The sequence below is a fragment of the Saccoglossus kowalevskii genome, chromosome 19, assembly GCF_978046115.1.
Source record: "Saccoglossus kowalevskii chromosome 19, keSacKowa6.1, whole genome shotgun sequence".
Lineage (NCBI taxonomy): Eukaryota > Metazoa > Hemichordata > Enteropneusta > Harrimaniidae > Saccoglossus > Saccoglossus kowalevskii.
This window is the reverse complement of record NC_140659.1, coordinates 29,736,481-29,808,569: the sequence shown is the minus strand read 5'-3', so window position 1 is coordinate 29,808,569 and position 72,089 is coordinate 29,736,481. Positions and strand designations below refer to the sequence as shown.

Here is a 72,089-nt window from a genome sequence, read left to right as displayed (position 1 = left end):
GATTCTATTCAAACATTAATTGCTGGGAAGAGGCACCCATGTTTACAGCTATGGGTAAGGTTATTCCAGTTATTGGCATTTGTTATCTATAGCGAATAAATAAAATAAAAACTATTCCCCGATGCAATTTATTCAATCAATCATTCCATTTTATACGCTAGTCACAGGCTCTGTGAATAACCGTTAATGGTTTTCACCCCCTAGTGTGTGGGACACCTGTGTCATCATCGCATCATGTTATTACGTGCATGTAATCTCAACCCGATGTACACATTTTGTGAACTCTTTAATTTCACAAAATATTACAGAAAACTGACACCCCCCCCCCCCCCACTACACCTTGCCTGAAACGTGATGCCTGGCCCTAGATTTGTCGAAACGAAACACCACCAGCATTCCTTGTACTACGTGTGATGATGCAATTATAAATTGAATCAACATGCTAAGAAACATTTTAACACTTACAACGATCTTTTTTCCTGAATGCAATATTTTTTACGCTAATTGTCTTTGTGTGTTATCATTTTTCGCATTCTAAAACAAAAGGCAGAATTACCATCAATAAGTTGGCGCCGGTTAACTAAAAAACTAGTTCGTGTGTTCTAGCAATCAGTATGTGAAGGAGAAATAGTTATCATTTCGCCGTAAATGTCTATTTCAGTACATCCAATAAATCCAATATCATCCGTCTCCGCTTTATTTTGTTCCATATTGACGCCAAGAGTTGCTTTCGAATCTCAATATCCATATATATTTTAAAGAGTCGTTATAAAACGCAAAATCATTACAAATTGCAATGTAATCTATGTACGCAATGCTGGCTTTTTGAGACCTCTCATAAAAGAAAATTTTCCAACGTAAATCCTGGATTTTCTCTTTTGCAATCGTACCCCAGGGGTCAAGATAAGAATCTCTGTTCGTTTAAATCCCTTGTCGTAACCCGAGTAAATGGTTCGCAATCAATGATTGCCTGCGTTTTACAGTATTGAACATTTATGTACTTAAATGGTACTGCATGTACAAAAACAAATACAAATATACCTGCAAGCAGCAATGATAGGTTTACAACTGACATACTATTAAGCCATGTTGTTATTAATATGTTAACGTTTAATGGAACAAACCAATTTGTCGTTCAGGGTAAAATGATATGATGGCTTAGAATCTTTGATAAACCTATTTTGAGGGATATACATTTCAGTATAGGAAATTCATTTTCTTACATATATGTATAATTATACGTATACGCAAGGATTTTCCAATTAAATGAAAACCATTACGTGAACTGCCAATTCCACAAGCAGGTACACATGTGCCAAATGTGAATAATGATGATGTGATCATAGTTAAGGAGCTCACATGAATAGTACATTTTACTCTATTTATCAAAATGGGCAATAGCCAGTAGTTAATAGCCAATAGTTAGTCATAACAGTGTGTGTGTAATTGCTCTGGGAATTGAATATACACATAGATGATCAGCTAATAGTTTTTAAATATTAATTTCTTTTTATCCATTTATCCATGTGAACAATACCCAGTAACAAGTACAATAAAATTTATAATAGATCTCTGGGAATAAAATATTTGCATAATTAATGAGGTCATGTGACTAGTTAAAGGTTAAACAATTTGTTTATACACATGCACAATATGAAGTTATTAGTAAATTGATCTCTCATGATTAGATGTTCAATTAATGAATGTGCTCACATAATCAGGTAATCAGTTTATCTAAATTTTCCTATTCGTATGCACAATATCTAAAAAATATGATGATATTAATAAAAATTTTGTCATTCAGATGATTGTACTGGAGTGAGTGTTTTGAAAAAGAGAGCACATCTTGTTACTCTATGTGTGGCACCTGCTATATGTCATAATCAAATTATTTCTGTATGGAGCACACCAAGTAATAGTGATGCAATTAGAGATCATTCTTGTATTGTTACTGTATTTAACCACAAGCATATTACATCTGCCAAAATAATTGTTTGTGAGTGATATTGTATAGATTTCTACACCATAACATTTATTGGGTGATTTTGGAGTGATGAGTGTAAATCTCAAGCAACTACACATGATGTGCACACCAGCCATGAATCATACACTTGAAATATGATTTAGTTTACATAATGTACATTACCATCAGCCTGCTACATGCCCCGCCTCCATATCTGAGATATTTGTCCATACCTTGAATGAGCATGATCCAAATCAATTCACATGCGTAATGAAAATGTATCGTTCTTGTTCTTTAGTTGCCTGCAGCAGTACACATTGTGTACCCAATTGTTGACATTATAATTATAAGCAAGCAGACTACACTTTCCTGCTGGACATCAGTGGTCATCACTACTCGTTAATTCTAATATCATTAATGATGTAATTTTCTGTTTAACTCAGTCATTGATGAATGATTCTCAAGCAGCAATAGCAAGAATACAAAGTTCTCCTGTTGGTTAAAAAACGAAATTGTCAGATATCACTACAATTTTACTCATAAGTAGTTTTTCTGGCCAAACGTAACCTTGCTAAAGGCATAATATATTATGTTTTTCTTGTGGACTATATTCAGAATCAGTACAAGTATTTATCAGGTTATGCTGAATCTAAGCTCAACATTCCAACAAAACATATTATATACATTTAGACATTCAATTTATATCTGTATTTTTCTTAATGTATAAACAGACCACAATATTTCAAATTATTCTGCGCTTGACATTTCAGAGTACCAGGCAAGCAATGGATTCCCCTGAAACTGATAAGACTTGTTGGTCTGATGGTATTTGTGCGTGTATCATTGAGCATTGTGGCAATGTTCTCTCTATTCCACTTCCTATCCTTTTCTAGAAACCAAATTGGCTATTATTGTTCTTTTTTTAAAGAGACCATCCACTTTATTAGATTCTTACTAGATCAGTGGTGGTTTGCAGATCAACCACCACTAGTAGCCTAAGCGATTTATTAACATATTAACAGCAGATAGCAAGATGATTCAATATATACAGATTTTAGAAAGGCACTCAACATTCATTGCTGTTCTATAAGGTAGTCAAATTCAGAGCATCTGCTTACCTTGGTCAGAAACAACAGCAAGTAGTTCTGGGTGGTCATATGTTGAAATGGCTGTCTAGAAATCCTCAATAGTATTTGTTTTGATGTTCCAACAATATGGAATGCAAGAACATTTTAGAACTAGGATAAGGGTCAAGTAATTGCAGAAGAGAATCATTAATACTCAAGTTCACAGTGAAAGAAAATTTATCTAAATGTAATATTGATTACTTTATTATATTAAATTCATTATATAATTGTGTTTTGTTAAATTGTATATTATAGCTTACTGCAAACCTAATGATAAATCATCTAAAATCACATGACATAAGTTGCAGGATTATATAATAAGCAACAGTGTCTCATCTGAATCAAGATTCATGGATTCGGAGCAACTTGTTTGGTTGAATAATATTTATTGCATCTGAAAGATACTCCCACACAGAAACACTCTTAATCACTATCAAAGTTTATAGATTAACTGGCAGTTGCAGGATTATATATGACAACAGAGTTCCATTTGAATCAAGATTCATAGATTCAGGGCAACTCGATAATATTTATAGTGTTTAAAAAGTACTCCCACATGGAAACGACATCGCATAACATATAGTCACATGCATGCTCAATACAGAAAATCTGTTTCTCATAATGCATTCAAGTATATGTATATATTCCCAGGACTCAAAATTCTAAAACGGTCATGTGAATCTTATGATTGCAGTTGCAATAGTCAACAGGTCTAATAGACTTCCGGTCAATTTGCATGCTAATGTATACAGCTCACAATGGTAATGTATACAGCTCAATTGCCCCATTGAATTATGATTTGGATTTATCATTCATATAAATGTTTCCTTGAAGATGGTGAGTACAAATACTCCACCTTTACTTTTACATCTCTGGAAGTTGTAGGATATTGTCCATAAAATGTAGAACCGAAAATAAAATATATAAAAATTCAATTGAATGGCAAAAGTCATATATGAGAATTCATATTAGTTATAATTTAATTCAACTCAATTAAATTGCAAATCTATATAGGAATGCGCGACTACGAGAACGAACTCTTCAGCTATATGAAGTCTAACTGAGATACATGTGTGTATGAGCATAGATGTTTTAAAATGTGTAGTCATTGTTCTTGTACAATTAGAATATGATACTCAAAGAAAGGCCATATACAGAAGACCTGGATAAATATCAACTTATGTTCTATATAATAATTATAATTAACGACATTGAGTTCCAGATTGCAGAAAGAGCAGTGAATAAGTCAGATCGACTATCGCTCTTAAACCAGCCTTTGTAGTTTCTTAGTACAGTAAAACTGTGATCTGTATACAAGTTCTAGAACAATTTATAAGAACAAAGATATTTAACTGTAGAAAATGAGAACATTTAGTAAATATTGGTTGGAAAACACCAAATGCGTTTTAATTACAACTTAATTGAATGTATTTAAATTACAATTAAATTACTCAAATACTTTAAATAATAATAAGTTAAATTTAACATGTCTTGGTATTGGGATTAGAATTAGGGTAAAAGGACAGGTAAGTAAACTGTATATCAACCTGAATCTTAAATATAATGCTACAGGAAACTTTAAATTGACTTCATTTTAATGTTTCGTTTATGTAATTCCACTTCTTGTTCCACATTGTGTATATACACACCTACTATGCCGTGTCTGTTCTTTGAAAAGTCGTGATTTGAAAACCTTACTCCACTGCCTGCAGATAACACCAGTACCATTCTCACATGCAGACTATATTTCTACGAATATCTGCCATCACGTGATCTTATGCTTGGCGTTGATTGGTCGATAAGTCACAGTGGTACTCCTTTCAAAGACGCCCACCAAACCATTGCCATGATGGTGTTCGATTTTCGAATCCGACAAAAGAGTGTGCGTTGTTTGTAGATTCTGGCTTTTTTCAAAGTGGGAAGCTAATTTTTTTACTTTCCATAGTACAAACGGAGTAGCAGTAGGACGAGTTGGCCTTCGATATCACAGGCGCTCGGTACGTATTTTTTGGATAATAAAAAGGACGTAAAGTAGGGTCGGTATACTGCACATGAATTTGTAACGATAGTTTCTACCGATATCATGCTTGAGCTGTGGGAAGCGAGACAAAATAGAATTTCAAGAATCATGTTATTTTCGGACAATTTTGATGTCGTGGTGGAAAAGCTTTCCTACCTTGTTTTTTCAATATTGACTAAGTATACAGACCCAACTTTAGCTCCTTATTACCCAAGAAACGTACCGAGCGCATGTAATCAATACCACTAACCCTGTTATTTATATCGGAACCCCCACATTGCTGTTTGAAGCTATATTTAAATTTGTAATTTTATACTCAACACATAAATGCAGTCATACAGTAGTGTATTAGTGTTATTGTTTGCGTGCAATGTGTGATGTAATTATATTAACAACATCTAGAGAAGTGAAGTAGAATTTGTAATGTAGATTGACAGTTGTGATTCAGTGTTTATTAAGCTGAAAGTAGAAATGTCACATAATGAATTACCTTGGGACCCAATAACCATACATTTATGTGCAAACGCACCCAATATCAATTGTTAATGCTCTACAAAATAGGTAATAATACACTTCCGCAAGATCAATTGTTTTTACAACGGTAGCAAAAGTGGGCGAAATTTGTCTAAGTTACCTCACTATGTGTTCAACTAGTGTATCAGATTATATTTACGCGATTCAGTGTTTCTAATTGAGCATAGAAACAATGAGGATGAAATAATGAATCGTACTGACGGTGAAAACACTCCATAGACGGGGATATTTGAAAATTATTCTTTCCGTTACTCAGTATGCAAATTGTAATATATGAAAGCACAGCCATTACCAACAACGCTGGCAGTAGTGATGTACTTAGGATCGACTAATGCTACAAGAGCGACTATAGGGACGTTGCGGGTTTCGTACGAATCGAATTTTAGAAATACAACTGTTTTGTTTTGCCCTGCTTTAGTCATGTCATTACTCCAATTATTTCGTCACCGAGAAAACACGGGAAAGATGTGGACAGAACTCGCGGAAATTATAAAATGAACTCTTTTTATATTATTGTTCGAAGTACATATATTATCCAATTATTGTCAGCTGTTTTCCAGGGAGTTCAAGTAGAACGCAATTAGTATATTTGCACTAGTAGCAAATACAAAACTACAGCTTACTGAGTTCGCTACTTGCAATTTATAAGTATTCGTACAACTTTATCTATAAACCAAAAACTGGATTATTAGGTCACAGGTGTGCTACTTGTATATGGCATAGTCAGCTGGCGCACACGTGATAATAAAATAAATACGATATTTAATATATGGGGGCCGGCCATATTGAATGACGCATAAAACTAAATAAGAGACAAGTTGTGAAACGCGTTTTTCAGATTCCTACAAATCAGGACAAAAATACCAATCTTTCACAAAAATACGGTCCGTTGGGATTATATTAAGCCAACCGATAACAAAATTCAGCCCATATAGTAAATATCGTATTTATTTTATTATCACGTGTGCGCCAGCTGACTGTGGTATATGGCTGTAAAGATTATTGTTGACGTCGCTTGTGTGCAGTCACGTGATTTAGAATGAGACTAATACATACGGAGTTCATTACCCACCCACTCTCTCTATTTAACGGAGTACTGCCTATGTACGACTTAATTCTTATATAAGTAGTGACTGTGTAGACAGTGTCTTCACTAGGATCAGTAACGATAATATATATCCATTTTATCGGCACTCGTTTCAAGACTAATATTTTGTTTTCATCCTTACATGATCGCCGTCGGTAAAACGAAATCCATGTACACTTAGTCTAAACCTGGCTTACGACGACTTGTCGCACTTCCGTAGCGTCAGTGAAAGCTTGGTTACGTTTCGATAAGCTATACAATATTTAAAAATTGCTTGATGATATCACACAATGTAGCCCTGAGTAATTTGTAAATTGTATTGCGCAGGCGCACAAGGTTTATAGAAATCTACACAGGACGTGTTCGTATATATTCATTCATTTTTTTATTCATTTTTATGCATGATTAAAGTCAATGCAATTTCATTCAGTCGAGCAAAGTTTACAAGTTCTCATCGAGCCTCGACAACCACCATTACAAGATTAACACGGTGTTAATATACATGCAATATATGGCCCTGGAGAAATTAACACATCGTAATACAATATTTGCCGATGGTTTCCAAACCTAGTGCCCTAGAGTCAATCGTATATGAAGAGTTGAGTAATCCGTTGCCGCTAGCATGTCTGTAGTTAATTTCTCGTAGCTGGAAAACAAGCAGATAATGGAAATCTGAAACGTGTTCGTCTAGCAAACAGTGTTACCTGTGCCATGTGCAACTCGCAAATTATTTGCGTGATAAAAAAAATGGTATTTTCAATAGTCGGATTTGTAAAAAAAAAAAAAAAACACAATAGCGTAATTGTCCGTCAGACAAACTTTGGTATGTTATATGCACTATCGTGTTAGGCTGTTAAATGATGTATAGGTTGCTATAGTAACATGTTTAGTAACTTTGGAAGAATCATATTGTTAACACGTTTTCCCATGTTACCACGTTGAGCTGCAGTAGTGTATGTTTCCCATATATCATAGCAGCTTAGTGTAATAAAACAGTGTAATAATATTCTATGTCTGTGTAATAAAAATCCAGGCAATCTGATTAGTCAGTGCAAGCAGATTGGCCTTTTGACACCATGGATGACTATCGCAAAATAAGATAATATCTCAAGTAGTATTACACAATATTTGTTGAATTATTAGGATTTATATTAATTAGAATATTTCGCCATATAACGCCATATGTATATATATAACTTTCTATTAAACTCTCAACCGTAACTTGTTGGCGCACATAAATTTGCTTCACCTATGTCTAGCAGCGATCACAGGTTAGTGAAACGGTCACGGTTTGAATTGACTTAAAAAATAGTAATTATGTTATCAATATATCTACAAACCATAAATATTGTGATGACTCCGAATAATAATTTTTAATCACAATAGGATAAACTTATGGTAATCGACGTTTATGCAAGATGATGGTTATGCAAATGAGGCAGAACGATTTACGATCTTGTATACTCACAAACTACGATATTGACGTTAGTTGTTAGCCCTTAGAAGATGCGAAATAGATAAATTAAATAAACAGGATCTCAGATTCGTGACCCTAAAATATCAGATTTATTAAACTCGTGTAGTATAATATAATATTGTAGGGTAACTATATATGAGCTCGCATTCTCACTCTATGGACACGTCAATATAACAATAAATCCATGCGTTATGTTGCATACGTATGCATTAAAATCACTATTAATGTTGTGCCAACATACACTCGTAATATGACATGTAGTAATAAAGTCTTGGCACACAATCGCAATAATTAGAGGATACTGAATAACCGAAATTACATATGTGCGTCCGATAGCACACCACGTGGTACCAAGAACGACGCGCGGAAGAATTCACGGACATCTCAATATATATGGTCAATTATATGATATACCTTAAGTGTTATCTGGTATTTTACCAACTTTGAGACGTTTGAGTCTTACCTATTTACTGTACTACTTTTTATCGCACTATTCGCATGTTTTATGAATCGATCATTAATACATCAAATATAAATTACGTCAATATTCCCTCTAAAACGATAAATTTAGCCATCAGGGAAAGGCACAATCTGGTGAGCATTGAGTAACCATGGAGAGAACATTTTCGCCATCAATTATGTGCGAGTATTTGGAATGAAAACTAGGTCACTGTAATCGGCACAGCTCTGTAAGGTAGGAAAGTATAAGAGAGTCCACTGGGAATGGTTTGTGGGGTATGCAGCTTTAACAGCTGACAAGCTCACAAGTAGTGTATACAACCTGAAAACGGGGTTGGCTGGTGCCGTACACAATGCCACATTCGTATATTTTGCAGAGGTTGATTTTGTCCTTGGATAGAAAAATCTCAATAAATTATTTTCAAACAATGATCTAATTGTTAGGCGGCTTAGTAATTGACGGCGCGAGCAGCCAATCAGTGGCAGCGTTACAGCGGGTGAGTTGGTGTAGTATTAAGAGACAAATAATATTGCCATTCGCCGTAATTGCCCGCTGCTAACGTTTTACTCACTGACCTGCAAGTTTCAATAGGTAGAGTTATTTCAGACAATAAAGAGGTCTCAGCTGGTGATTGTTAAGTGTCAACAGTGAACGTAATACAACAACAATGTAAAAAATAATAATGTGAAATGTAATTGCTTATTTTACAGGTAAAAAGGACTGCAATTGAAGTAATTGATTGCTGAATATGATGAAATTGAAATGTCATGTTGGAAATAAGTTTTCATTATTTTGGGTGATTATTATTTGGGTTCTCAATCTAACTGTATGTGGGTATTGTTCGTTGGAATTGATGGTGAGTGGCATTATTATTTATTATTATTATTCATTATTATTTATTATTATTCATAATTCGGTGTAGGCATGTCATTGAAAACAAATGTTCGTCATACTTTTAAATTGTTTATCATTTGATACCTGGATTATTTATTACAAGGAATCTAAATATCCCCGACTTCTTAAATTGTCCTTGTTTTGATATGATGGTTTTACAGAATTATTGAAAATTATATGATTTTGCCATTATACAATTAAGTAACACCATGAGAGAGATAGAAGAAAAATTCTGTCACGCGGTTCCGTAAAACTATTAAAGTCGATAGCATTTTGTTGAAGAAAATAAATTTGGAATTACGAAGTTCACGAACTGTCCTGCGCGAAAGCTCAAATAAATAATTTGGTCGTTTAACAAGTTCAAGTTATTCTTCATTATCCCGTTGTTAATTTACGTTAAAACTAAACATAATTGAGCGTAGTAATTACGTAATGTTCGAAGTTCACTACGACGCAGTGGTAATGCAATGAATTGGTTACATTTTGAGCGCATGCATTGACAGGAAATAGTCGATTATATTGGAAGGTAAACGATTGGTATTGTTCGCTGTAACTGTTATAAAATGTACTATTTGTCATGGTGAATAAAATGACAAAGCGAATGGCCAATCAGCGACGGTGTTGCATGTGGCGATGACGTGCATCTGCTGATAAATGAGAGACAAGTCATGGTGTTACTTGCCGTAATTCCCAGCTGGCCCGAAATTTTCAGTATAATGTTCAGATGAGTTATTTTAAGCTGCGAAGTCATCAAGCAGGTGAGGTCATGGCTTCCGAGTGGTTAGAGTCAGCAGATGGTAGAATTAGAGGTGGGAGTAGATTAGAGAACGATTTTTTGATAAAGGAATTTAGTTTACTTTGCCTGATACTGTGAATTAAATTAAAGCATCCAGTATATAGGTAGCTAATTCAACGGGCACCAGGGAGATGTTTCGGGCTACGCGCTCCTACACTTATATGTCATAAATCACGTGATAATCATTTCATATTTCATTCACATTTCATAATACACACGGGATGTAATACCGGAAATATATGAATATTATCGTACGTGTTTTACAATTCTGATTACGATCCCAAAATCAGACATTAGATAAGGATGAAAATTAGCTAAATAAATCCCGTGATAAACATTATCGACGATCTCTTTTGTGAACAAAAACGTTTCAGTAATCACAAACAGCTTATGACTTCAGGGTCTGAACCATTACAGAAGGCTGATGCAATAAAAAAAACAATAAATGTGATCAATATTGTGCTGGTAATGCTGTAAACACTGTAACAAACAGTATTTTTTAATCTGAATAAAAACGATTGTTTCTTCCCTGATGCTCATTGGCAAGGACACTCTGCACATGATTAATATATATTATCGACCTTAACTTTGCGCATGCTCTACATTCATAAGACCACACCACGCATGCTCATGGTCACACTCGTCAATCTTAGGCCGATTGTTGCTCGTGGGTCACATGGGCCTTACTAAATTGAGGTTTTAGCATTACAAAAAAGGTGATATTGTGAGAAGTTCGTAAATGGTAAAAGGAATATAGACAGCTTAGATAGGTGTACGGTATTGCGTGGTAGCCTTACTGGTTGTCATCGTTACAGGGTATTGAGTAGTACGCAAATATATTTTCCTTTCATCATTTGATAATAGAAACATAGGAGTAGTCCGTATATATCTCACATTTCTGCGCTCGTATGTTACGCCAGGGAGTGTGTTTGTATTACTATGGATTGGACGGATTCTTTTACATGGTTTACCGGCAGTGCGTTGTCACTGAATTGTTGGTGTTTAATTGAAATAACGTTTGAATTATTCTATTAGAGTCGATAACATCACGTTTCTTTTTTCAAATAAATATTAGTGAAAATTCTTGGGGAATACTCGAGATACAATGCGGAAAAATGATTTATACAAACAGTCTGTTGTGTTGATTTTGCACACAACTACAGCGAGAACTGCGCAACAGGAGCAATTATGTAACGCACCGATAAACATGCTGACATGTCTGCGGGAGGTTACGTCACTCTTACGTAAGATTGTGATACACGGACAACCACAGTGCGTCAGTAGTGCACTATAATGTAACGCTTCATTGGTGGAACGACCACCCGCGGGACACACCGGAAATCACAGCATTCGCAACGTGATGAATATGTATTTGACCAATCAAATAAGAGGGTTTTTATTTCGATTGAACGGGAAGTAGATACATTGTGCAACTACACACTGCATGTGTTGATTACAAAACACATTTACATTTACCGCATCGAATCGTTGAAGCTCGGAAAAGAGTGATAAATGAATATATAGGCAGAATTCGAGAGGCAATTTATTCAATATTGTCGGGAGCAATACTTGTTATTGATCCTCAAGTGATACTGATTTGCGATTCCTAAGTTAAGACGTCTCCGGGACAACAGTGTCGTCATTCCATGCGGTGCAAATGAAGCGCTCGAATTACACATTAAGATGCATGTAGTTTTAGTCTATATATTCATCTACTGTACGAAATGGTACACCAATGAATCCGTTTCATGATTGGCAATTAAAACGTTGTGTAGAAATATTGACGGACATATTGGTGTAGATATATTGACGGACATATTGGTGTAGATATATTGACGGACATATTGGTGTAGATATATTGACGGACATATTGGTGTAGATATATTGACGGACATATTGGTGTAGATATATTGACGGACATATTGGTGTAGATATATTGACGGACATATTGGTGTAGATATATTGACGGACATATTGGTGTAGATATAATGACGGATATATTTGTTTTGATATATTGACGGACATATTGGTGTAGATATTTTGACGGACATATTGGTGTAGATATATTGACGGACATATTGATGTAGATATATTGACGGACATATCGGTGTAGATATATTGACGGACATATTGGTGTAGATATATTGACGGACATATTCGTGTAGATATATTGACGGACATATTGGTGTAGATATATTGACGGACATATTGGTGTAGATATATTGACGGACATATTGGTGTAGATATAATGACGGACATATTGGTGTAGATATATTGACGGCCATATTGGTGTAGAGATATTGACGGACATATTGGTGTAGACATATTGACGACCATATTGGTGTAGATATATTGACGGCCATATTGGTGTAGATATATTGACGGACATATTGGTGTAGATATATTGACGGACATATTGGTGTAGATATATTGACGGACATATTTGTGTAGATATATTGACGGACATATTGGTGTAGATATATTGACGACCATATTGGTGTAGATATATTGACGGACATAATGGTGTAGATATATTGACGGATATATTGGTGTAGATATATTGACGGACATATTGGTGTAGATATATTGACGGACATATTAATGTAGATATATTGACGGACATATTGGTGTAGATATATTGACGGACTTATTAATGTAGATATATTGATGGACTAATTGGTGTTGATATATTGACGGACATAATGGTGTAGATATATTGACGGACATATTGGTGTAGATATATTGACGGACATAATGGTGTAGATATATTGACGGACATATTGGTGTAGATATATTGGCGGCCATATTGGTGTAGATATATTGACGGACATATTGGTGTAGATATATTGACGGACATATTGGTGTAGATATATTGACGGCCATATTGGTGTAGATATATTGACGGAAATATTGGTGTAGATATATTGACGGACATACTAGTGCAGATATATTGACGGACATATTGGTGTGGATATATTGACGGACATATTGGTGTAGATATATTGACGGACATATTAGTGTAGATATATTGACGGACATATTGCTGTAGATATATTGACGGCCATGTTGGTGTAGATATATTGACGGCCATGTTGGTGTAGATATATTGACGGCCATATTGGTGTAGATATATTGACGGACATATTAGTGTAGATATATTGACGGACATATTGGTGTAGGTATATTGACGGACATATTGATGTAGATATATTGACGGACATATTGGTGTAGATATATTGACGGACATATTGGTGTAGATATATTGACGGACATATTGGTGTAGATATATTGACGGACATATTGGTGTAGATATATTGACGGACATATTGGTGTAGATATAATGACGGACATATTTGTGTAGATATATTGACGGCCATATTGGTGTAGATATATTGACGGACATAGTGGTGTCGATATATTGACGACCATATTGGTGTAGATATATTGACGGCCATATTGGTGTAGATATATTGACGGACATATTGGTGTAGATATATTGACGGACATATTGGTGTAGATATATTGACGGACATATTTGTGTAGATATATTGACGGACATATTGGTGTAGATATATTGACGACCATATTGGTGTAGATATATTGACGGACATAATGGTGTAGATATATTGACGGATATATTGGTGTAGATATATTGACGGACATATTGGTGTAGATATATTGACGGACATATTGGTGTAGATATATTGACGGACATATTAATGTAGATATATTGACGGACATATTGGTGTAGATATATTGACGGACTTATTAATGTAGATATATTGATGGACTAATTGGTGTTGATATATTGACGGACATAATGGTGTAGATATATTGACGGACATATTGGTGTAGATATATTGACGGACATAAAGGTGTAGATATATTGACGACCATATTGGTGTAGATATATTGACGGACATAATGGTGTAGATATATTGACGGACATATTGGTGTAGATATATTGGCGGCCATATTGGTGTAGATATATTGACGGACATATTGGTGTAGATATATTGACGGACATATTGGTGTAGATATATTGACGGCCATATTGGTGTAGATATATTGACGGAAATATTGGTGTAGATATATTGACGGACATACTAGTGCAGATATATTGACGGACATATTGGTGTGGATATATTGACGGACATATTGGTGTAGATATATTGACGGACATATTAGTGTAGATATATTGACGGACATATTGGTGTAGATATATTGACGGCCATGTTGGTGTAGATATATTGACGGCCATGTTGGTGTAGATATATTGACGGCCATATTGGTGTAGATATATTGACGGACATATTAGTGTAGATATATTGACGGACATATTGGTGTAGATATATTGACGGACATGTTGGTGTAGATATATTGTAGGCCATATTTGTGTCGATATATTGACGGATATATTGGTGTAGATATATTGACGGACATATTGGTGTAGATATATTGACGGACATATTTGTGTAGATATATTGTAGGCCATATTTGTGTCGATATATTGTATGCCATATTGGTGTAGATATAATGACGGACATATTGGTGTAGATATATTGAAGGTCATATTGGTGTATATATATTGTAGGCCATATTGGTGTAGATATATTGACGGACATATTGGTGTAGATATATTGTAGGCCATATTTGTGTCGATATATTGTATGCCATATTGGTGTAGATATATTGACGGACATATTGGTGTAGATATATTGACGACCATATTGGTGTAGATATATTGACGGACATATTGGTGTAGATATATTGACGACCATATTGGTGTAGATATATTGACGACCATATTGGTGTAGATATATTGACGGACATAATGGTGTAGATATATTGACGGATATATTGGTGTAGATATATTGACGGACATATTGGTGTAGATATATTGACGGACATATTGGTGTAGATATATTGACGGACATATTAATGTAGATATATTGACGGACATATTGGTGTAGATATATTGACGGACATATTGGTGTAGATATATTGACGGACATATTTGTGTAGATATATTGACGGACATATTGGTGTAGATATATTGACGACCATATTGGTGTAGATATATTGACGGACATAATGGTGTAGATATATTGACGGATATATTGGTGTAGATATATTGACGGACATATTGGTGTAGATATATTGACGGACATATTAAGGTAGATATATTGACGGACATATTAAGGTAGATATATTGACGGACATATTGGTGTAGATATATTGACGGACTTATTAATGTAGATATATTGATGGACTAATTGGTGTTGATATATTGACGGACATAATGGTGTAGATATATTGACGGACATATTGGTGTAGATATATTGACGGACATAAAGGTGTAGATATATTGACGACCATATTGGTGTAGATATATTGACGGACATAATGGTGTAGATATATTGACGGACATATTGGTGTAGATATATTGGCGGCCATATTGGTGTAGATATATTGACGGACATATTGGTGTAGATATATTGACGGACATATTGGTGTAGATATATTGACGGACATATTGGTGTAGATATATTGACGGCCATATTGGTGTAGATATATTGACGGAAATATTGGTGTAGATATATTGACGGACATACTAGTGCAGATATATTGACGGACATATTGGTGTGGATATATTGACGGACATATTGGTGTAGATATATTGACGGACATATTAGTGTAGATATATTGACGGACATATCGGTGTAGATATATTGACGGCCATGTTGGTGTAGATATATTGACGGCCATGTTGGTGTAGATATATTGACGGCCATATTGGTGTAGATATATTGACGGACATATTAGTGTAGATATATTGACGGACATATTGGTGTAGATATATTGACGGACATGTTGGTGTAGATATATTGTAGGCCATATTTGTGTCGATATATTGACGGATATATTGGTGTAGATATATTGACGGACATATTGGTGTAGATATATTGAAGGTCATATTGGTGTATATATATTGTAGGCCATATTGGTGTAGATATATTGACGGACATATTGGTGTAGATATATTGTAGGCCATATTTGTGTCGATATATTGTAGGCCATATTGGTGTAGATATATTGACGAACATATTGGTGTAGATATATTGTAGGCCATATTTGTGTCGATATATTGACGGCCATATTGGTGTAGATATATTGACGGACATATTGGTGTAGATATATTGACGACCATATTGGTGTATATATATTGTAGGCAATATTGGTGTAGATATATTGACGGACATATTGGTGTAGATATATTGTAGGCCATATTTGTGTCGATATATTGTATGCCATATTGGTGTAGATATATTGACGGACATATTGGTGTAGATATATTGACGGCCATATTGGTGTAGATATATTGACGGACATATTGGTGTAGATATATTGACGACCATATTGGTGTAGATATATTGACGACCATATTGGTGTAGATATATTGACGGACATAATGGTGTAGATATATTGACGGATATATTGGTGTAGATATATTGACGGACATATTGGTGTAGATATATTGACGGACATATTGGTGTAGATATATTGACGGACATATTAATGTAGATATATTGACGGACATATTGGTGTAGATATATTGACGGACATATTGGTGTAGATATATTGACGGACATATTTGTGTAGATATATTGACGGACATATTGGTGTAGATATATTGACGACCATATTGGTGTAGATATATTGACGGACATAATGGTGTAGATATATTGACGGATATATTGGTGTAGATATATTGACGGACATATTGGTGTGGATATATTGACGGACATATTGGTGTAGATATATTGACGGACATATTAGTGTAGATATATTGACGGACATATCGGTGTAGATATATTGACGGCCATGTTGGTGTAGATATATTGACGGCCATGTTGGTGTAGATATATTGACGGCCATATTGGTGTAGATATATTGACGGACATATTAGTGTAGATATATTGACGGACATATTGGTGTAGATATATTGACGGACATGTTGGTGTAGATATATTGTAGGCCATATTTGTGTCGATATATTGACGGATATATTGGTGTAGATATATTGACGGACATATTGGTGTAGATATATTGAAGGTCATATTGGTGTATATATATTGTAGGCCATATTGGTGTAGATATATTGACGGACATATTGGTGTAGATATATTGTAGGCCATATTTGTGTCGATATATTGTAGGCCATATTGGTGTAGATATATTGACGAACATATTGGTGTAGATATATTGTAGGCCATATTTGTGTCGATATATTGACGGCCATATTGGTGTAGATATATTGACGGACATATTGGTGTAGATATATTGACGACCATATTGGTGTATATATATTGTAGGCAATATTGGTGTAGATATATTGACGGACATATTGGTGTAGATATATTGTAGGCCATATTTGTGTCGATATATTGTATGCCATATTGGTGTAGATATATTGACGGACATATTGGTGTAGATATATTGACGGCCATATTGGTGTAGATATATTGACGGACATATTGGTGTAGATATATTGACGACCATATTGGTGTAGATATATTGACGACCATATTGGTGTAGATATATTGACGGACATAATGGTGTAGATATATTGACGGATATATTGGTGTAGATATATTGACGGACATATTGGTGTAGATATATTGACGGACATATTGGTGTAGATATATTGACGGACATATTAATGTAGATATATTGACGGACATATTGGTGTAGATATATTGACGGACATATTGGTGTAGATATATTGACGGACATATTTGTGTAGATATATTGACGGACATATTGGTGTAGATATATTGACGACCATATTGGTGTAGATATATTGACGGACATAATGGTGTAGATATATTGACGGATATATTGGTGTAGATATATTGACGGACATATTGGTGTAGATATATTGACGGACATATTGGTGTAGATATATTGACGGACATATTAAGGTAGATATATTGACGGACATATTGGTGTAGATATATTGACGGACTTATTAATGTAGATATATTGATGGACTAATTGGTGTTGATATATTGACGGACATAATGGTGTAGATATATTGACGGACATATTGGTGTAGATATATTGACGGACATAAAGGTGTAGATATATTGACGACCATATTGGTGTAGATATATTGACGGACATAATGGTGTAGATATATTGACGGACATATTGGTGTAGATATATTGGCGGCCATATTGGTGTAGATATATTGACGGACATATTGGTGTAGATATATTGACGGACATATTGGTGTAGATATATTGACGGACATATTGGTGTAGATATATTGACGGACATATTGGTGTAGATATATTGACGGAAATATTGGTGTAGATATATTGACGGACATACTAGTGCAGATATATTGACGGACATATTGGTGTGGATATATTGACGGACATATTGGTGTAGATATATTGACGGACATATTAGTGTAGATATATTGACGGACATATTGGTGTAGATATATTGACGGCCATGTTGGTGTAGATATATTGACGGCCATGTTGGTGTAGATATATTGACGGCCATATTGATGTAGATATATTGACGGACATATTAGTGTAGATATATTGACGGACATATTGGTGTAGATATATTGACGGACATGTTGGTGTAGATATATTGTAGGCCATATTTGTGTCGATATATTGACGGATATATTGGTGTAGATATATTGACGGACATATTGGTGTAGATATATTGAAGGTCATATTGGTGTATATATATTGTAGGCCACATTGGTGTAGATATATTGACGGACATATTGGTGTAGATATATTGTAGGCCATATTTGTGTCGATATATTGTAGGCCATATTGGTGTAGATATATTGACGGACATATTGGTGTAGATATATTGAAGGTCATATTGGTGTATATATATTGTAGGCCATATTGGTGTAGATATATTGACGGACATATTGGTGTAGATATATTGTAGGCCATATTTGTGTCGATATATTGTAGGCCATATTGGTTTAGATTGATTGACGAACATATTGGTGTAGATATATTGTAGGCCATATTTGTGTCGATATATTGACGGCCATATTGGTGTAGATATATTGACGGACATATTGGTGTAGATATATTGACGACCATATTGGTGTAGATATATTGACGGCCATATTGGTGTAGATATATTGACGGACATATTGGTGTAGATATAGTGACGACCATATTGGTGTAGATATATTGACGGCCATATTGGTGTAGATATATTGACGGACATATTGATGTAGATATATTGACGACCATATTGGTGTAAATATATTGACGGACATATTGGTGTAGATATATTGACGGACATATTGGTGTAAATATATTGACGGACATATTAGTGTTGATATATTGACGGACATATTGCAGTATAAATATTGACGGACATAAAGGTGTAGATATATTGACGAACATATCGGTGTCTCATCGAACGTTCACAATGAAATATTCAAGTATGTCACGTAGAGCGTCTCGTGGCGGCGGTGGTATGACGTCACATGCAAAAGGATTTATGTCAAGCCCTTTCTCCTATAATAGTTCTCTACTATTTTTTTACCTAATCTTAGTACGCAGCCTCTCTCGATCCCTCAGTGGATAATCATATTCGGCATTTTGTGAAACACGAGTACTTAACTACATTTGATTATCGGTCTGCCAAAAAAACCATAAAAAGTGTGTTGGAGTAGGAAAGAAACACAACTGATATGTAACGATTTGTTGCAATATAACAATACGCGCATATCAGTTGTGAATTATGTGTCACGGTTCGAGGTTGTCTATTACAGATCTAACAGATCACGTGACCGCCGAATATTGTTTAGATAACCCAGTCTGCAACTGATGAAAGTGACTTTAAATACGAGTTCTCTAAAAATGCGCGTCGCTGCTGTGATGATCTGATTAAATAGGGATATGTAGTGAGTTTGAGACGTGGCGCATATTCACACGTTCTTAGTAGTTAAATTATTTGCAATCATACTCGTAATTCTTACTTCACGCCAAATCTCACGAGGTCGTTCGACCTTCCCTCCTTTTTGGAATATTTGCGTGTAATGTTACTAAATATACCTTGGAAGGCAGTCAAGTTACATTGTTAGGTCACAACCTTGCTGATTAGCCATTCTCTTTGCGACTGCAATAATTCCAAAAATATGGTGTTTCTAATGAAACCTCTAACTGTTCATTATCGTAGTCTTTGTAACGTTAACCCTCGATAAAATGTTCTCATCGAGTTCGTAACTATGCTATTTAGTGTTTTATTAGTTAGTAGAAATTCCATCTGTTGTAGATTTAAGAAGTTTCTTCGTGTAGATGTTTATTTCCGTTGTGTGTGTGATCGCGCCCTCTGTGTGATAAGTCCGCTGTTGTTTTGCGATTCATTTTGTTTAACTTCGTCTATTTTTATGTACACATTGAAAAGGTGTTATTTTGGTGTTTTCAATTCGTTTATTTATAATTATCAAAACCAAGCAAAAGTAATTGAGGTGAAAATTATTTTAATCAATACGATTACAATATAGGATTTGTTTAATTATTTGCTCTCTCAAAATTGAAATGATAAACAAATACAAACGAATATGTGACTGTGTGTCGTAGAATGCATCCCTGTCTTTGTCGATACCGGCGAAAATCTGTGTCGGTTGTATTTTGTCCGTGTGAACAGCTTATTTATTCACCAGTCCCCGCCCAAAGATATTTTTCTTAATCAAACTGGATTGTTACGAGAATGTAATTGGAAATGTTTCGCGTAGTAGCAGCGGCAATGACAATACACTACTGTATACAACGGAGAACGAGGTTACGGCTTCCAACAAACCTATGTAAATGCCTTTCCTGTTTCCGGAGAGAAGGGGTCGTATAGTGAATATGTATCAGATTTTTGTGAACAATCCCCATAAAGAAAGAAGAAATAAAGAAGTTGTTTGTTTGTTTTTTCAGGAAAAAACGTTAGCCTGTTCGAAGGCATATTTAACATTCCAGAATGGACTTTGCACGAGACAATTTTCATGGGAGTTCCCTTAAAGCGTGTTCTCACTGCTTGCTACTAGTGATTTTCCGGACAATTACATATCGGCTTGTGTGATGTAAGCAGTAAATCCAAGTGGAAAATAAAAATTGCCTTTGATTTAGGTTAAAAGCATTTAAACAACTTTACTGTCTGTAGAAGACATAGTATGAGTAAAGTGACGACAATAGTGAGTCCTCCGATTCCTATTTTTATCAGCTTTCACATCCTTACGTGACAAGGAATATTTATCGAGTCCATAAAAAGGGGGTTACCCATAGAGTACTGTTACGGTGTTCATGTAAGACACTCAATACACGTAAATTATAATTAATTAAACCTTTGAGCCTTTAACTTGTGTCACCTTTCACAAAATAAACATGCTTAATTATTTTAGATTATTTTTTTAAATTTATATTAGGACAAATTATGTCAATTTGATTTAAAGGTTATCAAAAAGTTATAGAAATATACATAATATCAGACAAACTGTCGCAACAATTTGGGCTGGACAACATATTGCGCTCCAATGGTTGAACAATGTAACTTTGATGTCACGAATTCAAATTTTACGCTTTGCTTCCCGCACATTTTAGGCCATTTGTGACGGGAAACAATCACCGAAATGAAGTTCTCTAAAATACATAATCCGTCAAAGAAACCACTCTGTCATGTCACAATAACGGCAACCAACACGAGGTACTGTATGAGTGCATACTTTGAGGTATCCTCGTAATAACCTTATTATTATACATCTTTTCCTTCTGAGGATACATTATGGGAATGCCGAAATCCAAAATGTTTAGAACAGAATCAGCAAACTTCTTTGTGCGGATTAAACCCTGGTGGCAGCCATGTTTGTTTTTATTATTAGAGGGCGCTTACGCGCGTAATCATTCCATATTTGGAATTCGCATTTCCTTATATGGTAGGGTAAAAAATATCCTGTAAAATACCGCAAAATTGCGGCACGCTTAAACATATGGCGTTAAGTGACAGATGTATAATAGGAGAAAGTATGCGACGCTAAACATGAATATATTATCGAGCAAATATGTCAGTGAGTCAAGACATGCTCCTGAATCGACAATATGTATTATCGTCAAAATAATTAATACGTAACTTTTCAATTGTTTAATTCCCCATACGTCATGACAACGTTGACACAAAACACTTAGGCACTCATATTTTGACACTACATTAATCTCTCCTGATAATTCGGATTTAATTATTTTTATTTTATTTTGTCATTGCTGTCAGTTGCCGTAAAAGCAAGTTCACGTGGTCACATTAATATTTTTAGACAAATGTGACGCAAGATGTCCGTCCTGGTGACGGTGACGTCAGATTAAATTGGACACATTTTTTGTTTAAATCTGTCACCACATTAATCTACAGATTACATCATGTTATCATTGACCATTTTCCATAACGACGATGTGTCTATCAACTTGAGTCTCAATTAGCAAGATGATTGAGTAATATACTGCATCTTTCTTCAAAGTCAATCACTGGAAAACAGTATTTTTGTTTAATAATGGACAACCGTAGGGTCAAAAACGTATCAACTCCATTAAAGACCGTGTTATAATTTACACCCATTACGTCACATAAGCGCTTCGTCGCCAGAGGGCCATGCCGGTAGATTTATGATGAACGTGCAGCATCGTACGATTGTACATATATTTAGTATGAATTAACCATGAAGTGGTGTATTTCCTTGTGACCTCGGGCAATACGCGCACACGATACAGCATACGGTATTTGTGATTTATATTGTTATACGACAGACACACTTGTATATGAGCAACAAGTTATCCTATAAGCATACAACATTCGTGTTGACAGAAAACCGATTATTAGAATACGTCATCTGTTTGTAGATTTGTTCGTTGTTGATTTATGTCACACACGTACACTGGATTTCTTTGATTTTAAGTGCAACGATTTGCTCTTTTTTCAGGATTTTGCAGTACTGCAATCCCACATTTACCAGTATTTCATAGCATATAACGCAAATCGCTACAAACGAGGAGGGAAGAATGTCGGAGTTGTTAACTACTCTGACAAAACAAATCACGTGATACTTAAGCCCGGAAAAGGGTCGGTTATGACGTAAATGTGCAATGATAACATTATAGGATGATTCAATGAGCACGGCATTGCCAAGTAAGATAAATAACAGATACTATTTCTGCTCCCGCGCGCTTTTCTGAAATCCCCTCTAGATATGTCTGCGTGATAGCCACATATGTCATCTTTCGGTTTGTTTGATATCGGAACAAGCTATCAGCATAGGTATCAACTTTCCGTAAAATTTGCTAGCTATATAATTTGACGATTTGACGGATCGTGAAATGCATAGTACGTCTGTACATTTGGAATTATTTGAACGGGTTACTTTGAAGCCGATAACAGCGATGTCTCCAAGCACGCCGTATATTACACAATGATTGGGAAATAAATAACAGTGATATAGATTGTACATTCTTTTTGCAGGTCGTGGCGTGACGCGTTTTCTCGAAGATTGGTTTATTTACACCGTATGAAAATGTATTGTCACTGTTGGGGGTCGTGCTGGCGGATTCACTGACCTTGATTTTTATTTATTTTCAAGTTTATAACAATTCTTCCTCGTATTTTCTCTCTTTCACTTGAAGCAGGTAATCTCTATGTACAGTCCATGATATATTTTATATATAAAAACTGCGGAACAATATCTAAATGAGACGTTTTTTCTGGTGCAGTTAGTCATTTTTTTTTTCTTCGCCAATTTTGTATGTCGCCTAATTTTCAGACAAAGAGATTGACTACTTATAAAATCAGTCCACGGTCATTATGCCCACGTGTGTCACTGAATATATGTGAAATTGGTTGTCTCAAAATAGCGACTTGACTGTTTTGTGACCTGAAATGATTTGTTAAGGGTAATTATGGGTTGATCTGCTCCAATTACTGTTCGTCTTCTCCGATTGTTTGTATTTAACACAGTTGTATGCATATTTGTTTAAATCAGAATTGCGTGCCCTTATTTTGTCTTTTTCGATCGATAAATATTATTTTTTCTGTTAAGATTTAATTTTCCGTTTCAATATTCGTATCCCTTCCCAAAACGTGAGAAATACATCTCACTACTCGTGTGTTGTTCAGCAGTGATTGTATGAGTTTGATTTAATAGGAACACGGAAGAAAGTTTTGCGCACATAAAAACAAATATTTAGTTAGATTGACACCGTATTACACCCAACTCCTTATCATAACGCCGATGAGCGAGTCGTGACGGCGACCCATGGTGTCTATTTCTAATAATCTAAGCGTGAAATTGATCATATTCATTCACCCGTCTCGGTGTAATGTATACCTTAAATAGATATATATAGTTAACGCCAAGGTTATCTTTTTCGCGATCTGGAAAATGACGATAACGAGGCTGTTGATATACGTGTAACACGTCTCCGAAATATGTTCAACAAATTACACGTTTAGTAGTGTAAGAATCACACTGATATTTTGCCGATAAGGAAACAGAATACGACTTCATCAAGCAATGGGTGTGAATCTTGTTGATATTGAGCTGATATGCCTGGATATTAAATTGCAATGAAACACAAGCCTCGTTCACATTTTATGGCAGGTAGTGGGCAGCTAACATATTGCTTTGTTCTAATTTGTTCTGATAAAACGTCGAGCTGATTAGAAATGTCACTCAATGATTCAACATCGATGAGTAGTCGAAACATATCAATTATTGAACAACAAAAAGTGTACTATATTCATGTTCGGCTTAGTAAAACCAACATAGAGACAGTATATCTTCAGGATCGGCACTAATGATATGAGTCACTGAAAAGACTCACGTGATACCAGGATCTGATAAAACCTCGCATATTGCTTGTTCTTGTCACATCTTTGGGAAAACTAGATGTTACATAAGTTTATCTACGATCGAATGTCCCTTCTTAATTGATGTGAAATAATTTGGCGTCATGTTGTACAAATCAATATTGCGTAGTAAGACTGTCTGAAAAACAACACTGTGGGAAAACAGCGAGATATATTGTCGATAAATGTAACTAAAGATGCATATACATATATGCTGTTACTGTATTTTGATAAATGCATTAGATTACGATTTATTGTGACTCGCGATAAACCAAAACTACTGTTCCTGCAGAACACAACTGAGCATGCGTACGATGGCACAATAAAATTCTCTACTGCGTATCATCACAAATACATAGTATAGTTTTTTTCCATTTTTCAACGAATGAATACAATTCAGTGTACTGCAAAAGTATCATTATTTGTTTAGTATTAAGCATAATCTAATTTGAACAACAACGTGCAGTGTCAACCAACGATGTTGAAAAATATATTTTTTTCTGATGTGAACGTAGTTTTCACACGAGCAATGATTCACCCAACAACCTGTGCCCCGTTCGGAGTATAACGAGTGTTCCGGGCAACCGATTAACAATCCTCAAATCCGATTATAGGCAAAGTGAAATTAATTCCCGACTTCGTGCCTGGAGTTTTAACACATGTAAATATTTTGAAACCTGTTCACTATTCCACATAAAAACGCGTACACCAACCATGTCAACCATGTATTCTGAATGCATAATCAATCCTACGGTCACTTAATTGAATGACCATGCATATCCTGTTCGTTCTGTTCGCGCGTGGCGTTAGGCAAACTGATGGAGGACTATTACGTGTGTTGACAAGCGAAACGACCTCAGAGAGAACCCACCTTCACCAAATTCTCCATCATCTGGCAAGTACATGGCAATCATGGCTACCACTTACTATAAAATGAATTGATTGAAGCAATATGCTAAAATTTCTCTCTCTTAAAAGGAACGTAATTTCGATCTTACAATTTTCGCGTATCCTTGTCTCGCCGCGTAAAATTTTACTTTTTAATTTTACATTCAAATGATTATTCTGTATTATTATCATTCAAGTGAATTTATTTCCTGGTGTTCAATAACAGTTGACTTCCCATGAGTATCGTATGGCGTCAACGGCATTCCACAACCTCAAAAGTAATTGGTCGTTCGGTTCATTTTGTGTTTGTTGGCCGATAAGCACTACCCCGAGAATGGAAATATAATTTTAGTATCCTTTCATTCGTGCCAGACAATTCAAAATCTTAAATATGACAAATTTATTGTTATTACCTTTAAGTCCTTCAATGCATTCCGGGCAATTGTTTACAACATGAAAACGTCATTTAGACAAAGAAATAAAGCCTAGTTCATTGTTGACAAATTCGCTTTCGGCAAAAATAGACAATTTTGCTCTAATAGTATGCTGTTCATATGATGATAGAAAATGCAGTTTGTTGGGCGATGCTGGCGTGCAAAGAATTTTTGAGGTTTTTAGTAACAAGTAGACAGAAGTGATAAAGTTGAATTGTTTTTGTAATGTCGTTTTCATCGAAACGATTGGCATTTTGTCTAGTCCTAAAACGAATAGCTCAACCTGACTGAATAACATATTATTTGAAAAACCTAGTAAATATTATTCTGGATTTAACGGTGAAAATTTGAAAAACTTATGCATACCAATTCTGATGAAAAATAGTATGTTCATTTTGAAGACTCATAACTGTCAGAATATTCTACATAGGTTGTCTGCTTATGAAATAAAAACCATACGAATAGAGTGACAGCGCAAAGTGTGAACAAACTATATAAATGCCGCACGCTAGTGTGGCCTGGCGTTATCCATGACAGTCACACACGTTGGACATATACAATTTACAATTATAACCAATTTTTCCGGTTACTGTTTTTTATCATAATATATACACAGTATATATCCATAAATATATATCCATAAAAAAACAATATATTGAAAAAGTTGAACAACGAGAGCTGTTTGGAAACAGTTGTTTGTGTTCATACACATTTGATATCAAACTGTTCTCAATGTCATTCAAAATGGCGCGAAAATGAGTGTTGGAAAATCGAGATATCTGCATCAATCAACAAGAAAGAAGGTAAATAATGAACCATAAAGATGCAATTTGTTCTCATACGTTTGTGGAATAACAACATACACATAATATCGTGATTCAGTGCGTGTAACTATCTGCGTAATCGAAGTAACGACCTCCCTGTAAATAAGAAATGTAACGACAACATATAACCAAACGATAACGAATTATTTTGCGAAATTATCGATTTAAATATCCATTTTGACAAATCGTTCAGGCGATACATATTGTTAAATGTATACAGAATGTTGGGAAGGTATTTAAAATGAACAAAAGTGAGTATAAAAAAAAACGAAAACAAAACAGGTTGTAAATCCCGTATTCGGCGTCAGTACCTGTGATTTCGCTGAGTACGCGCTGAAATTGAAATTGATTAGAAGTCTGTGTGTGTGGGCAGCTAACCAGTACTGCCGAAGGAAATGATCGAATCAAGCGTATTGAAAATTGTATTATCGTTTAGTACTCTTACGCAAAGCACGACTACTTGTCTAACTGCTAACATTTACTTCAAAATTAGACGGCGTTGATCGCAATGTGTGGGTGATTTTACAAAGAATACACCATCTGCTATGATGATGGTCGATTCTATTGCACATTTGCTGCTTTGATATATCGCGATGTGTTTTATCCGAAAAAATAATTCTCAATTAAGCATCGAAAAATGAGTACACTGGGGAATTGTAATTATCATGGCGTTGCGATTTGCTCATAGACACTTTAACGATGTCGTTTACTTCTTATTATGTAATTATGTGTGTGCCTGCAAGACACAGATTCAGATATTAATGAGCGAAACAATGTTATTACCACCTTGCCTGCAGTGGATCTATACTTAGAATGATTGCGATTAGAGCGCTTTTAAACATTATCTTTCACATTTTCTCAGACATAGTATGTACCTGTTTTTCCGTCTGAAAATATAATCTGCCTCTTTCTGTTAATGGCCTCTCCCTTGGCGATCTCATTTAGGTTATCCATACTAGTGTGTCCGTGTATACGACCGTACTTTTGTTGAGTTCCCGCGTTTTCATATCAACTATTCTTATTATCTTTGATTTGACCCCGCTCCACGGTTTCCTCTTTTCTCTCCCAACATCAGAGTAGATGTACCATGTGCATTGTCACTGTATTTGAGACATCACTTTCGATCATTAACACTTACAAGGTGCCTGGATTCGAACTATCCGGAATCAGGTGCACGTAATTAAATTTATTGTACAAACATGAACCATTCCTTTCTCTCACTATTAGTGTGTAACTTCTAATTTGAGAAGCGGGAGAACAGCAGATGTTATCATCAAACGATCGCACTCAGTGGCACTCTTGTAATAACCAGTAAATTTTACACCCCTGTGAAACCAAATTCGCATCTGTTTACCGCCGTAAAAAGAACACTATTAAATCATAAAAATCTCTTGTGAAACGGTGATTTGTGTAAGTGCCATTTGCGTTAATGTTTAGAATCATGACTGCACAGTTATTTTTTTACGGGATCGCCTTGGTAACCGGTGGATGTCTGGTGTGACTTTATTTGGTTGTATGATGTAATAAAAACGAGTAGTGGTCGTTTTGTCTGGCGACATAACCAAAGTTCACGCTCGACCTCATCAGTCCCAGGATCGAGCGTGAACCCCGTGTCGCGTATTTTGCCCTCTAAAGACGGCGAAAAATATAGTATATTGATATAATATTCTAATCAATGTTTCATGAAAGGATGCTAATTTGAACCTAATTAACTATATAATTAATGCCCACACACGAATTGACGATACGGATAATACGTGAGTGTTCTTCACACTTGAGCTTAACATAATAGATTCCGTGTTCCGTAAATCATTAGGCGTTCAGTTCACGGTTATTCTAATTTTCTCTTTCTTAGTATAGATCTCATTAATACAATGCTGACAATGATCGCTCATTTTGATACTATTATTAACTATCAAATTATATTCAAGTCGTGACTTTTCTGCACATATTGATATACTTGTTGGAACATACGGCATTGAACGTGAGCACATTCTCAAAGCCTCGACTGGTAGTGTTGGTGGCGTGCTTGAAGAATACCGAAACAATGATTCAGGCGTACTCAGTCGGTACATGGCTAAGTCACACAAAATGCGAATGCTTTATAGTCATGAGTTGATAGCGCCATCACACGACCTAATGTATTATGATAACAAAAGCTATTTAAAGAGGGCGGTCGACATTTTTGTATTTTGCAAGGGCGTGCAGGAAGATATTCGTTGGCATTATGCAAGCTTGTCTCACTAGACACCTTTCATGTAAGACAAACGTACCGACGTGACGTCACTATGACGTCGACAGGTGTTTTCAAATATGTTTGACTGTAGTCACTCGTCATTTCTAATATGAAATCTGCAAAAACATGCGTACATCGTCGACGTGTTTAATAAGCTATATCTATTATTGCCACAAGGAGGGAGGTACGGATGGGGTAGTCAGAATTATACCACATCAAAATATAAACTAAAACTAAATAATTTCACCAGTGTCACAGACATGATACCAAAAAGGATAAAAGTAGTTCCCCTAAGTACCCATCAAACGTATCTAAACCAATTTTAGAATTAATAGAATTGCTTACACTGAGACTCGTTTTCGACATTACATACATGCAAACCCAACACTGGAAATGAATGAAGGTAGCTCACTGATTCATTGTGAAGTTTGATGTACGAATTACAAGATTATGAGAGTACATGTTAATGACGTGGAACAACAGACTCGTTTAGTATGTATTACGTATTCAGAACTACGTGACTCGCATTACAAACAATAAATCAACGTCCACCATACCAACTTCAAGGATACTCAGATCAGGTCGTTCACTGCGAAATTTTAGCCATTAATCAGGCTCTCACACGTAGGAATCAACCGACTGCCAATCATTCACCGTGCCTATATAACAATACTGTTATATTCATGACGCAAGTGTTCTAAACGTCATTTCTAAAATGCCGAGGCATTTTCAACCAAGAATTTTAATTTATAACATAGGCCTACAGGATTGACAGGAATACCCGAGATGAACACTTGCGATTGGGCAATGAACTTCAGCATTCCAACCTGGCTGGGCCGTTTCAACCAATCAGACAGCACGATGCATGACACATTTCTCTGTATACATTGTATTGATGGAAAGAGTTTCCTTATAGCATGGGTCGTCAAGACAGGACTACCACCAGAAGAACAAACGCGATTGGGCAATGAACGTCAGCATTCCAACCTGGCTGGGCCGTTTCAGCCAATCAGACAGCACGATGCATGACACATTTCTCTGTATACATTGTATTGACGGAAAGAGTTTTCTTATAACATGGGTCGTCAAGACAGGACTACCACCAGAAGAACAAACGCGATTGGGTAATGAACTGCAATGTTTTATCAATATTGGTAATGGGTGATTTTTGTTCAGTGAGATATATTGCATACTGCGTAAAATGCGCGGACCGAACGTTTGCCGGAAAATTGAATAATTTGATTATTAAGTTATTTTTATAGCTCAATATCGAAATGGCGATCTTTTAGAAAGAATATGGGATTGAGATATTCTTACTTCGTAGAAATTAACCATCATCAAATGATATAACACATTTTTGAGCCCGGAAAAACTGCCTATATATTTTCGTGCTTGACGAATTTCAGGCGACGTTCGAACGCCAATAACATCTTATTTCAATGAATCTTGGTTCACAAATACTCTGAGACAATGCGACGATCTAATTAGTTTTGGGTTTATATACATTTATAATAATTACGTAATTTAGCTATTGGCTTCCCACCAATTAATCATCACATTATAATAAAACTTGGTACATATATGCCCGCAAAAATTAACAGACCTAATTAGTTTTGGATTGAAATCTATGCATATTAGTTGCTTATTTTGCATAATAATTTCAAGATTCCAATTTTCTACTATATCTCAAATATTGCATTTCAATATGGTTTGGTGTATATATAAATGCCCTGAAACAACGCCAACAATTTTGGATTGAAATTCGAACTCACAAATTGTCTAATTTGCATAATAAGCATAATCAACTTATTTCATTGAAACTTGGTTCATCTGGGATGATCCACAGATTTAAATTGAACTTCTGGCGGAGGTGTTCTGATCCAGGAATGAATTAGATTGTAAGTACTATAAACTTCAATACTGTTGATCAAATTGTTTTCATGCTGTGCATCTCAAATAGCAGACAAATATTAGTTGATAAGCTTCTTGTTTGAAAGACTAATCTTAAATTTTGAATTAATTTTTAATATGCCTCCAATACTCTCAGCAGACATGAGTTATTTTCAGGAGCGTTCTTTGATTGTTTATATTTGTTCTATGACGTTTTGAATATTTGCTTGAATGTATCAGTATTGTAACGCCTCAAACCGCTGTAAAATTCCATCGTTTGCAAGTAAACATCCCTCTCACAATGCTCTTTACCAGTGGCGTCTTCTTTGTAAATCCGAAGTATCATAATTTCACCGAGTTGACTAAACAAAGAATAGTCCCTTTCAGTGCAGAATTTGCATTAACCAACATGGAATTTAATGCATCTATGGTAAACAAAAACACACGAATTGAATGCAATCGGTATTAATGACCAGTATCGGCATTTGACCTAATACAATACATGTATATATTTGTCGGTAAGGAGTACTATAATGACGATTACTCCCTTGCACGGTATTCCCTTTCATTGCAGTAACTCTTTTCGCGTTTATCGTAGTAATGTTTACGAGATGTGCTAACTGTATGTCCCATGGTGTTTTACGATTGAGGTTTTTGGCCTAGGCAATCTATTGATTATATATCGATAACAAAAACCGAGTTAATAAAGACCGATCAATATCATTGCTGTGTAATATAACAGTGGGTAGTACGAAACATAGTCTGTCAACAAGATGTGATAGGTTTTGATTTTTAGAGAAATGTTTGATATAATTCACAGTTTTTGTTCTCTCTCTCAAGTAAACAAGGGTCATACAGCTGTTTTAATATTTTCTGCTAGAATTCCGTCATTTCGCCGTCGTAAACTATATATTATTATATTACACTTTAACTGTAAGAACCATACTTTCTAACATAAGGATTATACTTTCCAACATGCAAACCATACTATCCAAAAAAAAAAGTTAAAGTAAATGTAAAAGTAAAAGCACATTTAAATGTTGTGGAATACAAAGAAATACTTTCCAATATACAAATATAGAAACATTATACACACCATACTTTCCAATATACACACCATATTTTCCAATATACAAACCATACTTTCCAATATACAAACCATACTTTCCAATATACAAACCATACTTTCCAATATACAAACCATACATTCCAATATACAAACCATACTTTCCAATATACACACCATACTTTCCAATATACAAACCATACTTTCCAATATGCAAACCATACATTCCAATAAACAAACCATACATTCCAATATACAAACCATACATTCCAATATACAAACCATACTTTCCAATATATAAACCATACTTTCCAATATACACACCATACTTTCCAATATACAAACCATACTTTCCAATATATAAACCATACTTTCCAATATACAAACCATACATTCCAATATACAAACCATACATTCCAATATACAAACCATACTTTCCAATATACACACCATACTTTCCAATATACACACCATACTTTCCAATATACAAACCATACTTTCCAATATATAAACCATACTTTCCAATATACAAACCATACATTCCAATATACAAACCATACTTTCCAATATACACACCATACTTTCCAATATACACACCATACTTTCCAATATACAAATCATACTTTCCAATATACAAATCATACTTTCCAATATACAAACCATACTTTCCAATACACAAACCATACTTTCCAATATACAAACCATACTTTCCAATATACAAACCATACTTTCCAATATACAAACCATACTTTCCAATATACACACCATACTTTCCAATATACAAATCGTGCTTTCCAATATACAAACCATACTTTCCAATATACAAACCATACTTTCCAATATACACACCATACTTTCCAATATACAAACCATACTTTCCAATATACAAATCGTACTTTCCAATATACAAACCATACTTTCCAATATACAAACCATACTTTCCAATATACAAACCATACTTTCCAATATACACACCATACTTTCCAATATACAAACCATACTTTCCAATATACAAATCGTACTTTCCAATATACAAACCATACTTTCCAATATACAAACCATACTTTCAATATACAAATCATACTTTCCAATATACAAATTATACTTTCCAATATACACACCATACTTTCCAATATACAAACCATACTTTCCAATATACAAACCATAATTTCCAATATACAAACCATACTTTCCAATATACAAACCATACTTTCCAATATACAAACCATACTTTCCAATATACAAACCATACTTTTCAATATACAAATCGTACTTTACAATATACAAACCATACTTTCCAATATACAAACCATACTTTCCAATATACACACCATACTTTCCAATATACAAACCATACTTTCCAATATACAAATCGTACTTTCCAATATACAAACCATACTTTCCAATATACAAACCATACTTTCAATATACAAATCATACTTTCCAATATACAAATCATACTTTCCAATATACACACCATACTTTCCAATATACAAACCATACTTTCCAATATACAAACCATAATTCCCAATATACAAACCATACTTTCCAATATACAAATCATACTTTCCAATATACAAATCATACTTTCCAATATACAAACCATACTTTCCAATATACAAACCATACTTTCCAATATACAAATCGTACTTTCCAATATACAAACCATACTTTCCAATATACACACCATACTTCCCAATATACAAATCGTACTTTCCAATATACAAACCATACTTTCCAATATACAAACCATACTTTCCAATATACACACCATACTTTCCAATATACAAACCATACTTTCCAATATACAAACCATACTTTCCAATATACACACCATACTTTCCAATATACACACCATACTTTTCAATATACAAACCATACTTTCCAATATACACACCATACTTTCCAATATATACACCATACTTTTCAATATACAAACCATACTTTCCAATATACAAATCATACTTTCCAATATACACTCATACTTTCCAATATATACACCATACTTTTCAATATACAAACCATACTTTCCAATATACAAATCATACTTTCCAATATACAAACCATACTTTCCAATATACACACCATACTTTTCAATATACACACCATACTTTTCAACATACAAACCATACTTTCCAATATACACACCATACTTTCCAATATACACACACCATACTTTTCAATATACAAACCATACTTTCCAATATACACACCATACTTTCCAATATACACACCATACTTTTCAATATACAAACCATACTTTCCAATATACAAATCGTACTTTCCAATATACAAACCATACTTTCCAATACACAAATCGTACTTTCCAATATACAAACCATACTTTCCAATATACACATCATACTTTCCAATATACAAACCATACTTTCCAATATACAAACCATACTTTCCAATATACACACCATACTTTCCAATATACAAACCATACTCTCCAATATACACACCATACTTTCCAATATACAAACCATACTTTCCAATATACAAATCATACTCTCCAATATACACACCATACTTTCCAATATACAAACCATACTTTCCAATATACAAACCATACTTTCCAATATACACACCATACTTTCCAATATACAAACCATACTCTCCAATATACACACCATACTTTCCAATATACACACCATACTTTCCAATATACAAACCATACTCTCCAATATACACACCATACTTTCCAATATACAAACCATACTTTCCAATATACAAACCATACTCTCCAATATACACATCATACTTTCCAATATACAAACCATACTTTCCAATATACAAATCATACTTTCCAATATACAAACCATACTTTCCAATATACAAACCACACTTTCCAATATACACACCATACTTTCCAATATACAAACCATACTCTCCAATATACACACCATACTTTCCAATATACAAACCATACTTTCCAATATACAAACCATACTTTCCAATATACAAACCATACTTTCCAATATACACACCATACTTTCCAATATACAAACCATACTTTCCAATATACACATCATACTTTCCAATATACAAACCATACTTTCCAATATACAAATCATACTTTCCAATATACAAACCATACTTTCCAATATGCAAACCATACTTTCCAATGTACAAACCATACTTTCCAATATACAAACCATACTTTCCATACCATACTGTTTTCCAACGTGTTCAGGTCATGTTTCCGATACCTATATGATGCTTGAAGTGTGGACATATAAACAGTTTGACATATTCATGTCATGTTTCCGTATGTCATGTATTCGTGTATCGTGTATCAGAGGATGCAATATGACGGCATTTAAACAGTTGATTACACATATTATTTCAATCAGCTACACAAAAATACATTCCAAAGTCCAGTCTCATTTAGGTTCCACACCACTAATAGAAGTAGACACACAAAGATAAGGACAAATGGGCAACAAATACAAATCATGTTGCTGTAGTGATATCATTTTTTTCTTCGATGACACTTTTTGCGGTATAACGTGTTTGCCATCGCAGTGTATATGTATTGGAGACAGCGATGTTGATCAGGGTTGGTACCCAGTTGTGTTAGTGTTTCATTAAATCCATTGTCACATCCATTCTTTGAGTAACAATATCTGTTTTCACACCGTATAGAGCTCTGAATTAACCGTGTTAATGCTATAGCAATGTCGAAGCGATGTACATTGGCAAAATACAGTAATCGCATGTACATATGCCAGAGATATTCGGCTAACATCTAACATTTTAATACAATGTGTTCCATGTCGGGAAGATAACACACCGCCAAAGAGACGTGTTTTACACACAGGTCATCTTGGACTCTGACCTCCACTCCTTCGTACCATTCACCGGTCCCTGTACCACCTGTGCCGACGACTCGCTGTCAGCTTACGTTTGATTAGACATGATTTATGTAAAACTGTTCAACAGCTTAGTGATAAATATAAAATAATTAATATTTGTTGTCATCTATACACTCATTTGCTGAGTACATTTCTTGTTGCTGCCGTCGAGTTTACCAATATAAAATTGTCCAAGTCACCTTAATTAAAGATATTTAAACTGTCTTGTTGAACCTGTCTCTTATAAGTTTGAATGAGTGTGATTATTCGCTAATAAATGTTTTGTTCAATTACAATAATTATACTATTTTTCTCTCGTTTTGAAATTGCTATTTATGTGATTAATTTAGATATGAGAGCCATATTCTGTTTATTTTTGGTGTACTGCGATTGGTGCCATTTTAGGCCAAAGTTCATTTGCCGTCTTAAGCTCGCATTTCAGGTTATTCTGAAATAGTGTCTGCATCATCACTGATGGCCCCTGTACATACCGGACACCTGTTGATTCATTGTGAAGATCATTTTTTGGGGAGTTCAAAAATTAAAGGCTTGTGTGAAATCCCGGAGGAGGGGTACTTGTGAAAGGTTAATGTGCCACCCAAATGGGTTACTTTTCACCAAAAATTCCATAGATATAGGGAGATCAACTTTTTTGGAAAAACATTCCTGACACGGGCCAGATTTCACAAATATAGGCAAAAAATAATAGGCTTCTTTAGACCAAATTTAAATCCCCTGTCGTCCTAACGAGTATTTATTTCCGCCTTTTTCGGTCAAAATATCTCTGCTCTGAGTCGGGCGACAGACTCTCGTCAGTTTTGTTTAGTGTGAAAACAAGTATTAGTTGGAAAATTAAGCTATATCGAGGGACCCACAATGTCATATTATTCAGTAATCGAGTACAAAACAAAATTCGAGTCTAACCGCCTCTGAAAAATTAATGGTCGAACCCTAATAATGATTAGAACTAGTTTCCCGCGCAGAACGGTTATCACAGTATATCATAAGCATATTCACTGAATCAATCAAAATGGCGGGAAAGAAAATTCAAATACATATGTTGGTTGGTAATTCCTGGCAATGTAGAAGTAGAATTGGGTGATGTTGAATTTACGACTGCTACATGTCGTATAACAACCATAATAATGAGATTGAAATAAAAACAAATATTATTTCAACATCGCTGATTTTACTTGGGTGCCAAACATACATGTTGAAAGGGCCAAGCCGTGACAAAATTATATATTTTTGCAGTTATTAAATGTTTTCTATTTGATGAGTTACGTTGATAAAGCTTGCAGTTAGTACAAAGTTCAAATACTGCAAGTGTGCCGAAATTGGGAGGGTAAAACATTCAATAAAGATATAACCTCAAATATTTCATTGTTCCTCCCCTGTGGGTAGCATATCGTTTATTGCAAAGTGGTGAATAGATGAACAGAGGGTTGTTAAACTTAGGATGTTTTCTATCGAATCGTAAAAATGCGGAGACATTACCTAAGCAGGCGATTAATAACGGCTCTACCTTGGCAACAGGTTTCCCGGGGAGTTGATACGAGTACTTACAGAATGCATCGTCGTGGTGTTATTATAACCCAATAAAAATTATTGAACATAATAATTTGATGTCTGAAGAAACGAGAAAATACAATGAGGTACAATTTTTGGGGTAAAAATACTATTCCGCTGTTAGTTCACTGTGTGTTTGTGATCGTATTTGTTTAACGGGAGTCGACCGCGTGCTATGTTTGGTTTGGTTTATAAGTAACGTAGTACATCAATGTTTGCTATTGTAAGCTGTGTTAATATTTTTGTCACTAATTTACACACACTTTGCCTTATGTTATTCTCGAGAGCTTTTTTTTCTTGTCAACGGTAGCCCCTCACTTCCAAAGTATTAACTCTGGCTAATTGGAGGCAAAAGGAAAATAACAACTGTGAATGAATAGGCATGGCAACGCGCGCCTTTCAAAGGTACATGCGGCTTATCTGCATGAGGATGGCAACGCGCAGGTTCTGAATAAACATCACGCAAGATCGGTACCAGGCGATATGAGGTACATATCTCCGATGACCGCGCACCGTTCATTGCGCAGTAGAAATCTGACAACGAATTGCGACAGATGCAGACATTTCGCCAAGGGGTGAGCATCTCATCATTCGAGCGTAGCCGCATCGAGATCGAGCAGCACTGTGGCACATGGGGCGCCGCACAACCGCCGGTAAGTTCATACATCCATACCTGTTCATTAATATATAAGTATCATAAAAAGCTGTAAAACATTCTGTTGCTGAATATCCACGCAACGGCACATGGCGGTCTTTCCAACGACCAGATGGGCTGCCCATGTCAGGAGAGAAGTCGGCTACTTTAAGTAGGATTGCAGATCACGTCACTGTTTTATTGGACAATAAATTTCTTGATATTAAGTTGTACGTTCGTTAACCTTTTATTTGTCTTTGGGTCGTTCAATTTAGAGTACACATACGGGGCCAGCCAACTTATGATGTCTTCGCGTTGTGGTGTTTGATTTATTGCGCCCAGTCAGTTTACGGTTGCACATAATTGTTATAATGACGTAGTGGAAACGGTATGTTTCTGAGAAAACTAAGAGTAAATTACTATTATCGGTTATTTGATGTACCGTTTTGCGGCATTGAAATCGTGTAAATGACTTGTTTTCAGATACTGGCGTGGAATATGTCAGTAATTTCAAACATAGCACATTTGGCATACGGTCATCATTTGTTGCTGTGCGCCGATCAAAGTATTGATGACCAGGTCTGCAATGACCAAGCTTAAGAAAAATTAGTATATATGTGTTTTTTTATTCAGTACACTAATCATGTTTCTTAATTTCGAAAAGGTCGGCGATACTTTTTTAACTTTAATTTTTATAATATAAAAAAAATGAAATGTAAAAGAAGAATATAATTTCGTTGTTAATTTTAAGATTATTATCCAAATAATTCATTATTTTTTGCGAGTAATTGGTGTAAGGACGCTACTTAAGGGTGTGGTGATAAGATAATGTCATTTAAGGTCGCCTAAATATGTCATTTATCATATGTGTGTCATTCAAAGATAGCAACATGGCGTAGTTATCGCTAGAAATGCAACATTGTTACCACGAGGGGGGTCCATATATGGGTTCTAATTCTTTGCATATCGTCTCGTGGAAATTTTCCCGCCAAAACGGGTTTAAAATTTAAGTATAGCAAAACATCTATGAAATTTGTCGCATGACTTTCCGAAGACCTTTTTTCAACGTGATTTAAAACACACACATGTTTATGCTAGAGGAACATTTCTTTTTTTTTCGAATATAATTGATTGAGTATTTATTATAAATAGTTCCAAAATCAAGAAAAGTTAGATTCATGAACATTTCACCGTAATTTCCAATTTTGTTATTTTGATCACAGCCAATCCTCTGCTTCAGTTCACGTTTAACAGTCCCTGCTTTGTTTCTATTCGGCTATTACGTCATAATTCAAAACTGAACATAGCAGTGTTCCGACTTTGCACATGAACAAAACAGTATCGTCTATAACCCGGTTCCACGTGCTAAGTCTATGTGAGTTAGTTGCCATGATAAACAATTGTCATAACTTTGACCTTTGACACATTAACCAGTACATACAATGTTTAATAGCAGCAATCCACTTAGAAATGTGTTGCCCATACAGAACGCAGTCATACGCGTGAAATGATTATGTTTTAATATTCACCAGACGACGCAACCAACCACTGAATGCGATTCCATCAAAAATGGTACGCTAAAATATTATAAAGATTTACTTTTTATAAATATATACTCACACATCCATTCAAATATCGCTGCACTCAACTGTTAAAAAATTCGTAATTGGAGTTGAACAAAGGAGGCGTATGATTTGTAGCGCTAAATGCATCTTGTATAAGATAAATATGTGAAATTAACCAGAATAATTTGTCCCCAAATCTAAGGTAATTTTCCGCAATCTAGTAAACCAAGTTCACGTCCCCCTGCTATGTTGTTCTAACTAGTAACATTCCTCGGTAGTTAGCGATTGCTTTAATATCGTCTAGAGATAAGAGTAGTCTTTCAGTGTGCCAAAGGTCCACAGCGTGCATACCCTACTTATCTTTTTTTAAAAACAACTACAACAAAGATTACTATGTATTTTGAAATCTCGCTGAAATACCTGACGCTGCTGTTCTCGGGAGAACTGTTCCATGACTTGGGCAACATTAAAGAGGAAATGTAGATAGCTTTGAAAAATTTTAATGTTTAAATCAATTTTGTTTGATGATATATCTTGATAAAAAGAGAATGATTTATTGTAAATCTAGCAACATTCGTGCGATACAATAATAAAAAAACGCTAGTGCGCATGCGCTTCGAATTAGCTGTACGTATAGGTAAATTCGGGCACACGCGTTTTACTTCATTTCACCGAATGAATATTGTTATGTGTGTTGCTAAAATAATGTTTTAATTTAAATCGTACTTTATTGTTCCTCTATGGTACAATATCGTAATTGTTTTGTTTTCCAGCCAATTGTGGTATATATTATTTCCTCATTAGTTTTGGATAAAATTGAAACAATTTCTCATTGGCTACAGGTCTTGATTGAAATCTTTGACCAAACGTGGAAAAAACAGACGAGGCGAAATAGGTTAAATTGAATCAATAGTGGAAATAATGATCTACCGATAGCCGAGTGATATTATAGTTACTATCAGCCAATATCACTGGTTGCATTTATTTTATTCAACCTTCACAGTTCAGGGCTGCAGCAAACATTTCACTGAGCGATAAAGTCGATACTTTCTTGTTTGGTAAACTTTGTACACACGTTCTTTGTATGGCAACATCCGACGTTATCTGTGTACTTTTCATCACGTGATGACCTCGCACCCACCGGTTGATAGCGAATCAGTGTAGTTCGCCGCGCGCTCTCTATCTGTCTGATTCTAAAATAGTATCCATCACATCGACACCTGATTGTGCCTCGGGTCCTTGACTGCCCTTGCTATACTAAACTCACTAGAGTGAAGCAGTGAATATTCATATCCAAAGATGTACCGCGGTTATCTAAAGTTCATGTAGGGGAAACGTACAACTCAATTCAAGACGTTTACTTGCAATGCACGACGGGTACACAATTCGAATTTGCCATTCACTGGGTATAACGGCTGCTAAAAAACCAGTCTGTGAATAATTGCCCGGATACTTAAATTGAACAAACAAAGGCGATTTCTAAAATCCGCCGTTGTCATGAAACCCTGAAAATCATTAGACAATTAGAAAGAGGAAGGCTGAGTGAGGTATATGGCGTCATCGTGCAAACATCCGTCTAATGGCGACAAATTTATTTCAACAATCACGACATTATGAGATTTTTGAATTGTAGTCTAGCAAAAATTAATATTTAATTCTTTATCTCAACGATTTGCAAATTTACCATTCTTTTCTCATCTTCACAGGTTCAACACTCGTCTGCGCACGTTCCTATCCGAGTGAAGTTCAACTAGTCACGTGTTCTGCTTCTTCATCTTTTACTCCGTATTAACACTGAGGTTGATGTTCGCAGTAACTAACCATCAGCCTCGCTGTCAATACGGCGTAACTGATGGTAGTCATCACGCAGACCATATCATGACAGACGAAAATAAAAAACGTGATTTGAATAAGCAGTCATCGTCGATATTGGAGTTATTAGCACAAATCGTTACACATTTAGCGATCACGTTATGATCACGTGATCTGAGAAGGAACTGTTTACGCGGAAAAAAATTGTAAGCAAACTAAAGCCTATTTAAATTAAATTAAATTTAATCGAAAGTTTCCAATACAATGTTTTGTTAATAATTATCTCGTGTGATTAAAAGTATGATATGTTAATATATACAGAACAGACGAATTGTGTTGAATTTATTTGTGTGGTTTAATGAGATATCTTCCTGAGTAATTACAATTAAAAGTAAAGATTTTCGAAAAATGTAAGAAATGTTTTAACCAAGTGTTTTACTTGATGTACTCGTTTAATTATATGTGAGTGTTGTTCTGTATGTATGCTTATAGTATGTACAGTCGATTAATTCTATGTTTCATATCAAGAGGCCACTTGTTCTCTCGGGCAGCAATGGTTTGTGTGATGTAATATAGTTTATATCTTAACGCAACATTTAATTATTTTTTATTTATTTTAATAAAATAAAATATCAAAAGTATCTTATGTATTTAATCAGTATGAATCGATGTTATGTGGGACAACGTATGCTTCAGGTGGACGAAAAGTACTATAAAACAACATTTAAATAATTATTATTTATTTTAATAAATTAAAATATCAAAAGTATCTTATGTATTTAATCAGTATGAATCGATGTTATGTGGGACAACGTATGCTTCAGGTGAACGAAAAGTACTATACAACATGTTTAAATAGCTACATGACATTTTAGCGAATTTGAATCTATGCATGAATTAACTGAATCTTAATTTAGCTAGCAATCTCTTTGTGAAAATGTACTTTATTTTAAATTAGCGATATCTTGAATTAGCGAAATTACAGATAAGCTAAATTAGTTAAATAACATGCTAGCTAAAAATACATGTTTTACAGTAGTTCACGTTATATAAATGTGGTGGTGTATAATGCATAACGAGCTATATCCAATCTCAGTTGATATATCAAAACATGACTGACCCCCCCCCCCCCCAGTATGACTATCACTAAAATCAATAAATTACAGCTTAGGACATACTCTACGAGTATGGAGACACGTGTATTATTACTGTCTTTATACCGTAATTACTTAATTATGTCTCATTTCGGTATGAGCGCTTTTAAATTCACACCCATCATCGGAGTAGATGATTTCCTTTAACTCCGAGATCTCGCGTAATGCGTAAAAGGCGCGAGCTTCTGCCATATCTTTCGAAAGGAAATTTGGCATTACTTTATCAGAATTGACTTTCATCATATAGCACATTATTAAAGCGTGAAAACACAAAAAGATAGTTTCGCGTTTTTCAAATCCCTCTAGGACGCTGTAACGTATTTTGTCCTGTTTTTACGTATGATTTCACGCATAACGCGAGATCTCGCAACAAGAAGAACATGGGTGGTCTACTATTGTGCAAGGCGTCCACCGCAGTTTACGCAGACACAGCTACCCTGTTCTCGGCTGTTCAACATCTAAATTAATTGGTTAGTCACAGGTTATTGCGATTGTATGCTAATGACTTCCTGCCATGTTCTCAATAAATACCGTTTAGGCGTCATCTTCCAAACACCCTAAAATCAATATGAGTTTTTCTTTCTCGATTTTTAAAGTAAATTTAATTTATTCCATCATTGAGTATATGTTCACTTTTTATTACCCATTTTTTTTTGAATCAGTACATTATCCCGGAACAAAACGTTTTCGACAAATTGAATAAATAGAGAAATCAAAATACAACAATCAGTAAAATTACAGTAACTTTCTTAGTCTCTTGAGTTTCTGTGTCTGAATATTTAATCCTGATACCAAACCTTATATTTATAAGTATGATATATCAGTAAATTTAGTCCATAACCAAAAAAAATAATATTTCGCATAATATTTCACTGCCGACTATAGCTAGAGGTCATAGTAACACACATGTTAAGGAATACGTCAGTTAACAGGGGTCACGTGTGGAATCGATGTTTTGACTTCGTTGACATTGAGAGCTTCCTCATCTGAAAGGTCAAGGTACGGGAATGAACCACCTGTTGTAGCGGGGCAAAGGAAATGAAAGAATATGACACTAACACGTTTTCCATTCATGAGTTCACTTCTGGGTTATATTCCCAAGTTTGGAACCAGTATTAGAAGTGTCTGGCAGTTTTTTTTTTATTATTAAATTTATGTGGCATACAAAGTGTGTACCTTATTTAGTGCGCCCTCATTTCGAGTTACGAACTTGAAAGGCCTCTCGCTCACCACAATTTCACGCCCCTGTGCCGAGAACAACTGTAAGGCAGACCAAGCACCGTGCGTTCAGTACATAAAACCGACAATAGTTGAACAAAGAAGTATGTTTATTTTTAAAATTCAAATGAGTAAACGAATAGACGAATGTTCTAATCTTCATCCCGCGTGTATAGTGTTCGTCAACATTAAATATATTTGTCGAACTGCAAATGATTTTTTCCATATCCACTATATTTTACACACAAATCTTACTATATGCTTGATTAATCTGGTATCTTATATAAAGATACTGTTTCAGATGCTGAGTGTGGTATAGGTAAAACGTGTTACTATGACATCGCGCATGTATACACTTTCTCAGTTACCAACCAACATTTAATTCCTCGCCTCTGATGACGTCATATTCCATGTTAACTCTGATAATTATAACTGGTATAGCATATCTACCATGCATACGCAATATTATTCGTTAAATTGGCGACTTCACAATTATGCCCTCTATCGGCGAGTATTTGAGTTTAGGTAATTTGTATTTCTTACCGACTGAGGGCGTTTTGCTGTGTAAAAGGTTCGACCATCGCCGATACGCTAATGTCATTAGCCGAGTTTCGAACTCCTTGGTTGCTACATTAATTCCACGACAAAAAGGAAGTTTGATTTTATAACTTATCGTTTGCGAGAACTTCTGTCTCAGGTTTTAATAAATATCTCTGAATACAAGGATGTGATAAAAATGTATTTTGTTATTCCATGCGTTTAAATAAAGTATACGTTTTTTTAATGCTGCTGAAAAATAAGTTTAATAGTTGAATCCTAATATGTTACTGTTTTCGAGCAACCCTGCACCATCCGCCTCATACCAGTTATGGAACTAGACGGTATTGGATTGTTATATTATTTATCAAACACGTGAATTTATCCGAAACTTGATGTGCATATACACCTGTGCGTAATTAATTCATAGTGCATGAGCATTGAATTAGTCGTACGTACTATTGAATCACATTTTGTAATAAATATGGAACGAAAATCAACATGAAATGAAAATCGTAACTGAATAAGCATAATGCAATTTTCCAAATTAGTGACACATGTGACAGTAAAATGCTTTTTCTTTGGACAGTGTAAATTGTGCATTGAAGAAAAGAAAGGGTGAGCTAAAAATATTATTTTCAGACTCGAGTCAGGTGTTACCTTCTGCTGGAGGTGTGTTATCTTTAGCATTGTGTAGCAACGGGACATTTAGCTTCCGGTCACGTCATAGGATGAAATATTCAGCTGACTGACCATGAAACTGAGTTTGTTAATTAAAATAATTTCAAATGCCCACTTGATGATTGTTATTTGAAAAATCTGTGGCGGAACCACGCTCTCTTTCTAACGGATGACATTTATTTTGCACTTGTGGTTTTAATATATCATGTGAATAAATCGGACAACATACTTAATATTTGCCATGGTATGGATGCACGTGATCGTAGCGTTGCCATGCTCCAGTGAACACATATGCGATAGTTTAAATACCAACGAACCGAGCCGACGTGCGACAGTCCGTTCTTGGTAATGAAAGTTGCTCTTGCGGTCTCACACGCGCCAATGATCAGTTTTGGACTAAGTTAAGGACTTAACTCATCAAAATGTCACCTTTCGATATTTGGGAGAAATTTTTGCGTGATCATGATCTGCCAGAATCATTCATCGCCAATTTACGTGAGAATTGTACGGATATAGTGAGGAATGAATCGGTTTGTGAACAGATTCTCCATTTGTTGGACATCATATATGGTCCGTGCGGCGATTTTCCAAAATTTATTTTCCCCGATTTTCCAACTTCATTTACAGTAACCGTGACAATACTTTATGTAATTGTTTTTATTGTTGCTGTTCTGGGGAATTCTGCTGTTGTCATAATCTTAGTGAAATTTCGCCGTATGAGAACTGTGACGAACATATATTTATTGTCACTGGCGTGTTCGGACTTGGCTTTAGCAGTTTTCTGTCTTCCTTTTGATGCCTTATATTCATTGACGACGAATTGGCCGTTTGGTGAGGCAATGTGTAAAATATCACGGTTTGTCCAGACTTCATCGGTCGCTATTAACGTGCTGACTCTTACGGCAATTGCCGCGGATCGACACATTGCCATCGTGTATCCAATCAAAGCCATACGACTGCGCACAAACCGACGAGCGGTTGTGTTACTTACCGTAATATGGTTTGTGTCGGCGCTGATCATGTCACCGTTGTTGTTTGTTTACGGAACTAGACAAATCTGCGAATCGAATACGGTAGATAACATGCATACTACCTGCCAAGAAATGTGGTCAACAAACGCAACAATCCACAACACTTTCGAAGAGACATTTCAAACAACAGGTACTCTTGTCTATTCAGCGGTACTCCTGGTGTTGCTGTGGGTTGTACCTCTTCTTATCATCGGTGTTGTCTACGTTCGTATCGCGCACTGTTTGTGGACTCGACAACACATCGGCGATGGACCTGATCGTGACGTAAAGGCTGATCAAAGCCTCAAACAAAAGAAGAAGCTCGTTAAAATGTTATTGATTATTTGGCTGTTATTTGCGGCGTGCTGGGGACCACAGTTTCTGTTCAACGCTGTTAGAGACTTCACGTACAACTTCCATAATTTAGGGGATTCAGGCTGGACTTACATCACCTTTACAGTATTGCGACTGGTTGCCTATAGCAACTGCTGCTGTAATCCGATTATCTACCACAGAATGAGCGATACGTTTAAGAAGCATATGCGGGCTGTTGTCGGATGCTGCAAATGTTGCCGAGGAAGTGAAGTAACTGACACTAGTATCTCTGTATCGCAACACTGAACATTTATATCCGTTCCATGTAAGCCGTGAAGATAGAACACGACACTTTGAATCCATCTTCAATTAATAAGTTAAACCGTTTTTCGAGGCGCTTTTTGAAAATAGGATCACTGAGGTTTCGAGTTTTGCTTTCGAAGAGTATTTCTTTAAACGCTGCGTGTATCAAGTTGGTTGCAAAAAAACACGCCCTCTAGAGCCGAAATGATCTGATTAAAATCCGACGTAGGTCGAAATCGACAATGTCGTTGAAATATGCAACGCTGTTTAGTGATGGAGTTGATCGTCGATTAGAATTTAGGAACACCGTATATAAACTGTGCAATGATATTTACGTATAGCGTATAGGTATATGCGTTACAAGTAGATATGTAGTTGAGTGATACTCAAATGTGGAAATCAAATGTAATATCTTGGAGTTAACGTTATGATCTCTTGAATACGTGTAACCCCTTGAACACCATTATCATAGTTTTTCAGCCAAAGTATTGGTGCAACATTGTTTCTTTTTTTTCTTTTAATTTGGGCCAAATAGACTTATTTTCGCGTTTGTCACAGGTATTGTAAAAAATGGGGTTTCCGAAAAAGGTGAAAGGTGAAAAAACTCAAAACAGTGACTAGATGTTTACCTGAAGTGGTAGTCAGTTTAATATATGTTTACAATTTTACAGAATTATACGCAATAATGACAATGAACTGGAATTGTTGAAATATTTGTTCAAATATATATACTTTGTGGGTTGCCGTCCGATTAGACCAGCAAATTGCAGGCTCGTTCGCCGCTCGTTCATGGCGCGCACGATCACTAACTCGTGTGAAGTTGCATAACGCGATTAAACTATGTTGTTAATATTCAAATCAAAGATTCACCATCCAAGACGTGTTATTAATGATTAGAGAAATATTTGATTTATAACACGGTTTGCTTAGGACGAAGGTGTGCAGATTCGATGGCAGACGAGCTCATACAAACATTTTCACGTGACATGTCCATATGTAATCATATTCTATATGTTGTATTGATTAAACTTGACAATTGTCTGCAGTTACATCAAATTGACTTGTATCTATTCATGCATATTAACCAGGTGTAATTAAGGTTATAAGTCATTAGAACGATTGTATCTGACGTGTACACTATATAGTAAACAAAATAGAATTTCCCGGTAGCTCTAAACAATTTTACTTCTATATTTCCAGAAACGTAATAATTAATATATGTGTTAATATGAAATGTTGAAATTTTTGATTATATCAACACGACTTGTACATTGCGTATAATCGCGTACACCATTAAATGGGTTCTAGGACGATGGTCCCCAGAACAAACGTTCCCGGGCAATCGCTCGGCACCCCGGAAATTCACCCCCGACAAAAACAACTTTGATAATAAGCCGTTCTGGTAACACTTCATTTCAAGAAGGTATATTTACTGACTATGTGTAGCTAATATTCGTTTGACTCACCTAGCACGTGTGTTTAATATACATTGAGAAAGATGACATTCGCGCGTTTTACAATAGATCGTTTCAAATTGATCGTCGTGAAAATTGACAACTTCTTTCATGTGTCTTATATGAGAATATTTCAGAAAATACAAATTGAAACAGTGCGGATATTACCAGTCTTTAGTCAATAACTGTTTAATAATTCACGTAAGTTGCCATATAACAATCTGGTCTTAACACATCACTTCTACTTCTTCATCTTCATCTTCATCACGTCTTCTACCATAATATTGAATATAATATATATACAGGGGTATGAGTATTTCGCTACCACTGTATTTGTACAAGGTTTTTTTTTATTAAAATAACTAGTTGGATTTACCCCAGACCATTCGTCCCGGTGTTATCGCTATCGCCACACGAGTGTGGTCTGGGGTAAGTTGGATTACAAGCTCCAGTCTGATTGGTCTCAACAATTATTTTAACTGGTAGCTTATGAGACGTACAGGGTAATTAAACATTATCGGATGACTGATTGAATCGATTACGAAATGTATTTTTTTAAAACGACATCTGGAAAAACAGACACTGACACTGACAATTGTGACGAAACAGTTACCATTTTCGAAATGATGGAAACATTAATTCGAAAAAAATATTCCTCATTTATACTTTATGACGTGATCATTAGTGTATCATTGTGACAGCAAGAGCTATTAGTTGTTTGTTTACTCATGTTACTCTTGTGTTTATTTTAAAGTCACGTGACCCTAAAAGAAACTCCGTCTACACACAAAAAATTCAGGCTAAATGCGTACTATCAATGTATAGGCTTGGTAGGTTTCGGTCATTATAGTTCTGGTTACTGCTGTCAACATTTTTGTAGCAAAAGACAGTCTGCTAGAGTAGCGTGGCTCATTAATATAATAACATAGCTTTATGCTCCATAATGCAATATCGTGCTAATTAGTATAATACAGGTTTTCATAATTGAATGACGACTTGAAATATACCAATTTGAAAAGTGTTGCGTACCAAATTTTGGAGCGGAATTTGTCCAGAGTCGATTGTACGGGGCTTTTGTCCGGGAGGTGATTGACCCGATACCCGACAATCCGTCGATAATTATGAAAATGTGTTAGTAATTTTGCATAGTATTCATGATAAATAAAGTAACATTAACTAGGAAAGTTGTGCCATCACAACTACATTTACATCGTCCGATTCGCACGGGTTTATTTAGTGTAGTGGGAATAATAATATTACTGATAGAATTATTGGGATGTTTCTGCCTTCAAGTGACTGTGATGTAAATTGTATTCCCCGCGAACCCATGCGTGATTCTCGCGAGACGTCGCCACTTTAAGCGTCCCTTCTGTCTTTTTCACATGAAATACAAGACAATACGCCATTTCTATATATCGCGCCCTCTAGCGATAGAATGCTTCTGTGACGTCAAAATATCGTATATGGGTGAAGACAGTGTCGTTCAAATCGAGCACTGTGTTTGGTTGTGTTGTGATTTGATCAAAACGTAATCGATGATTTGAACAGCCTCCGTGTCACTCATTCACGCCGCAGAGGCGCCTTGCCACTAGAGGGCGTGATTTATAAGAAAGGAAAATATACTTGAATAGATTTACTGAAACGATATCTTTTTTAAGAAATGTATTTAATGTTACATCAAACGACAGTAAAATACACACATATTATAAAAGTATTAGTAATTACGACCACCATCTTGGTACTGGTATTATCACATGTTAGTCGCCGATTTGGGGCTTTTGTTCTCTTTGCGAGTTGTCGATTTTGGTCTAGAAAACCTTCTTTTAACTTTTTTGAACCGATTGTCACTTTTATTGCATGTTTTGTTCCTGGATTCTTGATCCCCTAACTCAGTTAACTTTAGCTTCTCTTCGTCCACAGTTAAGCGCCCACATGTCGTGGCGTTTTTCAAAGAATCAACGTGTTCCCCATCTCCAGCAGCACTTTGTATTCTAGACTTTCTTCTAAACAATTTCAGAAACGATCTGACCCTTGACTTTGAAACTTTCTTCTTCGTCCTCTGTTCGTTATCAGAATAAGGTACATCAATACCACCTGTGTCGTGATCGCCAGGTGTTTGCTGAGTAGAGTTTGTTATGTTTACGTCTGTCAAACGCTTATCTTCAACGTCAATTTCACGGATAATGTTGACAATACATGTGGTGCCACAATGTTCTGGAGACATAGTATTATTTACATGTTCTACGATACCACCCACGTTTGACGAGGTTATTAATTGTACAGGACTGCGCGTCTCACTCACAACGTGTCCTGATTCTGAGACAGATTGTGGTGAACTTAGAAGTGAAATGTTGTTTATTGTATACCTATCTTCCTTTCTAACGCTTATATTCGCACTATCCGCTCCAAAATAAACCAATATGGCCCCCGCAATTACTTCCTGAGCGTAGTCTTGAACCAATAGGTCAGTTTTTAAGTTGTTTTGGACATTCTTCTCAAGCCCCTCTCTGGCGATTTGTTGTTTTGCACGTGATACGGACAAATTAACAACAGCAAGGCTGACTATAGACTCTTCTTTGGACATCTCTACTTTCTGGTTATTTAGAAATTCTGATCTTACAGATGAAGCTGCAAATTTGTCAGCTTCCGATGAACGACAACTGAAAAGTACATCGTTTTCTTCTTGGGACGTGCCACTCATGGATCCACTGACCAGAGAACTGGTCGCGACGACACCATTGCTACGACTTTTCTGGACTTCCTTCAGTTGCGCGTCACTCGTGACTTTTTGAACAATAACACCACTCCAAAACAACTCGTTCTCTGTCGCCTGATCACTAAAAGAAGACGGAACACTACTCTATAATTGCATATAATTATACATATAAAAGTACACAGCATAATTAACAGCAGGCATCAATATAAAACGGAGTTCAAGATTATGATCGCATATTTATTGTGTTCCATTTATCATGATGAATTTGAATCGATTCCTCCAAAATGATACATACACAAGTTTTGATTAGCCCTTTGTGTCCAGGCCGGTGTAAATGTACATCAATGGGTTTGACAATATTTGGGGTTGAATTTGATCATCACTACACGCAGCGAGCTGTGATTACCATAAAATCAAGAAATTTACTCACAGTGTTACTATGGTGACTGGCCTCTCCGTGGACGAGATACGGCGCGGTGTGAAGTTATCTGTAAGTGAAAACAATGTTAAAAATGTTTCCCCAAAATTATAATTATAAAAAAATGCAGTTAGTAAACTGTGATTGTTGTAGCGGTCATAAAGTAGTGAAGTCGTCGCTTCTCGTCGCTTCTCTTCGTTTCCCTCTTAATCTGCTACAATGCTAGCTGCACGTTTGCATGTACTATTCAAAGATAAACACACAAGTTACTCGTATGTGGCTTACCTTTCATTTTCCAGTCTGTTCTTTGGATTTCACAGAAAATAGTGAATATTAACACTGAAACGTATATGCTTGTTATGTGCTGTATCAGCTTGGAATAAATGTGGATCGAAAATCGGCATTGTTGTCAACATTGGACGCGTTCCATGCGTTCCAATCTGCGGCGCAGTTGTCATAACTTGGATATAAGGAAGTCGCCACAAGATGGCGCCAGACACTAGACATTTACGTTTTTACAGGAAATAAAATGAAAGTTCCATTTACATTAAAAAATTAAAGATTTTTACACTTAACAGATAAAGAAAATTCCAAATTACATTTTCATAATATATTTAATAATTTGTGTCTAAAATTCAAATTTGGAAATTGCGTACGATTTGTGACATTTAATGTGGACAATGTTTTACACGCTTACAAAAAATAATGTCTTTGTACAAATTATGGACGAATGAAATAGCTGATTACATTTTACACCTTACCTATGTCTACAAATTAACGTTTTTATTTATTTAAATTACATTATTACGAAAATAAAAAAAAATGATTAAATACCCCTTGCCGACCCTCGTGTTTATCAACACGAATATTGTATGGGGTGTTTAGATTTTTCAGAAGTCGTTATTTTATTAAAAACGTGAATAAATTTGTATTTAAAATATATCCTTCCTATACAAGCCGAGTGCCCACATGGGACTAGGGTGGGTGGAACTACATATACTGTCCTTTATAGAGTATATAACATAAATTGTATAAAAGTTACCAAATATTGTAGTACACTGGCAGCAATTATATATGAGCAAGAAAAATGTTTTTTTTGTGACGACTTTAGTTTAGTAGATTTATTTAATTGACAGATCTTGTACTAGCCTAAGATTTTCACTATCAGCCGTGTAAATGTCTTTATTCTTACCATTTATAGTATGCCTAATTTTTATTGAAAAGTATGCATGCTTGTCACAACAAAATTGAACCTGATTGACATTTTATGGATACCATTTCCATGTTTGAAGATGATCATATAAAAATTGCATGAGACAATTTTAAGTGAAATTTTACAAATATCGTAGTGGAGAAACAAATAACCCTTGTTTTGTTTACATCAAGGTAATCATGCAGGTAGTTTTCAAGTCAAGTCACAGACAATCACAAAGACGAATATTTTCCTCTTATACCTTTCCTTCATCAAGCACTGATATGGAAAAAATAACCAGTCAAGGAAACGAAAAAAATACAATCAACATGCATATTTATTCTATTATGACTTGTCTTTGTCTCAACTTTGTACCAAATAGATCCAGGAATGTCCAAGAAATGGCAATGGATGGACGGACTGATAAAACCAAAAAGTCCCCATTTTGGACTTCTTACAATATGAACTAGAAAGACAATACAGATCATGGTAAAAAGTTTTTTATTATATTGCATCCTTGCATAAAATTCTATTGAAATAAACATCATAGTGGTAATATAGAATAATTTCAGATATAGAACAGTCATATTATAAACATAGAAAATAACTACAATTTTTTATCAAAACAAAGTTTTACACAGGGAATGTTTTGTTACTTTTCAGATTATATACAATATGTAAAAGTGTTTTCTTATCATGCCATGAAATGTACACATACATTAAATAATAAGTGTGTTATAGTAGATGGGATCATATGGATTGCTTATCAATGTTGGAACTCATTTCTTGGCTTGAATCATGTACAGTTCAAATTATTACAAGTATGATGTATTACATTACAGATGTTGTAGTTTTTGCAATTACTCTGAATTGATACTTGGTCATCTTTGTGATGATATTTTGAATATCACATTTAAAGGGTGGTGGTCGCACAGTGACATCTTTGATATGTGTCACATAGTGACTTGTACAACATAGGTTAACTACATTGTACACAAAATTCAAACATGCACCTTGATGACATCTTTGATATGTGTCACATAGTGACTTGTACAACATAGGTTAACTACATTGTACACAAAATTCAAACATGCACCTTGATATGACCACCACATTTTAAATATTCATATTTTAAAAACTGTAAAATTACGACCACATTATTACCTCAACAATCTCTCAACAAAATGCAAAACAGAGTTACAATGAAAAGAGATCTCAGCTCACTGGAGTCAATTTTTTGTATATAAATGTGATACAAGCAATTGTGAGTCATTTTCACAGGTATAACTGCATCCGTACTGTTTTTGTTTTTTTCTATAAGTTAGACATTTGAAACTGTTGATGAAAATACATACATTAATTACTATATTAATTATTGTTGTCATTGTCTGGGGGAGCATGTGTAAACAGTGGGAATGATAAAAAAAAGGAGTAGAGATACAGAAATGAATACATTACAAAAATACTAGTTTACAGAAAGATGAACAGTTTATTTACATCTGAGGCACAGGTCAATTAGATATTATACGCGAGTATGGATTTATCGGGGGAACAGGTTCCGTTGCTGGGATGGGTCTCAGTACAGGAGTTTGTCTGCCAAGAATTGCAGTAACATTGATTCGTTGACCTGGACCATCATGTACCAGTGGACGGAGTGCTTTAATAGTGGCTGATGTGACCACGTCTTCTTGACGAGGTCGAAGCCGTGGTCCTTTTCTAATTCGGTTACCTTCTTTGACAACAACACCAGGAGCCAACTCCATTGAGTCAAGCTGTAGAGAAAAAAAGTGAAAAAAATAATTAGTGAGTGAATAAAAAGAAAATTCAAAATGATTTGAAATATTTGGGCAGTCAGCACAATAATAGTTTGTCTTTATAAAGATTGTAAACTGTTATTGTTGTATAATTATACTGTAAAATACTTTATTTTAGCTGGAATTAATTTTAGACATTTAGACATAGAATAGACTTTTTGAGTGTTTTGTATATAATTTATTTTCACTGATTTTTGACGCGTTAAATGTAATATATAGGAACAACGGTATATTCGCTGGATTTTATTTTCACTGAATCAATCTTTCAGCGAAAATTAATTCCAAGTGAAAATAAAGTATTCTACAGAAATTATTATAAATTCAATTCAAAGTATACAAGCTTTCTTACAAATATTGATCTAGAAAACTCAGCTATCTAATTTACATATAATTAGAATATTATGCAAGTGATGTAAAGTGAATCAAGACTGTATTATACTCACCAACGGAGGAGGCAATGGTGTTACAGCCTGCTGATCAAATGAAGTAGTATGTTGGGGTAGACTACTACTGTCCAGTGTCAGTACACTTTGAGTTGTGGCTGCATTGGTTTTAATAGCTATAATAAAAAATTAAGAAAAGGAAAATTAATATAATGTTCACAAATAATAAATTTAAGAACTGAAGATATCATCAGAAAATGAACAATATGTATAGTATTAAAGCAATCAGACTTATTGTTTTCAACAAAAATTCGAAAATATTACTTTTTACCAAAAATGACAAAAATATTCATCAAAATTAGAGAATCAAAGATATCATCACGAAATGAAAAAATCTGAGAGAGGTCCACATGCAGTACCTAAATATGTACTACCAAAGCAATCGGACTTGTGGTTTATAACAAGAAGTTGAAAATATCACTTTTTACCAAAAATTACAAAAATACTGGCTATAAAAAATACAATTGAACATATCCACACGAAATGAACAAATCTGAGAGAGAACCACCCAAGGTACTTTCCTAGAAAGTTTCACAGCTATATAGTTTGGGGTTTTTAAGAAGAAGTCGAAAATGTAAAGTTGACGACAGGAATACTAATAAGTAATACTATAAGCTCAGCTCGACTTCGTCGACAGCGAAGCTAAAAACACATAAGCAGTAGCAAGAACTATCAAGAATGGACTAATACTAAGGTGGTGTAAAGTATATCTGCATCCAGATTATTTAGTTCATAATTATTTCATATTAGATACTTACTGTCTCCTCCTACTGTTGTTGTGGTTCTAGTAGTCATCTTAGACTTGGCTTGAGAGACCCTATATCTACCCGTTCTCATTGCTATTAATCTAGCATGTGCTGCTTCTACAGCAGGATCCACTATACTAAACTGAGTTTTTATCCTGAAATAATCAATTAAATATAACATGAATTACATACAGTACAATGGTATTAGTTTTAAATTAAAACTAAACAAGAAATTGTTTAAGTATGCGATAATACTGATAATTGGATTATTGCATACCTATGTGAGGGCAGTCTTTCTGGGTCCATTTTCATCACAGCAATCACATTGCCCTTCTCATCATAAGTGACTTCTTTGTTACCCGGTGGTCTTCCAGCTTGAGCCTACCAAAAATACAACACACATTGCAGCATCACATCACTGATGTAATAAAGTATATCTGATCTAGTTATACATGTGAGTGTCACTTATAAAGTAGGATTAAATAGAGCGGGCAACCAATATATATTAAAGTACAGATACACCAAATACACAAAGCTCATCACAAGCGATAACAGGCTTAAGAAGATGACAATAGCCTGAAAAGTGTATCCAGTCTTATATTACTCATACTCGTACCAATTACTCGTATTTAATATCATAAATATTACCAGCGGAGCATTTTCTATTTCAAATACTATAAGAAGTGAATAATGTCATCTTTAACTGACTCACCTTTAATATTGAGTGACATGATGAAGGCATATGTAAAAGATCAAATGCCATGATTTCTTCTACATCACACTGTTGCATTTCTGATTTGATTTCAGCTATGTTCATTTCTCTCTCTGCATCGTCCAATGTCTGGTTCATTCTGGTTAGTCCGGCAGATTTCAGTGGACCACGATGAGGCTTATATTTGAATTTCTTTTTCTTCTTTTGTTCCTTTGGCTGAAAACAAAAAGAAGCGATAAATCTGCATTTAGCACAGCATATATTATGGGTATGTTGATGGACTGGAATACAGAATGTGCACAGTACAGTGAGTGAAACAGATAAATTGTGGACAATATGAGCAGACAATCATTTCAACCACAACAACATTACTTCATTCTAGCTTTGATTTGATTTTACATGGACAATACCACCTAAACAAATACATTGCAAAATTATTTTAACACCATAATACATCTGTCACTATTCTGCTTATTTCTTTATCACAAAAAAAGAATATTTATTTCTGATTCCGATATGCTATAATAATGGTGCAGTGAGTGTACTAAACAAGACATATGCACAGTATTACCATTATAGGTAGGTTGGCTTTTTCATACTAGATCAGAGCTCAGTTATTTTTAATGCAGCAACACAGACTATTTGTTGAAGTCTGGCATTTTCAATTTAATTTTTCAGAGTGAAAAAAGAAAAATTTGCAGTTTTAGTCTGCCAGAAAAACATGCATGCTAGAACTCAGAAGACACATTATTAAATGACTGTTAGAACCAAGCAGGGCTTTACTGAGTTGAGGGTCTACAGAGCATGTGTAATATCAACTTACAGGTTCAGGAATGAATGCTACAGGTTGCTCAGTAGGTTTTTCTGGAACTTCTTGCACCTCCTGTTGCAGCGTTGGCGATGTCTCCTCTTGCTGTTCCACAATAGTCTCAACCTGAGGCTTTGCCTTTTCTTCAACAAGAAGATCATCGGCCGATGTTTCATTAAACGTAGTGAAATCATCATCATCATTGATGGTGCCTGCTCTAGACAGACAACTTACTGATGTGACCTCTGTGTCATGTTCTGATGGAGTAGGAGTTCTGACTGGTATCAGTGTCCTTGGTACGGATCCTTGTGCCCATGAGTCAGGTACAGCTGGAAGTGGCTCTAATGATAATGCAAAACAGAAGATGTGACTTATTTCCATAAGATCTCAATAATAACTTTTAACATCCAAAATCAGCTTTTGTCGCCATTCACATAACTAACCTGAATGAATTTTCCAATATTTTTTTTTAATTTGACCAAAACATATAGACAATAACAAAATTAAATCTAATTGGTCCAATATAAACAAAGAAATCATAGTACAATACATAAAAATGTGCATAATGTAGTAGCAATATTTTGGCAAGCAAAAATGTTGCATTAAAAGCATTAGTGCTAGAACAAACCTTCCTCTTCTTGCCATGACACATCTTTGTTGACTGCCTCACCTTCACCCTCATCTCTTTCAAGGAACCGCCACTGATGAGAGAAGATAAAACGTCACTGATATATTATTTTCAATAACAAGTTTTTTTTTCCAAATAAACCAGACAATGCAACTTCAAATTGAGATAAACTCAACCCCCAAATATATTTTTATTGAAATGTTCAAGATCTTTATGCATGTAGTTTTTTTTTTAGAAGAATGTTAATTCATTCAATATACTTATTTTGGACTATCGATGTTGTTAAATAACTGTAAATAAGTTTAAATTCAAGTGAAGGATTGAGATGCTTTTTTGTACACTCTGTATTTGCAAATTTGATTGTATTGAATTTAATGAAGGTGTGAATTTGTTATATAAAATTGTTATAAATATTTTATAGATTTCAAATGACGATGGAAAACACCAAATAGCTTCTATATGTGGAAGCGTCTTCTTTGGATTTAAGTGGCACACAAGGGTCGTCCAGGGTGAATATTTTATAAATTTCAATAAAAATGTTCAAGAAATTCACTGTGACCTGAAATGATTGTATGCTGAGAATTATTACATGTGTACTGCAGTTTACTTTGTTGCTTGTGAAATTAATTTCAACTACTGATATTCTTTCTAATAAAAAAAAAATAACTGTGTCTGCGATATCAGGTATGGGGGATTACTTACCTCAATGACTTGTAAGATGTCATCTTTGGCCTTGGTTATGGTAAATGGTAATAACTGTTTTTGTATATAATTATGATAAATAACTGAAAGAGACTGATCAACAATTTCTTCCACCATATCAATAATAAAGTCTTCTCCATCTTCCCTTTCAATGAGGTGGGACCTAAAAAAAACACATGATGGATTGAATTATACCACATTGTTGCCAAATGTTGATAGAAATAATTTAAAAAATATGGAACTTTAACTATGAAGTTGATAGAAGTTGACTTTGGTGGTTGAGAAATTGATACTGAAGTCTTTTTTTTTTTACCATTTTTTGAAGCTCAATCTCATCATAGGAAAAATCACATCCAACAGTGGTTCATTAATACTAGAATTTCTACAGGAGAATTTCTCAAAATGTCACTCTGTATTGGTGTTCACATTTCATTATAGGATTTTATTGGTATGAATAGGTCATCTACACCTATGGTTTCCTTTGAATAAGTGTGAACCAATTTCACAGATCAGCATTATTTAATTTTGAGATTGCATTTAACATATTGCGTAGATTGTTTTACAAGTGTATTAGCATAAACCTGTGTCAGTCACTTTGAAGGGTGGTGCAGAATAAAAGTCAGTTTTAATTGTTTATTTATATTAATTCGCAACATACATCCGGAATGTGAATTAATATACTAGTAATTAAATAATATTCAGACAACACAAATCTGAAGAATACACACATTCGCTATCGTTATATTTCAACAGACAAATTCCAGATTTGTTTTATTGGGATCAATGCAACATTGGGATTTATTGGGATCAACATAACAAACATATAATGTATGTCTAACTTACCAGTCGGACTCTGAAAATCGTCCTGGCACAACATCGTTGCTGACAGGCGGCACGGAAGCCGATTGAGTTCCTGCTCTGTCAGAATCTTTCGTTTTATTCTTGTCAGCTCTAGACTTTGATGCTGTCGCTCGTGACATTGTTAAAACTCACATAAACGTATATAATTCTAAATATAATGGTATAAACAAAACAGCAACCTCTGCAGTTCCTGTTGTATCAAACCTCAGACGGGTTTCAATAACAAATTACCGCAAAGCGGACACCAATTCTGCTATGACTCCCTTCCAGGCTACATGGGGAGGTTTGCGCAGTTGTTCGGCTTGCTTAAAATCCAGTGTACGTAAAGCAATATGTCAGATTCTGATAAAATATTGAAGTTGTTCAATACTACTACCGTTTGGCTTCGCAAGTTTTTACTTCGACAAAATGGTGGTCAGCCACTGTTGTCATGGTGCTTGTGAAGGTCCAAACAATAATGGAAAATAGTGAGCGATTGGTTATTCGACGACCCCGTTTCCGACTGCATGAAAGCCGTGTGTTGATTGGATAATTTGATCCCACGTGATTATATTTCGTATGTCTTTGCAGGTCGTTGTAGAAAACACTGACGTTTTCTTCTAATTTCTCTTTAAAAATAGCACTGTTTGCGATCGAGAATCATATCTGACATATTCATATACAAGACAAGTACAGGCCATCTGTAATTTAAGGTAAGTTGCCTATGATTGGACGAAAATGTCACAAGTAAGTGCTTAAAAATCATGTATTTGCACGCGTATTTTGTTTATTCCTGTTTCGACTTGAACTCTTTATCCTGACGTTTCATATGTGGCTTGAATTTTCAAACTAGTAACAGTTTTGACGACGAAATGAGCTCTTTTGGAACTGAGAATAACAGGAAGAAAATACGATTGGAGGAGCCTTTAGTCCAGTAAGTCCATGTGCTGTTCTATATGCGGAAACAAGTGGTATCTGTTGCAAATCATGCGTTTGACATTTCCTAAAATTTGAGCCAAATAATGTTCTGGCCAACGACTGAAATACATTATACAATTTGAGTATAGATAGCCATGTTTTGAGTAACTCTCATTTCTTTACTCATATGTTCTGCCATATTGTAGGTTATATAAGCTAACTGTGCTCTTTTTTTCTTTATCACCTCGTTTTGGTGTGTACGTCACGGTGGTTAATTCGTGGTTAGGACGTGATTTCATTATCAGGTTTGACGGTGCTTGCATTAAGAATTGGGGGCATTTCGCCCATTTACCACTTCGCCCGAACGGTTTCGCCCTATTACCTGTTCGCCCGATTACCATTTCGCCCGATTGCCATTTCGCCCGATTACCAGTTCGCCTGATTCCTCGTATGTTTGGTATTTACGTGTAGTCAAAACAAGATAACGTAGAAGTCGAAATTTGTTTTTATAAGGTGACGAACGTGAAGTTTACAACGGGGTTGTAACGTAATTTTATTTTAAAAAATCATCGCATGTTACGTTAAGTCGCATTGTAATAAAAAAATCGTCGCATGTTACGTTAAGTCGCATTGTAATAAAAAAATCGTCGCATGTTACGTTAAGTCACATTGTAATAAAAAAATCGTCCCATGTTACGTTAAGTCGCATTGTAATAAAAAAATCGTCGCATGTTACGTTAAGTCGCATTGTAATAAAAAAATTGTCCCATGTTACGTTAAGTCGCATTGTAATAAAAAAATCGTCGCATGTTACGTTAAGTCACATTGTAATAAAAAAATTGTCGCATGTTACGTTAAGTCGCATTGTAATAAAAAAATCGTCCCATGTTATGTTAAGTCGCATTATATCAGTCCCACTGATAATAAAAAAAATCGCCCCATGTTACGTTAGGGGTCTGGAAAGAAAACCCCTTAGGAAAAAAACCCTAGGAAAAAACCCTAGGAACCTATTGTGAATGGGGATGACTACCCGCAATGGCGGACATCAGTTGCAGTGTTTGCATCGACAAGAAAACCCTGACTAAAATGCGATCATATGGTAGATTTTATGCATTTTACCAGATGTACATTTCGAATCGAAACCCCCAGTAGGCCTAGTGTGTAACATCGGTAAATCGGGCGAAAAGGAAAACGGGCCAACCGGTAATTGGGCGAACCGGTAATTGGGCGAACTGGTAATCGGGCGAAGGAGTTCGGGCGAAGTGGATTTCGGGCGAAGTGACTGTACCCCTTGCATTAATACTAATCAGCTGTAAAATAAATTGTATACCAGCTTTCACAATATTATCACTGAGCACCGTCGGTGTACTTTAGTACCGAATTGTTTTGAATAATGTTATTATGGTTGTTGTTCATTACTGAATTGAGAGAATTTTAATGTCCACTTTTGATCATGGCTTCTATAGCTGTTGGTTTCGTTTCGGTCTTCTTATTTTACTACCTCTTATTTAGGCAATTATTAGTCTCTCAAAATATGGACATCAGAAGATACATGTACCATCTTAGCTCTCCATACCATAAGATTGAGTGTGGTAAAATGTGCTACATAGTAAATCATTTGTAAATCTAGACTGGAGACATGATAATTAAATTGACTTTCATGACTGTAGAGTGAGAAATATTCAATTATTGACTGGGTTTGATATTGCAGATGAACTTACTGTTACCTCTTGTTTGGACTAAATAAATACTGTATTCATTATTTGTCAATACATTTACATTAATTATTGTTACTGCTCTTCAAATCTTTGGACCAGATAACATTCTAATTAAAGCATGTACTCACATGAAATGTAGAAATTTGATGAAATAAGTAATATTTTAATTCTCAGTATACACCAAATGCAATTTTTGGTTTATATGTGCTTCTATTGAAGATGTATTTCTAATAGAGAAAACACGGTAGTCATGAAACAAACATTTGAATTCTGTGCAAAGTTTTGTACATGTGTTGTCTACATCACATTGGATGCATACCAAACATGACACAGTGTGACAACTGTGGCACGATATACAGAATATTATTTGCCAGCATTATGTCAGTTCAAAATTTAGTGGCATAGGATTTATGTTAAAACAATTGAATTACAGCCAGATCATCATTAATTTCGCAGGTTTCTTCTTGTAGGCTATCATGTACTTATAATAAATCATCTTTTTGTCAGGTGCAGCATTCATCAGGCAAACAGGGTCATGTTGTCAAGTCCGATTCCCGCTGACCCTACCTACCAGTCTAGCAATGGGTGGGCATCATGCGACACAGCACCAAAGCCAAGGGTGAGACCAGAAGCTGAATCAATAGCTGAGAAACACAAAGGTTCACTGGGACTACTTTTACAGCTTGAAGGCCAGGGTATATACAGACCACCCAGACAAAGTATGTTGTACAAGGAAAGAGAAAATGGAATGTTGACATTGATTTCCATTTAAACTACTATGGAATGTGGATGCAAGTTAAAGGACAGTGGTCTTTATTCTGCAATGGCTTGAGTTTTTTGTAATCTAACAATCTAATATATGGGATTCATACTAGGGACACAACATGAACTCTGCATGTGACGTCATGATGACTACTGTCCTGTAATTGATATTAGTATGCCTGTTAATGGTGGTCTCCTTCTGAAAAGAACATCACTGTATCCTATTTTAACAAACTACTGCTGTTTGAGGGGTAGCTACTGAGCAAGTTTCAGAATTACTGGAACATGAAGTTGGCAAAGTAGCTCACAAATTGGCTGGCAACTAGAAATAGTTTGTTTTTTCTAGTCTAGACAGCATCAGTTGCTTGCCATGCCTCCTGCCTGAGATTCACCACAAGGGTAGTTTGATTGGTTTATAAAGGTTGGCAAGTTGGGCAAGCGTGTGTGTTCATATTTGTTTCCATGCTCTCTGTGTTTTCTGTTATAGTTCCCACATTTGAAAATTTGAAGTGCATGTAGAGATTGTATTATAATGATTAAAATCAAAAATAACTATCACATTTACTTTGACTGATGTAAACAAATATTGAGTGAAAAACTTCAATTTGCCACTGTGTTACATTTATTAACATTATTTCTAAAACTTTATATTTTTTCTAGAGACTGTCGAGTCTAGGGATTATGCAAAAGAAAATGTCCGAAAAATGCGCCAGATACAAACAATGAATCGTAGGAGGAAAGAAGAAGAACAAAAAAAATGTGGTGAGCCAGTAAAAGTTTTACCACAGTCAGAAAAATACAAAGAGGTTTCTTCAAAACTTTCAGAACATCTCAATGTAAGTATACCCCCATAAAGTATAAAAACAGTATTGAGCAATATTGACATGATCATCCACATTGTAGAACACACCTGTTAACATTTTGTGTACATGTGCAGTGACTAGTTGGCAAGAACCAGTCAAGTTATTAAGATTATAATAATGTTCATTTTATCATCAACTGTTGGTAACATATACATTACATCATCTAATAGTTTAGATATAGAAGGATAAGTTTTATTTCATGCTCAAATTCAATTAAAAGTTTGCTAATTAATTTCTTCTCTGATAATTTACAGCAACCCCCACCTGCACCTAGACCAAATTCATCAAACTACTTAAGGGCTCACAGTAGGCCTGGAACTCCAGAGATTAGTGTATGTGGTAGATCACCAAGGGTGTCAAATTCGCAAGGTAGATCGTCAGTGGCATCAAGTATACAAGGTAGATCATCAACGGCATCAAGTATGCAAGCAAGGTCATCAACACCGCTCAACTCGCGACCCTCGACGACAGAGTCGGTCGCATGCTCTGTTGATCCATCAGTAGCCGAAAGTGAGGTAAGAAAACAAAAATGTACTGAACATACTGGTAGCTAATTAATCAAAATAGGTACTCCATCTGCTTCCGTCTGTTTTCTCCACTTCTCTATCGAAAAAATAGAATAGAAAATTTGGTAAACAATGTTTCAGCTCTCTAAAATTGGACATGCATTAATTGGTCACATTTTTGATGAGAAATGTATTTATTCACGTCATTCATACGCCCTTATTTGCAGTTACCATAAGTAAACAAAATCTCAAACAACGCCATCGCCAATCAAGTCTAACAAATCTTGTCTTCATAAAATCAAATTTTTCAATTAATTACTATATTTTGCCTGAATATACCACACAATGAGCAAAATGTTCAGCAGGGTGGAATGTATGTTGAGTATTAAATCAATGCATTACCATTTGGAGGAGGTTTGTGGCCGACCCAGGGACTTCAGTGCACCTTGTTTGACTTTTGAGTCAGGATCCCTACATCAGTAGATGATTGTGTCAAGATATCACGTCATTTCAAGAGAGTTTGCATCATTTTCTCAAAACATTCAAGATATCTCTTACAACCATGGCAAAATGCTTGACGTCTAGTTTCTGTCAACAGCAACTCCAGCCAGTGTAGAGTTGTTCAGCATATGGTTTGATGACTTTTTATCATGGTCAACTTGGTTCAATTTGAATACATTTATGCAGAATTTTAGGGTTTGACCAAATACATGCAAGTTGCATAAACATGTACATCAGTAGTTATCAGAAAATGTACAATAGAGTACATTTGACGCACTCGCTATTTCAGGGTGTGCATTTCTGCTATGATCGCATCAACATTTTAAAGCAAGATTTTATCGGTTTTCTCTTTACGTAATCTCGACAAAGTATCGTATACTAAATCAATTCATCTTGATCTCTTGAGGAAAAAACATCATGGTGCCAGTGAATGATATTTTACTCAAACAGAAAAAGAACTCCAGTTTCAAAGTGTTTTATTTATCTATTGGCATAATAATCTTGACACAACTACATTAAAACTACATTGATTTACTGCAACTTCAAAAATGTAACATCAAGAGCAAACATAAATATAACAACAGCCTAGATGATTCCGTGGCGTTTAAATCACACACCAGTTGACAAATGTGGGCATGTAATATACCGGTAATAATTATTCAAGTGGGTGACCTTTCTTGTCTTGCATGATTGTTCTTTTTTTTAAATGCTGAAGGTCAAGATATGCACAGACAGAACAAGGATCAGATAGCCGAGAAAACAGAGGTGGCTGGGGTACTAAAATACACTATAAACTACACCCCCCCCCCCCAAATGAATTTAAACCAACATTAATTTTTTGCATGAAAATACATGTACTGCAAAGTAGATTGAATGAGATAATTATTAATATGATACTATATTACTCATTGTTTTTGTGCTAGATGATGCTGAAGAAGAGAGAGAATGTCAACTATATAGCCCTGAATGCTAGACAAGCTAGATACATGCAGCAAAGACAATCACCATCTGTATCAGCTGTTGAAAACTATCAAAGAAAACAGAATGAGAAATTAGAACACCACAAGAGAGGAGCAGTACCTTCATAGTGAGTATTATTGGCCTAGTATAAACCCATGCTTATGTTAACTGATTTACAAATAGGTGATTGCACACAATACTGTATGTGTTCTAATTCAGGCATTATTTTTGGATCATTTCAATCTTTCCTGGCTCCTAAATAAGATTACATTTTTTTTTTCTGAGTAGCTAATGCATATTCATATATGCAATGTTTATTGTGACTAGCTTGAATGGGTGAACTCAGTTTTGACAATGCACTTTTATCAACATGAAGAATGGTAAATGCTTCATCATTGCTCAGTTTATTTTCCAAAAATTGCTTATCGTGCTATTTTCCGACTGAAATTAGTGATAATGACTTCAACGTCGATAAAACACTGTTGCATTTGCCAACGCAGTTTCAGGTCAACATAGACGGATGTAATTTCACATTGAGTGTTTACATACGACCAAAAAATGATGAAAAGAATTTGAATTTTACTTGCATTTCATAACAAATCAATGAATTGATTTTTTATGCATTATTATTCCAATTTTGACCGAGTAATAATCAAATTTTGTAACATTTCTAAAACATATAAATTATTCACTTGTGACTGGAGTCTGAGTGTACTAATGTAGATTGTTTGCTACTAAACTTTCTCTATACTTTTCAAAACCATAGTTTTTTGACTCCCATGTGCGAAGCACAAAATGGGAGTCTTTGCAGTTAGTGTGTCTGTATGTGTGTGTGTATGTGTGTATGTGTGTATGTGTGTATGTGTGTATGTGTGTATGTGTGTGTGTGTGTATGTGTGTCCGACTGTTCCACTGCTATCTCAAGAACCATACATCGGTTTTTGATGAAACTTGGTGCATAGATGCTCTGGGCCAATGCGCAGATTTGATTAGGTTTTGGTAAAAATCCATGCTCGTTAATTACCTAATTTGCATGATAATTAGCTAATTTTTAGCTGTTCTATGACTGTTCCACTGATATCTAAAGAACCACTCATTGGATTTTGATGAAACTTGGTACATAGATGCTCTGAACATATGCGCAGATTTGATTAATTTTTGGTAAAAATCCGTGCATATTAATTACCTAATTTGCATGATAATTAGCTATTTTTTAGTGGTTCCATGACTGTTCCACTGATATCTAAACAACCACTCATTGGATTTTGATGAAACTTGGTACATAGATGCTCTGAACTAATGCTAGGTTTTGATTAGTTTTTGGTAATAATCCGTGGATACTAATTACCTAATTTGCATAATGATTAGTCAATCTTCGGTTTTTCCACTGATATCTCAAGTACTAATCATCACATTTCAATGAAACTTGGTACATAGATGTCATACGACACTGCACAGACCTGATAGTTTTTAAGGTAATATCAGTACATATTAATTACCTAATTTGCATAATTAATTAATTTTCAGCATTTGATATAAGTAGTTAGCATTACATTTCAATGAAACTTGGTACTTACATACTCAAGGACTATGCAGAGATTGATTGTTTTCGATAAATATTTGTGCATATTAATCACCTAATTTGCATAATTAGTTAATTTTCAGCTTTTCCACAGGTATCTCAAGTACTAATCATCGCATTTCAATGAAACTTGGTACATAGATCCTTTAGGACTATGCAGAGACCTGATTTGTTTTAGGGTAAATAATTGTGCATATTAATTACCTAATTTGCATAATTAATTTTCAGCTTTTCTACTGATATCTAAAGTACTAATCATCACATTTCAATGAATCTAGAATTATGCAGACCCAATTAGTTTCCGGTAAATATTTGTGCATATTAATCACCTAATTTGCATAATTAACCAACTTTCACACTGATATCTCAGGTACTATACATCACATATCAATGAATGTACATGGATGCTGTAGGACAATAGACAGACCTGAATAATTGTGGGTTAAAATCTTTACATATTAATTACCTAATTTGCATAATTAACCAATTTTAAGCTTTCACACTGATATCTAAAGTACCGTAAAAACTCCAAAATTTCGACCGGTTTTAAATAATTGGTGTTCGATATGTGACGTGTTTTTATAGTCAAAATTAAGGTGCATTTTCGGACGGTCGAATTTTTCAGAATAGAAATCAGCAAATGAAAAAATGGGGATGATAGACAGTGTGCTTCATTAGTTTTTAAAAAATGCAATGTCCGTCAATTGACGTAAACTTCCTCATGTTTCACGGTAAAAGCAAAGGTCGTGGCCGAGTTGTAACTCAAAATCTAAACAAAGTCATCAATCAGTGAGTATTATGACAAGCAAAACAAAACATCAAGACGCGGAGAAGAGGTCAGCACAAAACTAATAGGTCAAAAGACAAAGCTGTCTCGCACTACCTAGAAAAACTTGCGAATGTTCGAAGTACAGGTACCCATTGGACAAAAGATGCATGGAAGTTTAGCAAACTATCTCCCCGACCCAGTGCAATGTATCCGGTTAGAATCAAAGCTCACGTGTCCCTTATTTGAGGGACCAAATTCTGCCGTAAATTCGCCCTTGGATTAAAAAATAAAATGGGATTTAAGAAAATAAAATGGGACTTTTAAGGTGTATTTTGGCGTCATTTTTCGGACATTTCAATCAATCCTGCCGGCTAAAATAGAGTCTAAGTTTTACCGTAGTCATTGACGTTTGTCTATTCAAGAGTACACGTGTATGATTTTTATCGTGACTAGCGTGAGCGGGTAAGCTTCCTTTCGAGAATGAGCTGTTATCACTGTGAACAATGTTAAATTATTCTTCAGATGACCAGTTTATTTTTTAAAAACAACTAATTTTTTTATTTAAAAAAAATCATGCCGTTTTCGCATCAAAATCCAAGCCAAAATATCGTACTACAACACCAATTTCTTCCGCATTGCGTTCAATAACATTAACATATTTAAATAAGCTATGGTAATTTGAACACGTTGGCATCATCCAGCTTTTTGATTGGTTAATTAGCGATTTGACCTATTTGACCTAAGAGAACATGGCGGATATCCTACAGCATCAAACGTTTATACGAGACCGGAATCATTCGCTTACGATGAAACTAAGTTGACTTTTATTTGTATTTCATAACCATTCAACAAATTTATTTTGTGTACATTATTATAATCACTACTGAGTACAGTAATAATCAACAATTCAGAAACGCAGCATGCCGAGATTTTTGTGTTCGTTTTTATTTGAAACTTCGTTTATTTAGAATATATTTTCGTTACCAATAAAATAAAAATCTCTCAGTCAATCAGAAACCCGGATTCATGCCTTCGAGGAAGGTCCCGCTTGAACGCTCACATCGTTTTTTTTTTCGTTTGGGGGAAAACTAAAACTGGTCGCAATTTTCGAATAAGAATGAGTCGGCAATTTTTAGTGGAGTCGAAAATTTGTAGGTAAATAAAACACAGAAACCGGCAAATAAATAGGCGATCGAATTTTTAGAGGGGTCGAAATTTTGGAGTTTTCACGGTACTAATTATTCCATTTCAATGAAACTTAGTATAAAGATGCTCTAGGACAATGTACAAACCTAATTAGTTTTGGGTAAAAATCTGTTCATATTAATTCCCTAATAAGCATAATAATTCATAATTTTTTGGTTCTAATCACATTTCAATTAAACTTGGAGACATAGATTTTCTGTTACATTGCGCAGAACTCATTAGTTTTACACTCAAATCTGGTCATATTAATTTTCTGATTTGCATAATTAGTTTTCAGCTAAATAATTTCGAATTATATTTAATGTGTCTCCAATACTCTCAGCACATGGGAGTTCTTTCTAAGCTTTCTTTGATTTTGAACTATAAACTTTAAACTGAGATGCCAATTTCAGAAGCTATTTAATATTGCTTGTCTTGAATAGGTGTAGTTTTCCAGTATAATCACTACAAAACGAAATGCTCTATGGGTTAGATGATAAATTTGATCATATTCTGATTTGGTTGTGGTGTACACCACTTCAACCTCTAATCCACCTGACCAATGAAAATCTTGTTTGTAGTAGCTCTTCAAGATGTCTCTGCCAACTAGCAGTCTGTAACATAAGTTGTGATTGGTTTCTGAACCTCAGAGACATGAACTCAATTTGCTTTGTTGGTAATTAATTTGTTAGAGGCGATATACACTGCTGACATCAGATTGACAGAATCGGCATATACATGTAACCGAAAGTTATTATTCCTCATGACTTTCTATATGTACAACTCTATATGGTATTTCTTGTTATATATTATTTATGTACCAAAATACTATATTTTCATAATTTACAACGTTTATATTAATAATTGTTCCTTAGTTTGCAGTCACGGAAGAAACAGTGGGAAGCTGAAGAGGAAGAAAGGCGGCAAAATATCCCTGACCCTGATATGCCAGAGGGTCATAAAGCTATGCCACAGAAAGAGAGACTTGAGACACTTGAAGTACTCAAACAAAGTAAGTTAATGTGATCTACCAGTACTGTAAAATCTGTATTAAAAGCCGCGACTTCTATTAAAATAGTACAATGCAAGAGAAGGGATACGGTTTCTATTAGAGCATCTACACATATGAGAAATGATGAATTTTTGGTTCTTAATTGTTCAAAAAAAATGGGTGCAATTGGAACTTCTATTAGGGTTGCGGCTTCTAATTTAATGGTTATTTCCTTTAACACATTATCAGCCATTGGCGGTTTGTTGTTCCTCTGACTGTTTATAACTCTGAGTACACACAAGAATAGCCTGGTGAATCACTGTAATAACTATGTAGTTGTCACAGAATCTAATTGGTCTAATTGGCTGTCAATTAGATTAACAAACCTGGAGTATTATCATATTTGTATTAAGTGTAAAATAAAGGGGCCTATTTTTTTTTCACTTATTTTGCTACTGCATGGCACGCTCTGATGAAAGATTGATTACTTGCAAAATGTGTGCACTGTCAGCAGCAACAACAAAAATGTCCTTGAAGAGGCATTTTGAATAACACAAATTGCTATATTTTTATATTGCGTGACCATGACTTCAGTACATTACTATGGGCACACTGACTATTTTATTCATAGATATTTCAAAGTCTCTCGATCATAGATAATGTCTAGTCTAGTATAGTATTCTGACTGATCAGCTCACTCACAGTGTTCTCTTTATCTTCTTAATTTTACAGAGGAAAAAGAATTAAATAATGAAATCCAGAAACTACCAATAACATCAGCGACCCTAAGAGCTCGAAATAAAAAAGCAGAACTAGAAACACGACTTGTAGAAATTGAGGAAGCAATCAAGATTTTCTCACGACAAAAAGTTTTCGTCAAAATCGATGAATAAGTTTTCAGGCTCTTTACATTGAATTTTAGAAAGCTGTGAATGATTTTTATATAAACCATTTATAAACCTTTCATAAATTTTAAATCACAATGATTTAGGCGAGGAATACCACTCATATGGAATTCTAAGCAGATGGCCTTGGACTTTATGTGACAATTTGCCTGCTTCCTTGATACTAAATTGTAGTGACAACACTACTTACAATATTTGAATATGTATCTGAGTATATTGTATGAGGTCTATGTTACACATTCGGCTGCGATTGAGGGAGTTCATCCAGAGAAGATGTTTTATATCGCTCATGGCTTTTTGAAATTAAGTGTAGCTTCATAGCTGGTAATGATTTGATTGTCAAATTAATTGGATTGTACCAATTTCTGATAGGGGGAGAAGATACAAATGAGATAATGTATCCATCTGTTACTCGTTACACCCCTATTTTATTTTAGGCTGTGTTGGATCTAATCATTAGTTAAAGAAGAAATGTTCCATTTTGTAGGAACTCCATGAATTATTTTTAATTTTAAAAATCAATGTAAAAATAAATGTTTAGGAGCAAATTTTTTAAAGTAAAGAGTCATTTAAAAAATGTTTGAATCACAACTGATCGACTGTATGTATTATGAAAAAAAATGAATTGGCAGCAATTAATCTACTAGACAAAACCACATCACTTGTCCCCA

The 72,089-nt window shown here is 35.0% G+C and overlaps 3 protein-coding genes and 1 non-coding gene across 5 annotated transcripts; 3 read left to right on the top strand and 1 right to left on the bottom strand.

Annotated features, from left to right (window-relative positions):
• The first annotated feature begins 42,022 nt into the window (after window positions 1-42,022).
• Mir2008 (microRNA mir-2008) lies at window positions 42,023-42,114 on the top strand. Its single transcript, NR_037564.1, has one exon. It is a non-coding gene; the product is annotated as a microRNA mir-2008 (primary transcript).
• Window positions 42,115-46,079: 3,965 nt separating this feature from the next.
• Window positions 46,080-47,288, top strand: LOC100369962 (QRFP-like peptide receptor). The gene has a single exon (XM_002734865.2). The coding sequence runs from the start codon at window positions 46,080-46,082 to the stop codon at window positions 47,286-47,288; it is 1,209 nt and encodes a 402-aa protein (XP_002734911.2).
• Window positions 47,289-54,531: 7,243 nt separating this feature from the next.
• On the bottom strand, window positions 54,532-60,180 carry LOC100369816 (uncharacterized). Its single transcript, XM_002734864.4, has 9 exons — window positions 59,762-60,180; window positions 58,919-59,081; window positions 58,217-58,289; window positions 57,604-57,929; window positions 56,781-56,996; window positions 56,346-56,449; window positions 56,081-56,223; window positions 55,323-55,438; window positions 54,532-54,837 (listed from the first exon to the last, which is right to left on the bottom strand). The coding sequence occupies exons 1-9, from the start codon at window positions 59,896-59,898 to the stop codon at window positions 54,577-54,579; spliced, it is 1,539 nt and encodes a 512-aa protein (XP_002734910.1). The 5' UTR covers window positions 59,899-60,180; the 3' UTR covers window positions 54,532-54,576.
• A 151-nt stretch (window positions 60,181-60,331) lies between these two features.
• On the top strand, window positions 60,332-71,614 carry LOC100369666 (enkurin domain-containing protein 1-like). Of its 2 annotated transcripts, XM_006816622.3 has the most exons (8): window positions 60,391-60,471; window positions 60,612-60,692; window positions 62,902-63,113; window positions 63,817-63,992; window positions 64,274-64,534; window positions 65,950-66,113; window positions 70,398-70,534; window positions 71,246-71,614. In XM_006816622.3, the coding sequence occupies exons 2-8, from the start codon at window positions 60,631-60,633 to the stop codon at window positions 71,404-71,406; spliced, it is 1,173 nt and encodes a 390-aa protein (XP_006816685.1). In that variant the 5' UTR covers window positions 60,391-60,471; window positions 60,612-60,630; the 3' UTR covers window positions 71,407-71,614. The 2 variants fall into 2 exon arrangements, with proteins under 2 accessions (XP_006816686.1, XP_006816685.1); XM_006816623.3 differs by lacking the exon at window positions 60,612-60,692 and having other exon boundaries at window positions 60,332-60,471.
• The last annotated feature ends 475 nt before the right edge of the window (window positions 71,615-72,089 follow it).

Coding starts and splice junctions, on each gene's coding strand:
- LOC100369816 (XM_002734864.4), bottom strand. CDS start 59,898: ATGTCACGAGCGACAGCATCAAAGTCTAGAGCTGACAAGAATAAAACG. Junction 56,224..56,345: donor GAAAGACTGCCCTCACATAG/GTATGCAATAAT, acceptor TGATTATTTCAG/GATAAAAACTCAGTTTAGTA. Junction 55,439..56,080: donor AACAACAGTAGGAGGAGACA/GTAAGTATCTAA, acceptor TTTTTATTATAG/CTATTAAAACCAATGCAGCC.
- LOC100369962 (XM_002734865.2), top strand. CDS start 46,080: ATGTCACCTTTCGATATTTGGGAGAAATTTTTGCGTGATCATGATCTG.
- LOC100369666 (XM_006816622.3), top strand. CDS start 60,631: ATGAGCTCTTTTGGAACTGAGAATAACAGGAAGAAAATACGATTGGAG. Junction 63,993..64,273: donor AACTTTCAGAACATCTCAAT/GTAAGTATACCC, acceptor GATAATTTACAG/CAACCCCCACCTGCACCTAG. Junction 64,535..65,949: donor CATCAGTAGCCGAAAGTGAG/GTAAGAAAACAA, acceptor TTTTTGTGCTAG/ATGATGCTGAAGAAGAGAGA.